This window comes from Herpailurus yagouaroundi, unplaced genomic scaffold (assembly GCF_014898765.1).
Source record: "Herpailurus yagouaroundi ecotype Mexico unplaced genomic scaffold, PumYag 140, whole genome shotgun sequence".
NCBI lineage: Eukaryota > Metazoa > Chordata > Mammalia > Carnivora > Felidae > Herpailurus > Herpailurus yagouaroundi.
In genome coordinates this window covers 57,715,470-57,787,558 of record NW_024412395.1, presented here as the reverse complement: position 1 = coordinate 57,787,558, position 72,089 = coordinate 57,715,470, and the positions used below count along the sequence as shown (strand labels likewise).

At 41.3% G+C, this 72,089-nt stretch overlaps 1 long non-coding RNA gene across 2 annotated transcripts; it reads left to right on the top strand.

The window, feature by feature from the left end:
- Positions 1-11,967: 11,967 nt before the first annotated feature.
- LOC121030748 (uncharacterized) lies at positions 11,968-70,532 on the top strand. Of its 2 annotated transcripts, XR_005790389.1 has the most exons (10): positions 11,968-12,323; positions 14,620-14,709; positions 15,384-15,462; positions 16,759-16,892; positions 38,432-38,539; positions 40,574-40,691; positions 41,990-42,136; positions 43,464-43,575; positions 66,973-67,104; positions 69,628-70,532. It is a non-coding gene; the product is annotated as an uncharacterized LOC121030748 (long non-coding RNA). The 2 variants fall into 2 exon arrangements; XR_005790390.1 differs by lacking the exons at positions 11,968-12,323; positions 14,620-14,709; positions 15,384-15,462 and adding an exon at positions 16,353-16,493.
- The last annotated feature ends 1,557 nt before the right edge of the window (positions 70,533-72,089 follow it).

Below are 72,089 nucleotides of genomic sequence, written 5' to 3'. Positions count from 1 at the left end.
TATGCTGAATAAAAGAAACCAGATGTAAAAAAGGAGAAGGAAAAGAAAAGAAAAGGAAAAGGAAAGAAAAGAAAAGGAAAGAAAAGAAAGGAAAAGAAAAGAAATCTTGTGTTATTAAAGGGTGGGGCAAAGTGGAGACCAGTCACTGTAGTTTTGTTTGTTTGTTTGTTTGTTTGTTTGTTTGTTTTTAAGGCTATTTACTTATTTTGAGAGAGAGAGAGTGCAAAGGGAGGAGGAGTAGAGAGAGAATCCTATGCAAGCTCCACACTGTCATCACAGAGCTTGACACGGGGTTCAATCCCACAAACCATGAGATCATGACCTAAGCCAAGATCAAGAGTCAGACACTCAACCTACTAAGCCATCCAGGCATCCACTGTCATTGTAATTCTAAGCCAACTGTTCCTGACAGTGTGGATCTGCGAGTCTGTCTTAATTTGAAAGGCAGCCTTATGTAAAGGGGACTTTAAGGTGGTTGGAGAGGAAAAGGAGAAACTGTTTTCTCTCACCACTGGGTTTGTGACCTTCGCTTTTCAGTTTAGATTGATCATTTTGGTTAATAATAATTCATGCTAATAATAAGCAACATATCAGGAGCACTTACTATGTGCCAGACACCGAGCTGAGCACTTCACATGGATTGACTGTTTAATCCTCACTGCAGTCCTATCGGGTAGAAACTATTACCATTCCCATTTTACAGATGAAGAAAAGGAGCTTGAGGAGGTTGAATGACTTATTGGAGTTGTCACAGCCAGCCAAGGGCTCTGATTGGACAACTGGAAACTGCATTCTAACCTCTGCCATTACCAGCACGGAACCCATCTTTGCAGACTATATAATCAAGATGCAAGAGTGTTAGAGTTACGGGCTGAATTGTGCTCCTTTCCAAATTCACATGTTCAAGATGTAAAGATTTCTTCACATGCCTAGTACCTAAGAATGTGACTTTATTTGGAAATAGCATCTTTTAGAGGTAATCAAATGAAAATGAGATCATTATAGTGGACTCTAATCCAGTATGACTGTTGTCTTTATCAAAAAGGAAATTTGGACACAGAGACTTCCATAGACATAAGATGATGTGAAGAGACAGGGAGAAAACAGCCATCTGCCTCCCAAGGAAAAGATGCCAGGAACAAATCCTTCTCTCACAGCCCTTAGAAGGAAACAACCTGCTAACACCTTGATTTTGGTCTTCTAGTTTCCAGAAAAGGATGCAATAAATTTCTGTTGTTTAATCCATTCAGTCTTTGTGTGGTGCATTATTATGGCAACCCTGGAAGGCTGGTATAGGGGCTAAGACATCTTTTGTATGGATCAGTCCTACAAGAATATAAGGTCCCAATGCTATTTTGAGGGCCTGAGCAGACTTCTTATTTTCCCTGTAGGTAGAGAATAATCAAATATAAGTAACAGATATTTTTTTCAAGAATTTTGAACAAACTGAAAATAAATGTAGTCCAAGGATTTGGGGTTAATGGTGTAAGACCCCTGAATGGCTAATTCATGGCAAGTTAAGACTTGGTACACAGTAGAATTAAGTTGTCTTCTGTGCTTTCAAATAAATGACTTCTTTATCATAAGACATTATTATCCAAAATGAATTTTCAACTCAATCCAAATACTTAATGATGGTGGTAACAATGGTGGAGTCATTTGTGCTTAAGGACATTTGGACACCCTTGGGACCGAAAGAAATTAGACTGAGCTGAAGTGTTTTAATCACAATTAAAGATGTATCCAATGACGCTTGGTTCAGATTTCATCAGATGCACAGTTATTTTGGCATAAACAATTTAGTGGAAAATATGGTAGGATAAGAAGAAAAAGTTTTTTTAATTTTTCCAGGCAGATGAATTTAAAAAATTTCTTTGTAAGAGACTTTCTGCATTATAACTCATTTGCTCATATTCTTTGTGTATAAATAATTTATTTGCATACTAACAAAGAGAGTGATTTATTTTTCCTAAATTTCTCCCCTTTCTCTCGTAGCACTGGATGTCGTGCTCGCACTACTGTGTTGAGAAAGTCAGTCGTTTGTGTAACTGCCTTCCTGGCACAGTGACTGCCTAGAGAGCTCGCTTGGTTTCTTAGTGTTTCCTTAGAAGCCCTTATTTGATATTTATTTAATTCTGCTAATCTAGAGGCGCTTCAGCAAGCAAAAGTTATCCAGAAGATCAGCTGTTTCTTTCTTTGATGAATGCTTATTGTTTGTAAATGAAATTCATAGGTGAAAACAAATCCTTAAAAAATTATATACTATTATTAGATAATGTTTTTTTTTCAAAGGAAACCAGTGATCAGGAGGTATTTTTTCTTTGGTTGTGACTTGAAGACAGTTCAGACATATTTAACTGTAATTTTGGTAGCCACATTTGAGTAAGAAATAGTATACAAGACATTTCATTGCATATGGTAAGTGTATCAGAAATCTCTTTTGTGCCACCTCAGATGCTTTGCCTGTCTTGCTGGAGCTCTGGACGTCTCCCACTGCAGTTACTGGGTGGTGACTGACTTGGTATGGCTCCAGGATCTAATAGATGGGAGGGTGCTGATGGGTAATTTATCTTTCTACCCCTTGATGGACTGTTCTGAGGAAAGCTTTCTCTATAGCTTATCCTGGGAGACTCTCTCTTTGTGAAGAGGCTAATTTTGAAAGACAATATCTTGCATTTGCTTCCCAGTCTTACCTGCCTCGGCTCTCTTTTCCATTATCACCCTCACCTGGGATTCCATCTCCTTATGAAGCTTAGAATTTAAGCCTCAACCAGGCTCAATTTTCTAGGGCATTTATTCCAGGACTGTAAAAGTTCTGTAAGTGTTTAGTAAATTGAAATGAAGAAAAAAATAGAGTCTGGGCTAAATGGGGGCTTTTGTTTAATCATTTTCATCTTTCTGTGCTTCAGAAGCGCTTGGTCTGCACCTCTTGACCCAGTCACCTTGTGGATTAGTAGGGGTGGTGCCTGGAAAAAAAACAACCAACATATTAAAGTCTATTTCACTGATAGTAAGGGGTCTACCAGATGAATTGAAGGGAAGTTGCATTTCCAAAAGCCTGTTTTAATAAGGGAAGAGGAAGGGCAAATGATTCAGAGTGAGAATAGTCCAGACTGGGGGCCCGAAGCCCATCTTTCCTCAGAAACACAGTGTACTTCTAGATAAGTCATGGTTGCCTTCTCTAGGTACTTTCCCTGTTAGAAAAACCCCTGTGTCATTTCTGGCCTTCATTCTTCCTTAAGAAGAAAACGGAAGTGTTTCTCCAGTGTCTTTTCAATTTCATTGAATTTATGATTGATGTGTATATGAGACTTGAAAGACTGAAAATGTGAAGCTTCTGTTAAAAGGTCAAAAGGAAATTATTATTATTGTTATTTACCACTCTCTTGCCTTCAGTAACTGGGAATTGTTAGAAATTTCATAGTAACTAAGGGAAAATTGTTTCAGACATTCAAGATGTTAAAAAAAAAAAAAGATACACAGCCTCTGTTGTATATTTTAGTGCATGTTGGTACCCAGGTCCAAGACCTTTGTGCTCTTGGGAAGAAATGTAGACATTATTATTACTTTTTTTTTTTTAATTTTTTTTTCAACGTTTATTTATTTTTGGGACAGAGAGAGACAGAGCGTGAATGGGGGAGGAGCAGAGAGAGAGGGAGACACAGAATCGGAAACAGGCTCCAGGCTCTGAGCCATCAGCCCAGAGCCCGATGCGGGGCTCGAACTCACGGACCGCGAGATCGTGACCTGGCTGAAGTCGGACACCCAACCGACTGCGCCACCCAGGCGCCCCATATTACTTTTATTGCCATAACTGTTATTAATAATAAAGAGGGTTGTTACAGAAATGAAAGTAAGGAGGCACCAGCTATGCTGACCTGTATGAAACCTTTTGCAATTTAATGAAAAAAGACAAGAAGAGATAACATTTAGAGTATTATCTATTTTTGTGTGTGTATATGAAATCGGGGTCAAGCAACTATATCTGCAGGTAACATCTTTAAGGACTATGTAATCGATCAAATCCATAGTAAATGAGGAAAATTCTAATTTTGTATAATTTGGCAACTGAAAAGTATGAAAAGGAAAGCTGTGTTGGGAACTTTAAAAAACTCCTGAAAGGTCTGCTTTTATCAAGATACATGTTGGGGAGGTTTATTATAAATCAACTGATCAGACCATGACTCATCTTCAGGGATGTTACTGGAAGTGGCTATTTGGATCTTACCATCACTGGAGGTAATGCTTGATCTTGTCACTGACCATAAAGATGTTTCAAAAGCAGTGACATAAGCTGCACTCAGTAGAACCCACCAAGGCCACTGCAGCAGCAGTGTATTTAAGTGTTTAGTCCAGCAAAGACATGATGTTCATCTTGTCTTTACTTCTGCTGTAAGGGCAGACATGAAGAAACATTCATTTTGGCTAACATAAAGTCATTACAAATGAGGCAAGAGAGCAGTGGAGTGTAAAGCAAGCCGTCAGTCCCTATTAGTGGGAAAATTAAGAGAAGTTGTGGTGCTTCATGTTTGTGGATGTGGAAGGAACAGGATTCACATGTGCATTCATCGCCGCCATTTGTAGACTGGCAGGAATCCTGGACTGGCACGGCTGACCTGGGGTGGGCGTGGGGATTGTGCTTCCCGGCTGCATCAATGTGGGGGGGGGGTGCTTCTAAATGCCATATGTGGGGCAGAGAAGGAGTGTAAGCAATAGGTAACACTAACAGGTTTTGGGTTCAGATAGAGGAGAAAAAAAGTAGAGGAAATAAAATGTAAAGGCTGATCATCCAACCCAGACTCCTCTTCAGTGAAGAAATCCCTTTCATTGTGTCCTGAAAAAAAACCACAGTCAATAGTATAGCGCAGGGGGACCCTAATGTCAGTCTGGGGATTAGCTGCATCAGAATTTTCTAGGGAGCTTTAGAAATACACTGCCCAGACGTTCTGATTCACTAATCTGAAGTAGGATTTGGGATTCTGTATTTCAAAAAAATCTCTCCAAGGGATCCTTCTAGCCAGTCATGTTTGGGAATTCCTGAACTTTATTTAAGCACCAACAGTAACGCTGAGCTTGTTACTATTTCGTTCCTGGTTGAACAATGTGATTATAAGTTGTTATCTTATTTCAAACCCAAATCTGCATCTTCAAAATTTCCACCCATTTCTTTTTAATTCTTCCTGGAATTCTTGGAGTAATTTAAAAGTCTTGGGTCAAGTTGGAGAACTTGAATTTGTGATGGACCTCGTCATCATAGATTTATGATCTTAACCAGCAGCAAGGTAATATTGGAGCAAAGAATATGAATGATGAATCGACTCAGATATGGGGATTGGAAGATCAGCGAACTGAAGAATTTTAGGATGCTGGAGAGGGTAAAGTTGAAATGACCATACATTACCGGGGGACTGTTGAGGCCTTCAGAGCAAGTGTGGACTGGGTATGGGGAGCTGCCAAAGGAGTAAGAGGTCAAAGGGTAGACTCGGCTGATGGGGGAGATTCAGTATAGGCTGGGCTGGTAGTTAACTAGCCTGCCACTGATTTCCCAGGCCTGGATGCAGTAGGTTCTCAATAGGTGTTTATTGACTGACTGACGATGGCAAAAGGCAGATAGAGTAGAGAGGTGAGGATGGAAGAAGAAAGTGAGGAGACTGTATCAGAAAATAATTGACTAGAAATCTTAGAGGTGAAAAGTTCTTAGCGGTGGGAAAACCCAAGTTGGGGCTAAAGTGTGATGGAGTTGAAAGTGACAGCAGTTGAGAAAGGTTGTGGTTGTCATCATGGGTGATTCTGTTACTGAGAATTATGGCCAAAGATTGGGGAGAGTAACTGTCACTAAGATGTGAGCAAAGTGTTTGGAGATGATACAGACATGAAATAGAAATGGCAAAGGGCATGAGAAATGGCAGAGAGCATGAAGTGTGAGGGCCTGGCTCTGTCTTACGGGTGAGTTTGGGCATGTCCCACATCCATTCTGGACCTCTGTATTCTTTTGAGTTAATAACATCTTTTCTACCTCTCGTTCAGAGTTGTTGGAAGCTTATATGAGATACAGTGATAGGTTTGTAAAAGTCACTTTGAAAGGTTAGATGATCTCAAGGGACTGTCCTAGTTTTGAGATCATGCAACATAACTATTCCAGTTAGTTATTACAACATATTGATGTTATGATATGTGACAAAATATGTATGTATGATAAAGCTACAGTTGAACTTGAAAGAAAAATATCTAAAACTAGTACTCTAGCACAAGTAGCCAAACAACAATTAAGCTAAATGACTTCTATCTCTGAAATTAATAGGTCAAGTTTGAGGAAGATGATTCTAATATTTCTTTTTCTTTCATCAAGCACCTGCTGGCACTTTTTGAAAGATCCAGAAATCTACATGTTGGACATGAATCTTGCTGTTGCTGTAAATGCACCTTCCACAACTTGATTTTCTGTAATATCCATTACTCAGGTAAAACTATGTTGCAACTAAATGCTGCTTTGATGCTGATACTTCATTTTCAAATTTATTACAATTAGTTATAATTCTATAACTCTATAAATTCTAGTGAGTAGGCAGTTTTCCATAATGTTTCTTTACATCTCTCTCTCTCTTTTTTAAAAGTAAGCTCTATGCCCAATATGGGGCTTGAACTCACGACCTCCAGATCAAGAGTCGCATGCTCTACCAACTGAGCCAGCCAGGTACCCCTATGTATCTCTTGAACCATGGCTCCTCTTTTGACTTCGGAATATTCAAAACTCAGCACCCAATCTAGGAGGAAGATTGCAGTTAAAAAGATGAGTCTATACAGTTCTTACATTGGCTTTACTTTCTACATTATTATTTCTGCTGTGGAGCACAATCTCAAAGTCTCACGTATATCCAAAGTTGGATTCAGGTATGGTTTCTATTAAGTGGTCTCTTGCCCCTCATTTCTAACACAGTATTTGCAGCTAGTCCTTTAGGACGTTCAAAATCTTAAAATATGTTCTTTTGGTAAAAGAAGGGGATATTCCCAGATTCATAGTGTTCTTCCTTGAAGTGTACTTGAGAGAAACTGGAAGTCCATTTCCAGGAGCCTAGTCTGTGGCAGAGGCATTATTTATGGCCTAAGAACATCATAAGTACTGTAGGTTCTTTATATAAACCTTTCCTGAATGGTGTTGGTTCTAAGAAGTAGAGGCTAGAGGTGAAGAGAGGAAAAACATTCTTCTGAGAAGGATGAGGTCACTGTTCCAGCATTTGGAAGGGTTTTTATCAATTTACAACTAACGCATGTCTAATGATAATTACCATGCACATGTATTACTCTTAGCAAAATAAGATACAAAGCAAGGGGCTGCGAGTTATTCCAAATTCTCTTGCTAAAGAAATAACAAATACAGAAAACTTAGGGGAACCTTGTACCTAACAGATGAACGTATTTGGTTCAGCTAGATTTCCCAGAACAGAACTGGGAGAACTGTTTTCTTTGCTTTGAATTACAGAGATTGAAAGTGGAATGATGTACATGGTGGCTTGCAGAAAAGGAGACTAACCAATGGAGAGATGGTTTTAGAACAGTAGAATGGGAATATTTTATATTACTTTGGCATTTTTCCTGGGCCCCCCATTGCTGTAATATGACTGCACCATTTCCTTATTCTGTTTTGCTCAAAGTTTTGCCTACTATATATTATGGATTAAATAGTGTCTCCCAAAAAGGATTTGTGAAGTCCTAACCCCCAGGTCCTCAGAATATTTGGAAATAGGTTCTTTGTAGAGGTAACTGAGTTAAAATGAGATCATTAGACTGGGCCCTAATCCAATATGACAAATGTCCCTATGTAAAAGAAATTTGGACACAGAGATAGGCATGCATGGAGGGAAGATGATGTAAATCCACACAGGAGAAAACGGCTATGTGAAGATGGGGGCAGAAATTGGAGTTAGGAAGCCATAAGCCAAGGAATGCCTGGGGCCACCAGAAACTAGGAGAGCCATGGAACAGATTCTTTCTCATAGCTCTTAGGAGGAACCAATCCTGTTGACACTTTGATTTTGGACTTGCAGCCTTCAGAACTATGAGACGATAGGCCACTCAGTTTATGGTACCTTGTTATGGCAGCCCTAGGTAATTAATACACTCTACTTACACCAAACCTAGGAACTTTTCATGTTTCCTCCAGTCCTTTGCTGTCTATTGAGAAGTAAAATTTCAGACTCCCTAAAATGTCCTTAACTCTATCCTCCACCCAGTTTCCTCTGCACAGCTGTAGATGAATGGTAGGTAAATATAGTCCTCGTTGGGAGGACTCTTACTTGTCCAGAAAGGTTGAACTGTGTAAGTGACATGAATTGTAATGCAGATTACTTCATGTCAGGACCAGTAAAACCTTGAACCTTAAGCATCTCCCAGATAAAGGAATATTGACAGATCTTAACTATGGAGACGGTGTTGTGATAATAACCAATTCAACGCAGAATATTGCTTTTTTCCAAGGAAGATTCAAGTAGGGAGTCAATAACATGAACTTTCACATCAGCTAGTCCAAGATGAAATACTAGCATGGGCATCGATTAATCAAGATGGTCTTGTCCCTTGTGTTCTTGTCTTGGGAAAGAACTTAGTTCAGTATCTTTAAGATTTATTCACCTTGTATTTGCACTGATCACATTCATTGAACTGCAGACTGGAGCCAAGAACTATATTTTGAAGCTGAGCTGGTGATAGGCAGTCTGTCTCAGTCCTTGGAGTAAATCCAGACATCTTAAATATCGAAGTGTTACTTTATGATGCCCTGGAGACATTTTCATCATGCCATATTCTTTGTGATCTGCTGAGACCAACCACTGAATTTGAATGCTTTTCCAAGACAGGTAGATTCTCTCAGTAAAAATTACTTAAAAAGCTGGTGTGAATGACTGATAGAAAAATACCTATCTGGACATTTAAGAAATATAAATAAAATATACTTGGTGGAAAGAAAAAATTATTTTGACTTAACACGTGTATAATTATGTCCATACCCATATTCGTACACAGATTTTCTTTGAGTCCAGTTTATGCACCTATAGAGAAAGGACTGGAGCTTTAAAAACTCATTTGCATGTTCATGAGTACTTTACTTTATATCGTCATGGTCCTTTACCAGTTAGATACTGTTAATTACCACTGCTACTACTCCTAACATTAGCATTTAGTGGGTATTTACTGAGTAACAGGCAATGTGATAATTGCTCTTTCTACATAGTCCCTTTTAATTCCTTTGACAACCCTATGAAGTATATCTCTTTGTCTCCATTTTACAGACTAGGAAACCAAGTCTTAGCAATATTAAGTAGCTTGGACGAGGTCACACGGTGAGTGATGATGCAGGGATTAGAGATCCAGATCTTTCTGATCCCAAATCTTGTATTCTTATCCACTTTGCACTTCAATCTCAAGTGTACTGTTAAGTACAAAACCTCTTATTGGTAAAGGCTCAACTCTGACAGTCCACTTTCAATTGGCAGAGATCAGTTCAGAGCTGACATGTGTACAAGGAAGTAGCAGGATGCCTCAGGGACTGAGTAATGCAAAAGCAGCACCAATGGAGAGAAAAGCCATTCCTGGCACCAAACAGCCAGCAACAGCACCTTTAAATAAACGTAATGGACACCATATGCTAACTAACTTGGATGTAAATTAGACAATAAAAAAATTTTTTTTAAAGGAAAAAAGAAAGGAAACGTAATGGGGACTCAGTCCCTTGTGTATACCTCATGTAGCCATAGCCAGTGACTGAGAATCTTGTGTACTGAGGGTACAATTCAGGAGGTGACCATCCAATGCAACACTACAAGGGACAGGAACATTCAGAGTGTGCAGAACAGGTAGAGGAAGGCTAGAAAACTTGGGTGACTGAGAAGAAGAAATGGGTGGGATGGAAATGGAAATAACTCTTGGCCAAGAAAAGGAATTATAAGAAACCCGTATGTATTTTAAAACATGGCCATGAGTCCTTTGATGCCCTTCTTATGAAGACATAGGGGTCTATGCCTCTTCTGTTGAATTGGGACAGGCTTGTGACTGCTTTGGCCAAAAGAATATTATGGAAGTGATGCTATGTCACTTCTGAGGCTAGGTCACAAAAGACATGGAACTTCTACCTCTCACTCTTGAGCCCTGAGACTCTACGCAAGAAGTCCTATTACCCTGAAGCTGCCATACTGGCAGGGTCATGTTCAAGTGCTCTGGCTGATAGTCCCAGTGTTACAGCCACTTGCCTTCCCCTATAAGGTGCCAGACATGTGATTGAGGCCATCTGTCAGCTGAATGCAGCAGTATGATCACCGTCAACATCATGTGGAATAGGTGAATCACCCAGCTGAGCCCAGCCCAAATTCCTGATAGACAAAATCATCAACAACAGATAAGTGGAATCCCTAAGTATGAATTCATAGTTTGTTAACCATTTCTATTCATTGACCTGGCAGAATAATTGCATGTGGAACTTTGGGGCAGATGTCGAACGACAAAGGTCTCCATTGTGAGTGGGATTATGAGATCTCAGAATATATGCACAGTTTTATGGAATGACACTGTTATATGGGAAAACAATCTGCCTGGAGAAGGAATGGATTGTGAAGATTGTGTCTCAAGTTCTGGGCTAGATCTTTGTGGTTTGGATTCTAGTTTTAGGTCTCCTACTGACACACTGCCAGAACTTGGGGAAGTTCTATGGCCTTGTTAATACTTGCTAATAATACCTGCTGTACTTACCACCTAGGGAACAAAACGTGGCCTTGAGAAAAACATGAGCTAGTATGTGTGAAAGTAATTTAAAAAATAGGAAGTGCTACAAAAATGTATTACTTCTTTGTTCATTTGTAGATCTTCACTGATACTGCTGCTCAGCACTTATCACACTGTATTCCCTACTCCTTGTACCAAGAATAGTACAAAGCTCAGAATAAGTGCTTAATGAATATTTGTTGTAAGGCTTCTTAGACTTAATGCTAGATAAGGCAGACTGGAGAAAATTTAGTTGGACACTAGTGCAGATTTTTTTTTTGTAATGTTTGTGGTATAAAAACCATTAGAGATAAACCATTCCCATCCATCTTAATTTTCTAATGCACTCAATAGAATACCATATGTTTGAGCTTGACAAATATTAGTAAAAAGTCAGATGAGATCTGTCATCCAGAGGTTGTAGTAGGTATAATACTTACCAGTTCTGCCTTAAAGTAGAAAGAAGCATGGTAGGAGAGAAGGATAAAAGGAAGACATAAAGAGGTGCATCATCTCAATGGTTAATAAGACAGCATTGTCCAGATGTTTATGCCTGGAAACCAACCTGCTAGAAGCACTGAGTGTCCTTTACTGACAGGGAAATGCCTGCATGCCCTGAAGGGTTACACAGGAAGTTCCCAGGCTGGTACTGCCCTAGTTCAGTTAAACAATCACTGTGAGCCTCTTCTGTTCCAGACCCTGCTCTGGCTGCTCAGGAGTATAGACATGCCAAAGATGCGATCCCTTCCCGTGGGAGGCTTATAGTCTGATGCGAGGACGCTGCCTTCAAGTTGTTTGCGAACTTAGTCTGTGAAAGTGTTTCAGATGCCCTCCTTCCTCTGCCCAACACTTTCTTCCTTTTAGGATTTGGGAAATCTACTTGTAACAACAGAAAGCCACGGTGAAGTTGCACAGATGTGGAAAGCCCTCCATGTCATTTTCTTTTTTTTTTTTTTAATTTTTTAATGTTTATTTATTTTTGAGAGAGAGAGAGAGAAAGTGGGAGAGGGGCAGAGAGAGAGGGAGACACAGAAACCAAAGCAGGCTCCAGGCTCTGAGTTTTCAGCACAGAGCCCAATGTGGGGCTTGAACCCACAAACTGTGAGATCATGACCTGAGCCGAAGTCCGGCACTTAACTGACTGAGCCACCCAGGTGCCCCCCATGTCATTTTCTTAATCATTTTTGGCACGCAGTTCTTCCTTTATAAGGGAGAGATCATAGTTTCTTTACTATGTCTGGAGTAATTAAAACAAAACACCCAGAATGCATCTAGAACTCTACTGACAATGTCAGCCAGGTTAAAAATATCTTTTTCATAATCTCTCTTTTTCTTTCAAAGGTATTAAAGCATTCTGTCTGCCCACACATTCTGTAACTTGTGCAGCCCTTACAGGGATTAGGGTTAGATTTCTATGGTTTGACCCTGTTCCTTACCTCTCTGCAGAAATGGGGCCGTGAGTGAGAAGAGTCACTGGTATTGCAAGATGTAGAGAGTATCTAAAGACTTCTCATTTCTGAATAGCTCTACCTCTGATCATGCCTGAAATTCCATTACAAATCTATTTCTTGAAAGTATTTGGTTTTTATACTCCCTATTAAGATGCAAAATTTCTAAGTCCAAAGGAGACAGTGTAAGTAGTGGAAATGAGAAGAAGCTTTAAGCCATATAGACCTGAGTTTAAATACCAAATCTTCTGCTTTGCTGCCTTGGGAAAGTTATTTAACCTCTCTGAGCTTCAGTTGTTTCATTCATAAAATATCTTGGACGGTTGTTATAAGGCATACAAGTAATGTATGCAAAATGGTAGACAGTCAATGAATGGTGGTTGTTGTTCATGAGCCATTACATCAGCTAATCGAAACTACCCTAGGGTAGGTGCTCTGGGAGGGAAGAGTCAACCAGAATAGTAAAGAGGGAGAAAAAGGAAGGTAGGAAGGCCTTCAAAATATATCCTGAATCACAGTTTATTTAGAGCAGGGTATCCATGAATTTGGATGGGGAAAAAAAACAGAAGTCTTTATTTACACTAAACTCTAATTGAAATGTAACATTTTCTTTTATTATATATATAGCCAACAAACGCCAACAATATTGGCAGTATCTGTGAATCATCACCAAATTATATATATTTTATAACATATTACAGTTGTTGCAGGTATTTCAAAATATCATTTACACTAATTACTACTTTATATATTTTTAAGTGTTTATTTATTTATTTTTAGAAAGAGAGGGAGAGAGAGTGAGCAGGGGAGGGGCAGAGAGAGAGGGGGGAAAAAAAAGAAGGATTCACCAGATGACCAAAGGCGCATGGGATGAAAATTTTTTAAATTTTGTCTAGAGCAAAAGCCAACTGGCTAGTGTAGCTAATCAGAGCCATCAGGAGTTTATCTCCTTTTCTGAGGTTTGTTGATAACAATAGACATTCTCATCATTCCAACCTTCTATAAAGAAAGCAAAGGGAATTGGAGATATCTCTACCTCTGCCTCTACATGTATCTATCTTTATCTATACATCTAAGTACTTTTTTCTTCTTATCTTTACATCCAACAGTGGTCACTGTGGACAAAAAAAAAAAAAAAAGAGAGAGAGAGAAATGTGTCACTGGAATGCATTACAAACAAAGTTAAAAAGAAAGGTTGCATTCTGGAAAACAGTGAGGAACTTCCTCAAAAACCTAAAAATAGTAGTACCATATGATCCAGTAATTCCACTTCTGGGTGTTTCCTCGAAGAAACTGAAAACACTATTTGTTTTGTTTTTTGTTTTTTGTTTTTTTTATTTAAAAAGATTTTTTTTCAACATTTATTTATTTTTGGGACAGAGAGAGACAGAGCATGAACGGGGGAGGGGCAGAGAGAGAGGGAGACACAGAATCGGAAACAGGCTCCAGGCTCTGAGCCATCAGCCCAGAGCCCGACGCGGGGCTCAAACTCACGGACCGCGAGATCGTGACCTGGCTGAAGTCGGACGCTCAACCGACTGCGCCACCCAGGCACCCCTGAAAACACTATTTGAAAAGACATATGCACCCCTGTGTTCATTGCAGCATTATTCATGATAGTCAAGATATGAAAGCAACCTAGATGTCCATTGATGAATGACTGGATAAAGATGTGGTGTATTTACATGATGGAATATTACATAGCCATTAAAAATAAGAAAATCTTGCAATTTAGGATAACATGAACGGACCTAGAGGGTGCTATGTTAAGTGAAATAAGTCAGACAAAGACAAATACTGCATGATTTCACTTATATGTGGAATCTAAAAAACAAAGCAAACAAGTAACAAAAACCAGAAACAGACTCATAAATACAGAGAATAAATGGGTGGTTTCCAGAGGGGGAGGGGATGAGGGAATGGGAAAATAGGTGAAGGGGATTAAGAGGTACAAACTTCCAGTTATAAAATAAATAAGTCATGGGGATGACAAGTACAACATAAGAAATATAGTGAATGATATTGTAAGAATTTTGTATGGCCACAAATGGTGACTAGACTATGGCTATCATTTTGTAATGTCTGTAAATGTTGAACCACTATGTTGTACGCCTAAAACTAATATTAAATGTCAACTGTACTAAAATTAAAAAAAAAGAGACTAAAAAGAAAAGTTGCTACTTTGTTTGGCCTTGAATATCATATCTATCTCTTTTGAGTGGGAAGGAAATATTAAATTAGCCCAACGGGGAGATGGGGAACAGAATGAGTTCATTATATTTTTATGAAACAGTTGAGATATCCAGTCTGTTCTTCCTGGTCCCCTCATCTGTAAGATGGTCGAATTATTTAGGAAATATTTTGGGGACTTTATGCCTGGCTCCCACAGTTTCTCCCTCTTCTTTTCTGTTTTTTTTTTCAGGTGTGTTTTAATTTGTGGGGGCTGAAAGGATACTGAACACTAGTGACCAAGGACTCTCAAATGCTATGACTGAGAAGGCAGTAAAGCAAGGTAGGGAGAGTGAGGTATGGAACTGGGTGCAGAGAGAGGGGGAAAGAGAAGATACCAAGAAAATTCACGAGCACTCTGACCTGGAAAGAACCAGCTTGACTAGTGGCATCAGTCTTGTTTTTTTGCTCATATACTCCATGAAAGAATTCTGCAAGGTTCTTTTTGAGTTGACATCTAAAATTTTTTATCATAAATTTAAGTAGTTGGAAAGTACGTATTAGATAATGTCCTGAATATCATATCTGTGATTAAAATATATTTTCATCAAAACTTTGGAGCTGCAGATTTAGCTCATTAACTTTATGGAGAGTGTCCATCACATAAATTAATTGGCAAAGCTAGTCCTTATTGTCAAACTGTTCTGCCAAATTGGACTTGCTTTATGTCAGAAAAAAAATCTCACTTCATTTTTTAATTCAAAGAAGGGTGTTAGCATGCAACCCTTTGAAATCTTCTTGCTCCTGAATTCTGACTCTTAAGAAGTGAAGGAAGAGCATCTCACACTCATTACATGCCAAATAAACTATAGAACATATAAAGGTAAAAAAAAAAAAAAAGAGTGGAGGAAGAAAAGAAGGAAGTGAGGGGAAGGAAGAAGGAACAAAAGAGGCTCACAATGAGTTTTTCCCCTGCTTTCAATATGTTTCTGAACCTCTCTTGCCTTTCTCTCAAAGGACTCTCCCTCAGAAGGAAGCCATGGATGTTCTGACACCCCAGGACAATGCACCTGAGTAGGACCGTGGTGGGCGAAGGGTATGCTTTCCTTGCAAAGTAGAAAGAGAACTACCGGGGGAAAAAAGTCCTTGTGGCATGATCTTAGACAAATTAATTTCAGAAAAGAGGACTGAAGATTTAGCAGTTGATTCCCCAAAGTTATCGCTTCCCTTGGAAAGTCTTCATGCACCAGGGCAAGTGTACCTGTACCTCAACTTAAACACCCCTGAACTAGTTCAGCTCCATCACACTTATTGCAATTTGCCCCCAGTTCATCTTGATATTAGTGGTGGAGACCAGAACAATCTACTGATCCTGAACTCTTTCCACCACTACATCTGCCACTGCCCCAGCGTGCCTATCAGAATCCATATGGGTGGGTTCAAGCACTGTCGTCCCCTCCAATTAACCAAAGTTAGTGAATGATGATGATGATGATGATGATGATGGTGATGGTGATGATTTTTCTCTGTAAACTCCACATGGTAAACCAGCCTTTTTGGTTTCACAAAACATGAATGCCCTGACTCTTTCTTTCTTTCTTAAAAAAAACAACAAAACACTGCCTTTGTTCTTGTGATCCCGCTGAGAAGGAGGGGGAACTTGACTTCCCATTTCCCTGCAGTCCTTGTCATTGAGCAGCAGTGGGGAGTAACACCCCTTTGAAACACAGGAGTCATTTATGTTTGGCACGTTCAGAGGGAGAAAAGCTGAACAGATAGATCTCTTCCTTCAAGCCCTGCCTCTACACCCCACTGGAGTGGGAAGGGGAGGTCCCATCAGTGTGGTTGTTGGGCCAATTACATTTTCCCCCATAGGCATGAATTTGCATGGAAATTGCTGCTTTGTGTTGGCAGGACTCTTCTAAACATTTCACCCAAAGAATTATACCCACCATGGGAGTTTGCCCTCTGGGTTGTATCTCTGTTGGACCAGGAAAGTGAAATTCCTCCGCAAGAAAGGGCTTGCCTCAGGAATTAGCAGCAGAACACTTCAGCAGATTTCATCTGTCTCCTGCATTGTCTGTGTCCGCGGCCTGAATGGTGGTGTGGGGGTCGTGGGGCTGAAAGGTGGGTTAGGGTTTTGATCTTGCCTTAGGGACTGGAGGAAGTATTAAAGTATTTTCCCAAATTGTCCCCAACGGGCAGGCAAAGGTCCAGAGTATGCTCCAGGGTTGCTGGAGGAGTGAAGTGGGAGGACAGTAGGAAAGAAATCCAGGCAAAATTGTGCAGTGGCCGCCCAGTCTCTCTTCTCAGGTTCCTTGTCCCTTCCTTGTGGGGACTCCCACTGACTTCATGGCCCCTATCTTTCCTCACTTGCCTCTTGCTTTTTCAGGAAAATGCCTGACACCTGGTATCTACCCCTCAGGATGGACTGATGTTTGCTGATGCTTTTCCCTGGGGAACAGTCTCCCGCACTTCCATGGTGGAATGAAAAACTTGGCCTGAGGTTTTAGCCATCGTGAACAGGTAGGGAAGTTTTTCATTTTAATTGTTTTTTTTTTTTTTTTTTTTTTTTTAATAAAGCTTCAGCAAATAGGTGATCATCTACTCTCTCTTGATGCAAGATTGGCCCTGTTTTTGACATCTTCTTTCTGTGAAGTAGCCAGAACTCAGGACGAATCCAGGAAATGAGGGATGAAAACACCTCTCAGTGTTGGCATAGAGTTGCATTGCTGAGGTGCTAGGTAAATATCCGCAGAATTCCCTCAGAGAGCTTCCAGTCACAGTCATGGTTCCTCAGACAGGTTAGAATCCCCAGAAAGTCCAAAGGGGCTTCTGGAACGACTCTCAGCTGCCTCCAAAGAGAGAGGACTGGAATGTTAGCATGTTTACATTTGTGGAGAGGAACTGGGGGGCCTCTGGGAAGTGGTTGAACAGGAGAAGCTGAAGCGACACTTTCACCTCAAGAATTTAAAGAGAAAAAGACCACATATGTATGAGGCAATATCAAATAGGAATAAAAAATAAATTCAAGTATGAACCTTTGAAATATTAATACATCTAAAGTGGCTTCAGGAGACAGAGGAGTCTACTAGGTGGTTTTTAATGCCAGGTTTAAAAATTTTTACTCATTTTGATTTTCCATAAATTGCTGTGTTTGATCCGAGGGGTTGGGTCTTTTTATATAATCATGAAGTGGAATTTTGCTAAAAGGACAGCATTAGCGAAGGGAGCAAGGGTTTGGATGGAAGGATTAGGATGATGTGAGCCAGCACAGAAGAGGAGAAGGCAGAGAAAAAGCAGTAAGAGCATGTAAAGAAAGAAGAAGCTGACCTTGATTTTTGGGCACCATGCAGGGGTTGCAAACTGTCAGTCTTTAGGTCACACCTGCGTGTCAAGGGCACATGTAGTTTAAAAATAGGTAAAGATTGCCAATAACATTTCAAAACTGGCAGACTTCACATGAAAATCTGGGTTTTTGAGTTCTCTGGGAAAATCAGAGGAGCTGGCAACACAGACCACAATCCTATGTGGTAATAAGTGGGGTAAACTGAGAAGTGGCTGGCTCTTTCTGCTGGGAAGGAACACTACAGTTTGCAGGTGTACTCCTGATTTTCACACTCCAGATCACCTCACTCATTTACATCACCTGCTCTGCCTGTGTGGCACTTAGTTTGTAAGCTCTGGACTCAGACCATCTTGGCTGGGGGAAGAGAGACTGGGCATTGCCTGGCTTCCCGAGGAAATTGCTGGTCTCTGCTGATGTTCCTGTTGACTCCTCTGGTCAAAGTCATCAGTGTAAAGGACATCGACACTGGCTGCTCTACCTTGCTTTCATCACGACCTGCCAGACCAGGCTACCTTTTCCAAGCATAGTTCTGTAATACAGAACCTTGGGCTGGAGTCTCTGGAAGGCTGAGCCTTTAAATGAGGGAGGGTGTGGGCATGGGCTGTGTTGCTATACAGTATGTAAACCAATTTTGGAGTCAGCCTCTAGGGCACTGGGTGGCCTGAGTCAACAACTGTTATTATAACTCCCCAAGTACCTCCCTCTGCTCGACACCCCTCGCCACCTTCTTTACATCTTCTATACTCCTGTGGTGTTGCTTTTCTTTCCATGTTTAGTCCATTAAATTATCATAATTAGGGACAAACTAATAAAATGCTAATGGGTACAGAAAAATAAGCAAATGATACGTAACATCAGAGTAAGCAGTGAATAGTAATAGAGTATAATGTCAGGGGTACTCTCTGCATTGACTGGAGAGGAAAGGCAGGAAAGATGTTCTGTTGAGCATTAAAGGGATGGAGTTGTAGTCATTTAGAAAAACGTCTTCAAAAAAGAGGTCATACTACAGTTGAGTTGGTCAAGGGCTGCTGCTGATGTCTATGGATCTGAGAAGGCAAAGAGTGTGCATCACAGTGGGGTGTTAGAAAGCTAGGAAGACGTGTCATGACATCTTGGAGGGCCCATGTGGACAGCAGCCATGAGCTCTACTGGACACGCTTAAGATCAGAAACTGGAGGGGCATCTGGGTGGCTCAGTTGGTTAAGCATCCAACTCTTGATTTCTGCTCAGATCATGATCTCATGGTCCAGGTTCATGAATTCGAGCCCCATGTTGGGCTCTACGCTGACAGTGCTGAGCCTGCTTGAGATTCTTTCTCTCCTTGTCTCTCTGCCCCTTCCCCCACCTCAAAATAAATAAATAAACTTTTAAAAAAAGATCAGAAACTGGAAATGGCGCTTTAGGGAAAGGACTTTTCCAACTTAAACACAAATACTGAATTAATAATTTTTATAATAATTAATGTACCAATGAGGCTGTGAGATGAATAATTTTTCTGAACTTTAAATAGTTCCAGAAGTGCTGTGAAAGGCAAATATGTAAATTATGTAGTATTCCAAGAGAATAATGCATCTGAGAAATGCGTCTGAGAATACACAGATATGAATGAGGTGAAAACTCAGACCCACATGCCTTGTTTACTGAGACATTTTATTTTCACATTCATGATGCTATGAATTCCATTATTTGGAATTGTTCTTTATCTGTTTACTGAGGTAGAGTTGACACAAATGTTACATTAGTTTCAGGACATTATTATTGTTTTAAATGAATATATTCCTGTTCCTCTGCATAGTAAGACGCATTGGTCCTCCCTTACAGCAGAGGCCCATAATGGGTCAGGAGGCATTTCAGGAACTAAGATTACCCTGTCCAGGACACCCAAATTCAAATCCTGTCTTTACAATTTACTAGCTGTTAATCTTGGTGGATATTTATCTAAACACTCTAACCTAATTTCTCAAATGAAGATAACAATACATAGTACTTTGGGCTGCTGTGGAGGTTAAAGATAAATGTATAAACCACACAGTTTAATGTATGGGACCTAGTTAGTCTCAATAAATACTGACTTTTTATTATAATGGTAACAATTTGTGTTGCTATTCCAGAAACTGCTTTTGGAAGGTCCCAGATTCTCTTATGAGCCTATCAAGCTGTGTAGCATGAGACAAAGTGAGACTATGAGCACAGATGTGACTGCTGCCACCAATTTAATATCTTTTGACATCATGTCACCTTTGCGAAGCATTCATGACACTTACGTTTACTGAAGAACCCTAGTGGGTAAAGGTAGTGAAGGGAAAAGCAGAGATGGATATTTAGCACCAGGACTGCGATATCAAACAAGAGAGAAGACAGAGGCTCTTTGCAGCTCTCTAGGTGTACCTGGTAGAGAAGGAAGGCAGGAGAGAGCTGAGGTGCTGGGGGCTCCATGGTGCTGGGGGCTCCCCTGCTGATTGTGCTGGGGGAGTGGCAGCCTTGAATCCCTTACTGTGGCCTGAACTTCTACAGCCTAGAAGCTAAATAAGCCTAATTAAGCAAGCAGGCAAGCAACTTTTGCAACTGGGGGAGCTGGAAGGGAACCCATTGGCTGGGGGAGCTTTAAAAGAAAGAGACCAGGGAAGTGGCAGTAGCCTTGGCTGTGGCCAGCACTAGCTGTTTACATGTTCTCTTCTCCAGCATCAGTGGTGACTAGGGAAGGGCAGCAGGAGGAAACAGTCTAGAGCAGTAAGACCTGCTGAAGTCAGTGGCACCTGACCCCCCAGTGAGAACGGCTCCAGCCCAGGGGGAGGGAGGTGCTGAGGTGTGCTCTGTGCTGGTGAAGGAGACTTCCCCAGGCCCCTTTGAACAGAAATTTCTTCTAATGGTAGTAGATTTTCTTCTAACCAAATTTCTTTGTGATTCATGTGGGCAGTATGCTGCAAGTGGGGGAGTTGGTGCAGCTTATTGGGCAGTCTAAATTTCCTCAGCTTTCTGAATGGTGCTTAAAACGTGAAAATGCTGACCTGACCCGCTAAAAGGTGCCCTGAGAATCAAGTACAAGTATTAGAATGGACATACTTTTGAGATTTGTCGGGTACTGAGAGCTGTATTGGCTGGTCACCCCTCTCCTACTTTCCCTGCCTCCGTCTCCTCTGCTTCACTATAAATGCAGTGATGATTCCCACCTGTGAGTTCAGACCAGCTCCAGTACCTGGGTCCAACTGGAGGGTGGGGGAGGGGAAAGAATATAATCTAGATTATTAAGAAACTCCCTCCCACCGGAAGCAGGTGTATCTCCACGGACTCACATTGAGGAGTGCAAAGTGCGACTTCTGGGCTTCTGTGTCCTTCTCTCCTAGGGTGAGCTTGTATGTTCTCAGTGCTTGTATGTTCCCAGCAAATTCATTCGCCATGCGTGTGCGTCCTGAGCTGTGCTCTGAGGGCTGTCTAGTGTATCCCCTGCATCTGGCCACGGAACAGAAGACAGGATGTGTCTGTGTGCGCCTGGGCTCACTCCCTGCCCGGCCTGCGTTGGCAGTGGCTCTGCTCCTCCTTCAGGGGGCGCACCTTCTGTTTGGTGGCCCTCTCTTATAGCCACCCCGACAGCTCTCTATGTCAAAACCCCCTGAGAGACAATTCCCACAGGCCCCTTGCCCTTGACCCAGCAGGCCCAGTGTTAACTCCTCCCTCAGCCTCACTTGGCAGCACAGTGGGTCCCAGGTCAGTTTTCTTTAATCCCGTCCCCTCCGTTGAAAATACTCTCTTCATGAAACTCTCCATTTCCCTTTCTTGCATGCATCTCTTTTCTTCCAGAACCATGACTATCCATCACCTGAGCCCTGGGAGCCCTAGATGTGGTTCCCCTAGCCACAGGGTTATCTGCCTCCACCGTCTCTGTCAGTCCAGGGGCTAGCTGCCTAGTTGCTCTTCTGTAAACCAAAGACTGCTTGCCTGACCTGTGTGCAGTCCCTCCCCCAGGGTGTTGGCTGCTTGTGCAGAACTGTACAGACAGATCTCCTACAGCTGCCGCCGAAGCCCTCAGACCCCTAACACTCGATTGCCATCTGCTTCTCTAGAGGTTCCCTGCCCTGCAGATCAGATCAGACAGCCTCACACCCATCTCAGTGCCCTCATCATAAGGGCTGAGACCACTGCACCCGCTCCTCCGTTGCATGCCTCCCCGCCCCCCACCCCCAGCCTAGTCTAGCCCCCAGTCTGTCTTCTTCCATCCAACTATTTCTCCTGCCCCCTGCCCTCCCTTGTCTTAGTGAGCCTGTGTCACCAATGGCATGAACCCTCCTCCCCTGAGCTGTGAAGGAGAGCTGTCTTCCTGAGGCTTCACACTGAAATAACACAGGCAGAGTAAGAGCTTTGCTGATGCAAAAAGTGACCTCTGAAACTGCCCTTGAATTTGGAATGAAGATTTAAGAGGCAGAGCTGAAGAGTTAGACTGTCTTTCTCAAAAATCTGAAGCATTTTCCAGGGAGAATACGCATATCATATTTTACATCACCTTGATTTGGTATAATAGTATGTGTTTCTGAAAATATTTTCCTGAAGTTTATAGAACCAAATAAAAATGTATAATAAATATAAAAGTATAAATGTGTACATATAGTAGTCTTTTAGAGTATACTGTTAATGTATATTTTCTCCTTATCCAAGTATGATTGTATGATTATGTGCTTTTAGTCAATGAAAGCTATCAGGGCAAACTATACTGTACCTTCTCAGCTAAGGAGCATTAGCTCACCACACTGCATCTGTGGTCAGCAACGAACGCTCCACCTCCCTAACTTGAGTGGGGGGTATTCATCAATGCCTGTGTTTACTTTGTGCCACTTAATCTAAAGAATATGTTTAATCTCTAATTGATGATATAAAGCCACCAAGGGATAGTTCTGGACTTGCTGCAAAGAAACACAACATCCTGGGTGTTTGTGACTGGAGGAAATGTCAAGTAAGTGGTTGGGAATGAACAGTCAGTTAGGGATGGGTGAGAGGCCTTTGCCATCTTGAGGAAACTCAAAAACATTCCTGTAGCCTGGGAGGGTCATCCAAAAATGATAGCCATGGTAGCTGGAAGAAACAAGGTAAGAGACTTCTCATGACTTGAAGGGGGTTGAAGAGAACGAAGGGAGGGTCTGTCTGTGGATGGTGACATTGGTATGTTATTCCTTAAAGAGACTATGCTCTAAGCACCGGGTCCAGCCACCCTGCCCGTTTCCAGCATGGTACCCAACCTCTGTGCTAAAAAGACTCTAGGAACCATTTCTTTTCTGCTCTTTGTAACAGTTACCCTGAATATATTCTGGTAAATGAAACAAAGGGAAAAAATGGACTTTCTATCTAGAGCTAGCTACAGCTATGCAAAAGAGGCCAAACAATGCTAGCTACAGCTTTGCAAAAGAGGCCAAAATAAGCAGCTGTCATGCATTTATCAAATTCAGGACTCTCTCAAGTATTAAATCAATCCCATCAAAACAGTTTTATTGCTGATGGATGAATGGATTGAAGTAGATGTATAGCTTTAAAAGGGCTTGCCATTTGGAGTAGAAAACTTGCTGTGAGGCCCAGTGGCTTGGTGCCATTCTCTCAGAGCCCAACAGTATTTACTGAGTAGGTTCCAATTCTGTTGCTCCTGGGCTTACTTTTCTGAATTGTGCTATTTTAAGAGTATTCTATTTTCCAAGAACTTCAGATCAAATTCAGAACATTTCCGTAATTCTGGTGCATTGTAAATAGCCATGGTCATTCACTCAAAATCATTACATGTCTAGGCCAGTGCTTACCCCAGGTTAGTTTTTTGGTGACTATAGCAGAAGGAATAGTATCTAGGTCTAATTGTATTATAAATTATTTTACTGTTTCTCTAATTAGCAATTTGACTCTGTAAACATGGTGACACAGTGGAGTCTCTCATTGTAATTATTGCTGAAATTAAAAAAAAATTTTAGTGTTTATTTATTTTTGAGAGAGAGAGAGAGAGAGAGAGAGAGAAAGGCAGAGAGAGAAGGAGACACAGAATCCAAAGCAGGCTTCAGGCTCTGAGCTTCCAGCACAGAGCCCAACGCGGGGCTCAAACTCACGAACCGTGAGACCATGACCTGAGACGAGGTCAGACGCTTAACTGACTGAGCTACCCAGGTGCCCCTATTGCTGAAATTTAAATGGAAGGCCCTGTTTTATGTATAAAGACAAGCAAAGCATAAGTTGTGTTTCTTTCCCGGAAACAATGATGAGTTTACATTGATCTACTTATTTTCTTTCACCTGTCTTCATGCTGTGTAGTAAGTGGCTGGGGTTTGTGAATTTATCTGGGACACAGTGGTTCAACCAAGTCTAGCAGCTTCAAAGAGCCAGGCTCTGTTCCCTTGATTTCTTGGGTCTCTAGGAGTGTTTGTATTTCCAAGGGACCAGCAAACTGAGTAGTAAACAACAAGTGGGCAACAAGAAACCAACTGTCACCTGTATGGTCATCTGTATGGAACAGCTTCTCGTTAGACCACTACACCTTCAGTATCTTTAAAAGGACATTCAAAGGACTTTTCTGAGGAACTTTAATGTGGGAATTAATTTGTGATAATGAGCAGAATTCCCCAGTATGAGAAGAATTCTTATAGCACATTTGTTCATTATGGAAGTGTTTCTTTTATTAGCTCAAAGAAACCAAAAGATTTAACCTCCCTACACTTGCTAATCACAGAAGCATGTTATTCAGAGTTGAGAATACTACAAAGTACTTGTCAGCTCCCTGAAGATAGGTAGAAGTGAGTGAATTTAAACAGAACAAGACAAGGGAAAGGGCTTTCTCATTGGAGAAATTGGTGGACGTTGAAATGAGCTACTTTTAGAAGACTATGGAGTTTTTTTTTGGTTTAAAGACCTTTAAAAATAGGCATAGATCCCTATTGGTCTGTAGTTTATTTGATTTATAGACATAAAGGAATGGACTAGAGCAGTGCTTTTTTTAAAAGTTTGTTTATTTTTAGAGAGAGAGTGTGAGCAGGGCAGGGGCAGAGAGAGAGACGGAAAGAGAGAATCCCAAGAAGGCTCTGCACTGTCAGCACAGAGCTGGACACGGAGCTCGATCCGACAACCCACGAGATCATGACCTGAGCCAGAATCAAGAGTCAGATGCTTAACCAGCTGAGCCACCCAGGTTCCCCTAGAGCAGTACTTTTCAACTTGCGCTCAGTGAAAGGTTTCTCAGGGTTGGGTGGGAGAAGGTCAAGTGGAGGCTGGGATGAGCTGGTCAGACACAGGCACATGCCTCTTCTGTGAGGCATGTGCTACTAAACCCAGAAGAGATACAATCTTCATCTAGTTATTTAGTTCCAAACTTTAAATTCAGGCAAGGGATGATCAGGAAGCAAATATTAATGGCTATAAAGCATTGAAAATTCACTTTGGAATGAGAGCATTTCTTCTTTAAATATTGTGGCTAAGAGAACTCTCACCGAGTTTTAGTGTATGTACATTAGAGATCTCATACAAAGAGGTCACTGTGTGTGGCTTATAGTAGGAACTAAATAAATGTTGAATGAATGGGTGCAGAGGAAAGCAGATATAGCAAAACACATTTAGCTTATTTATTACTTGAATATTATTGGTAGAAGAAACATTGAACGTATTTGTTGTGTAGAAAAGGGGTCAACATATCTTTTGTTCTGTAAGTATTCAGTTTTGTGGGTCACTCTATCAATGTTACAACTACTCATTTCTGCCACTGTAGCATGAAAACAGCTACAGGTAATATGTAACTGAATGGACGTGACCGTGTTCCAATAAAACATTATTTGGAAAAATCAGCATCATGTCAGATTTGGTGGGGGGCCGTAGTTCGGTGACCACTAGTGTGGAGCACAGATATGATCAAACCTCTCAGCTTCAAGGTATTTTGTGGGTAATGAATAAGAATATTAGGTGTTAGGGGTGCCTCATTGGTTCAGTCAGTTAAGCGTCCAACTCTTGATTTTGGCTCAGGTCATGATCTCACAGTTAGACAGAGCCCTGAGTTGGACTCTGTGCTGATTGCATGGAGCCTGCTTGAGATTCTCTCTCTTACTTTCTCTGCCTCTCCCTGATTGTGTGTGTGTGTGTGTGTGTGTGTGTGTGTGTGTGTGTGCATGCACACATGCACTGGCTCTCTCTCTTTCAAAATAAGTAAATAAACTTAAAAAAAGAATATTAGGTGTGAGTATCATCAGTAATAGTGGCTTATTGTTGGATCAACATTTTGTGTAAATTTCTATTTCAGGATAGCTGAATAGAAAGCAACTGCCTGTATATGTGGACAAATGTTCATTTCATTTTGCTATCATTCAGCAAACTATTTCTTTCTCCTATTTAAGCTCCTGTAAGGTGCCTCTAATAATAGAATATTAGAAAAAATATGTATTTAACAGAATAAAAAGTCTTATTTATGAAAAGCTTTGTGTGCCATAGATGCAGAATTTTTAACCTATGGAATAGATTCCTTTTCTTTCTTTAAACAAAAATTTTTAAGCTTATTTATTTTGAAAGAGAGAGCACAAGTGGGGTGGGGCAGAGAGAGAGGAAGAGAGAATCCTAAGCAGGCCTTGCACCATCAGTACAGAGCCTGACACTGGGCTTGAACTCATGAACTGTGAGATCATGACCTGAGTGAAAACCAAGAACCAGATGCTCAACTGACTGAGCCACCCAGGCACCCCTAATTCCCTTTCCTTAACACTGATAAAACCTTTCTTTAGGAAGGACCCAGTAGTAATGGAACCAGATAAAGTCAGTGTATTAGTGGTAGGCAATCCAACATGACCAAAATGCAAGATGTTGAACACAGCAGAAACAAAAATGGCTGACTCATAAATCGGCACGGATTTTGTAAATGTCTCATGTACTACACAGCGACTCTCTTTATGGAAACCCTGACATATTTATTCTCGTCCTCTCTCTGTCTCTATCTCTATCTCTGTCTGTCTTTTCACACACACACACACACACACACACACACACACACACACACACACTGAATTTTGTATAATTACTGGCACTTTTAAAATATTTTATTATTATAGCATCTCAATACTTATATTGATTACAATAATTGCATTATTTCAAATCATTTCAAATTTGAACTACTTTATAAGAAGATTAGGACATTAATTGTTTTGGAATTAGAACTATAAAAGGAAGCAATCTTTATGCAGGGTGGATTTACGATATAATACTAATTATCTCATTAACCTTACCTGTAGAACCATTAACACGGTCAAAAAAAATCCAGGAAGTATAATATTTCAGTGCACAACATTTGTTAGAAAAACAATTTATAGCTAACTTGGAATAAATATCATTATGCAAATTCTTTTTTAAAAAATATCTGATAAGTAGCAAGAAGATAATTAATACAAACTTGCATGGTTGGATCTAGAAAATATCTGGAAATTTAGCAAACTTGGTCCTGGGATTTGTGTGGCCCTAAGTAAATCTTTTAGCCTTTACCTCAGATTTTCCACTTATAATGCAGGGTGTCAATTTTTAGAATCACAAATGTAAGATAATGAGAAATTAGGTGAATTTATCTGACAATAAGCTTTTATTTTTATTTTGTGTTATTTTTACTAATAATGTTCCTGAAACTCAGATGAAATGATTTGTTTATGGTCTCATAGCTCACTGGAGCTTTAGGGGTGCAGGGGGTGCTTTTCTATGCCAGTGTGGCCTGACTTTGACAAGAATGGGGATTTCTTGGTGAAAGCAGGTGGTCCAGGCTGGGGTGGTGAGATCATTTACTCAATAGTCTCATCCGGCTTCCCTCTGGCTCCACCATCTCTACAGTTCTCCCTGAATTCAGCCTTCTCTGGCAGAGCTGGAGAGACAGCGGGGAGGTTCTGTCATAGCTGCTCATGTGAGGCTGGTGCCTTGGAGTCCATCTCAGAGAAACAGAAGCCGTTTCTGGCTTCTGTTCTGTAAAACAAGATGACGGTAAATAGGACGTTCTGGGAAACTGACGGTTCTGTTTCTTCCTTGTGTCTGGCACTGTGCTACTGCTCTCGGTTCTCACCAATTATGCATGCCCTGCACATTTTTTTAAAGGCTTAGACAAGAGCACAGCAACGTATGTTGTTCTCTAAGATAATGCACTTTCTTGGAGTAAAATCACCAGATTTTGGGTGAAGAGACCCGGTCCCAATTGTGGTTCTTCTACCCCAGATCTTCTATTATTTGCAGCCTTGGGCTCATCGCCTGGCCTCTGAGCCTCTCCTGTAAGGAGGGGATACTGCTATCTACCTTAAGGTATAGTGGTAACGAGAAAGAGAAATCCCAGCTCCACCATTTCTTAGTGGCAAGTGATGGAGGGAAAGCTACTCAACCTCTCAGTGCCTTGGTTTTCTCATCTATAAAATGAGGATAATTACATACTATCTACCTCATAGGGTTGTTGTGAAGATTGAGTCACTACATGTGAAACACTTAGAGCAATGCCTAGCACATAGCACGCATCAATATATGTTAGCTATTCCAATTACAGTTATAATATAAAACTGCTTTGAATAAAAGAACTAAATTAACGTAAATAATTATTTATTAGTGCCCAAATAAGAGTTGGCTTTAAATGCATTTCTCAGAGTGTGGGAATCCATCGATACTTGGTAGAAAGGACTTGTTCCAAATATTACATTCTCTCCATTTTCCTTTTCGTTTCTTTTTATTGTGGCTGATTTTTCTTCTCCTTATCTTCAATTTCTCTTCCATACTCTGGGAAATGAAAAGTGATCTTGAAGGGAGAAGATGAAATTCTTTCTACTCCTCAGAAAAAAGAGGCTATAAAACTGCAATATAATAATGCTAACAATAAAAATAATATGTAGTCAAATCTGCAAGCAGCAAAAACAAACTCAGCTCGGCTTTGTTTTTTGGTGTGGCTGATGAAAGCCTGCAAGTTTGTTCAGTGAGTTGTAGGAAGCAGAGCACAATTCAGGTTGTAAGGCATCCCTGCAGTCCAGTAAAATTGTTGAGACTGGGTGGGGGAGGGCTTTATCAAATGTTTCTCTTCCATGTATTTGTAAGTTTGAAATGACACAGGCTTATTAGGTAAATAGATTAAAAATGTGTTCCACTGTGAATGATCTATTGTCTGGGACAAATATTCTGCACATAGACTATTAGGATACTAATCTGAAGAGTGGGTGTTGTAAAGGCGGACAATGGTAAGGATGTGGGTTATGTGTTATTGAGGCGACTGGGTGGTGACTAGGAGGCATTTGAGTAGATTTCCTATAAGTTCCTCATGTGCTTCTGTCTGATTTACACAGCTGGCTCCTTGGAGGGGGACTCTGCAGGACACTGCTAGCTGTCTATAAATAACGAATGGTTCTACAGAGAGAAGAGGACTCTGAGACCACCAGATAGTGGTTGATATCCACTGCCACCTCTACCCCAATCTGTCTATTTCTGTCTCATCTATTTCTGTCTATCCATTATCTATCTATCCAACCATCAATCATCTGTTATCTATCTATCCATGTATATCAATCAATTATCTATCATCTATCACATTTATCTACCCATCTATTAACTATTTATGCATCCATCCATCATATGAATTATGTATGTATGTATGTATGTATGTATGTATGTATGTATCTATTACCCTTCCATTCATCTTTCCATCTATGATCTCAGATTAAATTGAATTCAAAGACACTGTTGCAGCGCACCTGGGTGGCTCAGTCATTAAGCATCTGACTTCAGCTCAGGTCATGACCTCACAGTTCATGAGTTCGAGTCCCACATTGGGTGACCTGGAGCCTCGCTTCAGGTGGGCATGAGCCCCGCTTCAGGTAAGCATGAACCCCACATCAGATAAAACACGAACCCTGTTTGTGAGCCCCACTTCTCTCTCTTTCTGCTCCTTGCATACTGGTGCCCTTTCTCTCTCAAAAAACAGAACAAAACAAAACAAAAAACCAAGACACTGTTGCAGGAATTGTCAAGAATCCACATTAAGGGAGGGGATACTGTCTTTTTTTTTTTAATATGAAACTTATTGTCAAATTGGTTTCCATACAACACCCAGTGCTCATCCCAAAAGGTGCCCTCCTCAATACCCACCACCCATCCTCCCCTCCCTCCTACCCCCCCATCAACCCTCAGTTTGTTCTCAGTTTTTAAGAGTCTCTTATGCTTTGGCTCTCTCCCTCTCTAACCTCCTTTTTTTTTTTTTTTCTTCCCCTCCCCCATGGACTTCTGTTAAGTTTCTCAGGATACTAAGTGTCTTAATCCACATTAAGGACAAACTGTGAAATGGGTTTAGACCGTCTCAGTGGACTGGAATATCAATAGTTTAGTGGAGAAATCCCTCATCTGCAAATTAAGAAAGTCCTCATTAAAGCTATGTGACTTAGCTGATAAGAACAATTTCAGAAATTATACTGAGTTTGAGCAATAGTATACATATTTAAATTCCCCCAAGAATGTGTATATGCAGAGAAGAGCAACAATAGCCTATTGTACCCATAATCTGTGCATTAAGGAGCCCCTCAGTGCACGTTTACACAGCAGACCATGGCCTGACTTCAGTGGCAATGAGCTGTGGACTGAACACTCATTGAGGGCTCCCAGGCACTTTCCCTTGCTTGGTAGTAATAGTGCCAGTGGAACCGTTACATGTACTTAGGATCCTAGTGTAACAAGCAGGATGAAATGAATGCATTTCTGCCTTTACTGCTACAAAGTTGTTATTTTTTCCTTTAAAGGCTCATTTCTATTGGCATTAACTAAACACAATAATTCCCAGAAATCTAACTTGAAAATGAGAGTTGAAATCTATGTGAACAATGTTATTCAGAATTGAGTCATGTTATAATATACTATATATCATGTATTGTCAAATATTGCTTTGGTCTGCAGACATAATTAATATAATCCAGCCATTAATAGTATGATATATGATCCAGGGACCTTAAATATAACAAAATGCAACTAATATTTATCTCTAATGTGCTATAATCTTTATTCACATCACAAAGCATTAACAAAGGGTATATTCTTTAATGCTACACTCCCAAGGGTTTATTTGAACTTTTTTTCTGGTTTAATTAGCTTATTCATTTTAATTAGAGTACAGTGCAACATTTACATGGTGTTTAATCTGAAAGCTAATCCTGTTTTCTTAAAAGATTAAGTACAGTAATAAATATAAAATAATGGTGGCTGTATCTCATAGGACTGGTACTTTGGCTACATGAACAACTTCTACTGGAAATTGAAGAAACATAGATTTTCTCTAGTATTCTTTCATTAAGACATAAATGCCACAAGAATGGTTTTCGAACTAATTAAGAGCTTCCACAAAAGCCAGATTCCTACCCTGCCCCCTGACTCATGGATGGTCATACTTTTTGGATTTGAGGAGGAACTCCCATCTTACAGCCTGTATTCGTGTGTTTAAGCTTTTCTTTCATGCCCCCGCTGAAATTCTCCCCTCTCATGCCCAGTGTATCAGTGCATCCTGATGAGGGAGTCAGACCTTTTTATAGAGACAAGCATGTTTGGCACTGGCGTTCTTCCCCAGCCCAGCTCCTGCCTTTGCCTTTGGCAAATTCGTCACCCATGTGCGCAACATGTATAGTGAGCACCCTGTCCCTCAGTTCCTTGACCTCCACATCGATAATGACTTTCTCTTCCACTCGGAAGTCACTCACTTCCATGGTCAGAATCTAGACTCGCCATGGCCATAGACTGCACTGCTTTGAAGTCCTTTACTCAAACGTGCTACTCTTCAACCCCTACTTTCTTCTCCTTCCTGCTTCTGCTACAGCAGTACGTGGCTAAGACTTCTAGTCCATCAACTTCTCCACTTCCTCCTATCTTTAGTTTCTTCCCAATCTGCTTAAATTTCATGGTCATTTCAACCTCTTTCTTGCAAAGGCCGTTGGTCCCCTTGCCTGACTCATTCCGTAATAAAACTATATTGGATGACCCCAGTCATTCACTCACCTTCCCGGTGTCCATTCCCAAACAAAATCTTTCCCATCACTGTTCAAATGTGCGTTTGTATCCCCTGCTTAAAAGAGCTCTCCCTTAGCTTTACCTTCTCGTCAATGGCCTCTTTCATCGTGAAGAGTCCGAGAAGACTTGTACATACATAATTATTTCACTTCCTCACTTCTTATCTGCTCTCTGTCCAGTTCCAATTTGGTTTCACCCTCACCTCCCCACCAAAATTCATCTTACTAAGGTTGTCAATCACTTTCATGTTATCAAATTTAATTGACACTTTTTAGTCCACAGACCATCCTACCTCACAGCGGCATTTGTCAGAACTGTCAATTACTGCCGTTTTGAAACACTTTTTCTCTTGGCTTCAGCAACACATTTAACTTCTACTCCCTCCTTTCTTTCCAACTCTATCTTGGGAGCTTCTCCTCTTCTTCTCTCCGAACTCTATGTAGAATATCTCAGAAATTGGTCCCGGGCTCTCTTTTTTTCTCAGATTCTTGAGAAATTTCATTCAAAAGCTCCTAAAGATCAAAAGACCCATCTATTTGGAAAACACAAGTCCACAGAAAGATTTGTACATAAATGTTCATAGCAGCTTAGTTCACAGTAGCCCCAAACTGGAAACAACCCCAAAGTCCATCAATGGGTAAATGGATAAACAAATGTGTTATTTATATAATGGAATACTACTCAGCAACAAAAAAGAATGAAAAACTGCCACACACACCATGGATGAGTCTCAAATGCATTATGCTAAGTGAAAGAAGGCTGAATAAAGAGTATATACTAGATGATTCCATTTATTTAAAATTTTAGAAAATGCAAGCTGATCTGTAGTGACAGAAAGCCAATCGGCATTGCTTGAGGCTGTGGGCAGAGGGAGGGATGGACTGCAAAAGAGCATAGGGAAACCTTTTGGGGTGATGGACGTGTTTTGTATCTTTACTGTGCAGTGGTTTCATAGAGGTATACAGTAGTCAAAACTCAGGAAATTGAGCACATTAAATAGGTGCAATTTGTTATAAGTTATACCTCAATAAGGTTGGCTAAAATCTATCTTCTGACAAGGCTTGCATTTCTGTCTATAAACACAGATCTCTCTTATGAGCTTCAGACTGTGGATCCAAGTATTCATGTGATATCATAATTTTTATATTTCATAGTCATTTCAGACTCAAGTATAAACCTGAACCCCCAGGGTGCCTGGGTAGCTCAGTCAGTTAAGCGTTCAACTCATGATTTCAGCTCAGGTCATGATCTCACAGTTCACGAAATTGAGCCCTGTGTCATACTATCAGTATGGAACCTGCTTGGGATTCTCTCTTTCCCTCACTCTCTGCCCTTCCCCTGCTCGTGTGCTCTCTCTTTCTCTCTCCCAAAATTAATAAATGAACTTGGAAAAAAAGTAAAATAACACTGAGCTCTGGATTTATTCTCCCACAGGCTTCCCCACCAACACCTAGATAAATTGCTATCTTAAGGAGACCTCAAAATACAGTGGCTTAAATTAAATAGGATTTTATTTCTGTCTCCCAGGACAATCTAGAGATAGGGGAACCGTTGCCTGTAGTGTGACTCTACCTTCCTAATCCCAAGACTCCATTTCCGGTTCTAAGAGTGCTCCAGTTCTCTTCCAGTCCCAGCCAGCAAGGGCAGGGAAAGGGTCAAAGAAACACTTGCACGTTTCTTTTTCAGAGGCATAACTTAGAGGTGTCAAATGGCCATATGTCACAACAAAGGAGGTTGGGAAACATTATCTTTATGAGATTATATATATGTTCAGCTAAAATTTTATTTCTGTGGTAGAGGGCAGAACTGATGTCAAGAAACAGAGCTTCTGGCTTCCTTGAGGGCATGTGGAGACCTGGGCAAATATGTTTTTGTGGGACTCCATCTATTTATGCAATTTGGTTAAAAATGTGTTGCAAAATCCACAGCCTATGTGAAGTTAAGTGATTTGTTCATGGAGATTTAGATAATGGGCATAGTATAGAAGAGATACTTACATATTTGTGTACTGTCTAATCAGTGTACATGTCTAAGCATCTCTTTATGTTCTTTATTGTTAATTGCGTTATTCCTGGCTGATTTCATATTTCCCATGCAATAAAAAAGTAGAAATACTGTTATTACAATGACATGGCTTTCCATAACTTTTTGCATTGAAATAGTATACATCTTATTGTTGCGGCAGTAACTAATACCATTTATTTTAATGCTGGTTATATCGCTACTCATGATATGACATCATCTACCTTTCCACCCTTGAATACTGGCTTCCAATGATCTCAGATTGTCCTGTGCTTCCTTGATGACTACAAATGTAAGTCTTACCCAGAGTATGTGGGAAAAGACAGTTATTTTCTTGTAGTTTAAAATTTGTCGTTCTTAAATTTATGGCATAAATGTGGGACAACACGTCTTCCAGCCATGCCTTTTCTTGAACTCTTCAGGTTGGAATGACTGCATTCATAGAATGTGATCTCTTACAGTGTTGACTGCATGTCTGTAGGGCACAGGGATGAAGGATCCATGGGCAGAGAGGAGCAGTCCATTTGCAAAAGGAATGTCCGTTCTTCATCCAGCACAGTTTAAGATTGACCTGAGACAGTATGGTATCACCACATCCATTGAGGGCAAGAGAAGACATTGCCTGGAAGGGTGTATTGACAGTGGGGAGCAATGGTCTTGAAAGCCCTCAGAGGGGATACACACTCCTCTGGCCTTGAGATGTCTTTTTTTCCTGCCCTCCTTGGTGCAGGCCCTGGGATGCAGGCTGCTTTCCTCTGTAAAAGCAACCAGCAGCCACATTTCACCCTGCTGTTCTTTTCTCCAGAAGATAGCTATAGAGTGAGATATGGTGTTCTCAACCTACTGACTCCCAGCTGACTTTGAGTTTAAGCATCCAGTACCCTTAATGAGAAAGGTATGGGATAACAAGAGGAAGGTGTAAGCTTTCAGAAAAAAGTTGCTGAGTTCTCATCGTCATGGTTCCTAGGATAGATACTGTTCCTTTAGAGTACTGTAACTGGAAGGACTTTGGGACTCTTACTCTCAGTTTTAATTTCTTTTTTTTAAAAAAAATTAATTTATTTTGAGAGAGACAGAGACAGTGCGAGTGGGGGAGGGACAGAGAATCCCAAGCAGGCTTCGTGCTGCCAGTACAGAGCCCAAAGCAGGGCTTGAACCCACGAAACTGTGAGATCATGACCTGAGATGAAACCAAGAGTCGGACTCAACAGACTGAAACACCCAGGCCCCCGTTAGTTTTAATTTCTAAAATTACTTACTCTTAATTTAATTTCTTTTTTTAAAAATCTATGTTTATTTATTTTTGAGAGAGAGAGAGACAGAACATGACAGGGGAGGGGCAGAGAGAGATGGAGACACAGAATCTGAAGGAGGCTCCAGGCTCTGAGGTGTCAGCACAGAGCCTGATGCAGGGCTTGAACTCATGAACTGTGAGATCATGGCTTGAGCTGAAGCCAGATGCTTAACTGACTGAGCCACTCAGATGCCCCTCTTAATTTAATTTCTAAAGGTGAAGTTTCTCAAATCACTCTAAATGCAGAAGGCTTCTTTAGCTTCTTAGGAAGTACTGTCCAGGCCTGGCCAACCAGTCTAGGCAGAATCAAAGTTGTCGTTTTATCTCCAATGAACAGAGGCCCATAACACCACCTGTCCCTATTTTCCATTGGTGGGTGGCCTTATACAGTTTTTTTTTTAACTTTTAATTTTTTAATTAAAAAAATTGTAATTCCAGTACAGTTAACATACAGTGTTATGTTAGTTTCCGGTGTACAATATAGTGATTCAACAATTCCATACATCACCCAGTGCCCATCACAACAAGTGTACTCCTTAATCTCCATCACCTATTTCACCCATTCCCCCCCCCCCACCTCCCCTCTGGTAGCTGTCACTGCAATAAGACTGATGAAATCTATTATCTGTTACATTTTATAATCATCATGGGAGAGTGATGATTTACTCCAATTTTAAAGATGAGCAAAACGATATGCAGAAAGATTAAATAATTTTCCAAAGTGTTTCTACCTCTAAAGAACTCAGTGTTTGTATCTCAGTTGTTCTCTGAAAGGGAATAAAACACAGTGTATGCATCTGACTCTGATGTCACCTGAGAAACTGGTTTGGAGAAATTTTGATGAGCCAGTGCCAGATTGCTGTCTCATAGGGTACTTGTTCTTGGAGGTTGTAAGCTGCAAGAGGAAATATACCTCCTTAGGAGATTAAGCTGGACACAGCCTGGCCATCTGCTCTCTTGGCAGGGGCTGACATAGGCTGCCTTTATGAATAAGGGAGATGGAGCAGGGCATGTCACCGGCCAACAGTGCTGCTGGCACTGAGGCATGGAGGCAGACAAACTCCTAGTCTGGTTGACTGCTGTCAACATCTTAGAGTCCATGGAGTTGACCTACTGAAAATTGTAGGTCTGGAAGGAAAGGGATGAAGGGGAGTCTTGATAGCAGTACAGCTCCAATGGTGGAAGGAGACCCTATTTTGGCCAAACGACTCTGCTGGGTATCATGCTAGGTGCTGCAGTTAGAGCAATAAACAAGAGAGTATAGTGGGATAGCAAGACATTAAGTATACACTGATGCACATAATTATTTGATTACAATTGTGATAAACTCTATGATAAAAAGTAGAGTGTTCTTTGATAGCATATAGTGGGGAGGTCTGAGTCTGGGTGTGGGGTGGGTTTCAGGGAAGTCTTTCCTTGAGAAAGTGACATCTGTAACAAACCCAATGGGTTGTTTGTAGCACACCTTATAGATTGTTTACCAAATATCCAATTTCTGTTTCCTCTTCTTTCCTTAAAGGACTACCATCCTCCATTTTAATTTTTATGTATCCAACTTCCTCTATCCAGCCATGTTCTTCAGGGAAGATGGCCCCAGAATATAGGTCTTGATTGATCTGAGTTAATAATGATTGTTTTGCCATTGATTAGTTTAGGTATGTGTTAAGTTAGGTATGTGTTAAGTTTAGGTATGTGTTAAGTTAGAGCCTAGAGGCAACCCTTTCTTCCTCTGAATGTTGTCATGTCTGGTGACCTTGAGTGAAGCTTACTTGAGGACAAATCCCACTCACCAAAGGCAAAGCAAGAAGTTGGAAAGAATCTTGGTTCTTAGCTTTCTGAGCTCAATAAATCAACTGTGGAGCACCCCTAGCTTTAGATTTTTTGAAGTGTTTCTCATTATGTGAACCAGCTGAGTTCGAGTTTCTGTTATTTACACCTCAAAAGATAACAAGAATTATCTAGGTGATGAGTGTGAGTGGGAAGACCACTCCAGACAGAAAAACAAAGCATGTATGCCCTGAAGTAAAAATGGAAAGTAGTTCCATGTGGCTGAAGAGCAGTGAGCGAGGAGGAGTGGAATAAGATGAAGCTGGAGAGTTGGCAGAGGTCAGATCATTCCACTGTCCTTCTTGGACATTACCTAATAATTTATATTTGAGCTCCTAACAGGCATATCCAGGTTTATAATTCTTTTTTTTAATGACTCCAACAGAATGCTGAATGAATCTTACTTTTACTTCTGTATAGTGGAGAGTGGGAATACTTATAAACCTTGATGATTTACAATGTGAATGAAATTCACTTGTAATTGCTGTTCTCTAAATTACTTGGCTTATGTAACTATAGCTTGAAGTGGTTTCTATATTGTAGCTCCTGACCTGTTGTCTGGTGGGACTGCCTAAAGGTTACCCAGTCTCAGTGGCCTTGAATTGGGTCTTCAACATATAAGCATTTGGGGCAATACTTCAGAGAGTAGTTACTCTGGTTGTGTTTGTTATTATGAAGCTGGAGATATTCAACTTCTTTGGTCTAGGGATCTGAGGGAGAATCTGGGAATTCTATCAAGTAATGAGGAATAAGTCCATTGGCTCTTGCAGAAGAGTTCCCTTGTGATCTCAGCAGGTGGGAGAGGCTCAGAGGAGTAGTAGGTCCAAATATATGTCTACTGAGGGTACAGGCTCTAAGAAGCTAAATTATTAGACAAGAAACCTGCCTGCTCAGCTCAACTTGCCCATTGTCTTTGACTCTTCTGCACTTGTGGGGTGTTTGCTTATTTCTTACCAGGCTCCTCTGGCTATCTGCTGGCAGGGGAGCCTTCTCTGGATGTTAGCCTATAAGATTTGGACCCTGGATTCCAAAAGCTCGGGCTTTGGAAGCAGATGCCACCTAATAGCTGTGTGAACTTGAGCACATTATATTTACTCATCTATAAGATGGTAATGATGATAGAACTTAGCTCCTAGAAATGTTGTGAAAATCAAAGCAAGTAATCTATGATGAGGGCTTAGCACAGTGCAGATATTCAGTCTATGATATTAATTATTTAAACTCATGATTGCTAGTCATTTCTACCATCAGTATTTATGGGTTGGGTCCTGATCCTCCAATGAACACAGTATGGAGGACCTTATCACCTCTGCCATTGTCTCGGTTAATACAGTGCCACAGTACAACGGTTTACTGAGCTATGTCTTAGGCCCTGTGAAGCAGCAACAACAACAACAACAACAAATTCTACAGCTTTCAGTGTTCACAAGCCAGAAGGAATACCTTGGCTTCACCATTTATTTCTCACAGTAAGATCTAATCCAAGAATATGATTGTTATTGTGAGTCTGAATTTTAAAAACTAGGGCTGTAAAAATCTTTTAAAAAGTTTCCTGGTAAAAACAGTATTTTGATTTGTGCTCTTTGATAGATATGTTGAATCACCTAAATCTACAGATTCATTACAAGTGCCACTTCATATTCAGAGAGAGTGATTTTTTTTCTCCCTTTATGTGGACCCCTCTGGGATGTCTCCAGCGTAAGTACCGCTCTGAGCAAACCATGCTTTGCAAAGTCAGTTATTTGTTTTACTTCTGCCAGAATATTGAAAGTTTGCCTGGCGAACATTCCCTGAAATCAAAATGACTTATTATCAGGCTTCCTTTGCTTTTGATCCTGCTGCAGGATGGTGTGTTTTCCTAATGATGCAGAATCTCTCGTTAAGTTCAGGAAACAGGATATAAGGATAAGTCAATTGACTCAATTTATGGACATAATAAAACGGTCCCTATTACCTTCAGCAGTCAAGGCAAGACAAGGTGAAACACAGTGTTGTAAAGTTATTATGACAAAATAGTTTAGTATTTACCTGACCAAATAAAGTGAAAATACTGCATTTATTTTTGAAGCGGCATTTCAGACATTATGACCGAAAATTAATAGTGGTAGACGATCATTTATCCTGTCGCACTGGGATATTGCAGAGTTCACTCAAAGCCAGGAATATCTGCTATTAAATCATGGCAAACTAAAAAAAATTTTTTTTGAAGTATTTCCTTGTGTCTGCTCTATGTCTACTGTTGGCCCCACTGAGCCAGTGTTAACAGCTAAGGCATTTCTTTTTCCATCTTGTAATATAATTAAAAACAAATTTAGAAGCAGAATAGATGTTTTGTATGTTAGAGCCCTGTTAGTTTTGGGGAAGGCATTGGCAATGCACACAGCTGTTCCTGACAATTATAAACTCAGAAAAGAAAAAAAGAGAGGACAGAAACCAAATTGACCAAATATGGTTGCTTTTATCTTCCAGTGGGAAGCAAGTCTTTGGGGTGGCCACAGGAAGAATAGACGTATATCAAGTATTTTTAATCTGCTTTACATTAAAAAACGATGGACATAAGGCTTAAGGGGTATAGAAAGTTTTAAGTAAAGATACCCAAGGGGTACGTAGGATATTAGTAGCTTATGAAAATACTTGAGGTTTGGGCTAAATTTCAGTTTACTTCTGGTTTTTAGTTAATTTCTAGACTCTGGAGTCTAAAGCAATTTTATGTTTCTAAATTAAAATGGGACTGTGACTCTAAGTTGGGTAAGCAAGACTGTTGACATCGAGCAAACATGAAAAACTCCTAAGTTTTATTTTGAATTAGTAATAATCTGTTTGCATGGGTCGATTGTGAGTTGCAGAGTGACCAGCAATAAGATGCTTCAAGTCTTTGCTAGCTATCACTGGTATTAGGCCTATCCTTGACTATGAAATTGCATCTGGCCATGCTCTCTTCCTTCTCCCCCACTCTCAATCCATCTTAGCCTGCATGGCTTCGTTTTTAAATTTTTATTTGTTCTATTTGTTCTATCTCCTTCTAACATTCTGCATAATTTATTTTTTATGTTCAGTATTAATTGTTTGCCTTTCCCCCCCCTCCACTCTGCCATGTAAAGCCTGGGTCTTTTGTTTTGTTTTGTTTTTCAGTAGGCCGCACGCCCAACGTGAGGTTTGAACTCATGACCCTAAGATCAACAGTCACACCCTACTGACTTACCCAGCCCTGTACTCCCAAGCCTAGATCTTTGATTTATTCACCAATTTATTTTGAGCATCCAGAGCAATGCCTGGCACATAGTAGGTGCTCAATAAATATTTTTGAATGACTGAATTATATCCTTCTTTTGCCTAAAACATGATAATCATTTTCATTGGCTTTGTGATAAAGTGTAGCTTCTTTCTGTGGCATGTACAATCGAGATCCAGTTTAAATGTCCAAATATATTTCTTTTCACTTTTCTCCTGAATGGTTCCAGCTGTACCAAACTATGGCCTACCTTGCTTGTGGGCTTTTGCACATGCTGATTCTTTTGCTTGGATTTCTCTTTGTCCTCTTCCTGAATAACTGATCAGGTTTTGGGGACTCAGTTTAGATTTTTTTTTCCCCCAAGAAGTCTTGCCAGGCCTTCCAAGTCTGGGTTAGGAGCCCCTCCTATATATTCTGCCCTTATCATAGCAGGTTTATATGATATTGATTGCCATGGACTAACCAACTTTCTTTTTTCTCCTTTAACTTGTCAACTCTAGGGAGCAAGAGCCAGACCTACCTTGTTCATAGTTTTCTTCATATGAAATGCGTTGCTTAGCACCTTGTAGGAGCTTCATTGTATATATGTGGAATCACTGAATCAACATAAAAGGAAGGGTATGTAACTCAGACATCAGCTCCGACCATCCTACTCAGAAAGATCTGTGGAAGACTGGCTCAATGCCCTTGTCTCAGGCATTTTGACTGTTTCTCAGGGCTTATCACCTTCAGCCCCAATTTCCCTTTTGTCCCTTAATTTACGATGGTGCAGTGGTTAAGCATGTGGTCCTGCAGCTCCATCATCTAAGCTAAAATCCTACCCTTGCCATGCTGTGCTGAGGATGAGATCAGAGGAATGCAAGAAGAAACTCATCCTCCCTGATCTTCCTTGGGTTGATCGTCCTTTCAAGGATAGAATAAAGATTAGCTCTAGAAATGTATCACATTCAGCATTTGACACAAGATTAAAAAAAAAAAAAAGTGTATCAAAAGGTTTCCCTTCGTTTGAGGAATTCAAGGCATTCTTGTGTTATGTGGGAGGAAATCATGCTTGATCCAATTTCCTGAATGTATTTGTGTGTGGCTCTAGTCTATCCCAAACCGAATATTGTTGACAGTAGAGAGGTATGGAAAGGGGTTCCTGTTATCAGTCAAATGAAGGTATTAAACACAGAAAAAAAATCCTCCATGTTATAGTTGAACCTTGTGTATCTTTTTAAAAAATGAACATTTCTGCATTTATTTATTTATTTGAGAGTGAGAGATAGGGAGAGTGCACGAGCAAGGAAGAGGGGCAAAGGGAGAGAGAGAGAGGCTCTTAAGCAGGTTCCACATTCAGCGCGGAGCCCAATGTGGGGCTTGATCCCACGACCCTGGGATCATGACCTGAGACAAAGTCAAGAGTTGGACACTCAACCGACTGAGCCACCCAGGTGCCCCAACATCTGCATTTAAATTATATTGTGTTTCTTTGTACTGTTAACAATGCATCAGAACTGGATTTTTTCCCTCATCTGAACATAAAATAAAATTTAAAGAGTATTGTGATGCAAGCTTACATGCACGAACATACAGACATAGGCATACACAAAATTAAAATTGTGTTTGAGGGTATTAGAGTCATGTGCATTCCTGGTTAGACAGTTCCAATTCAGCTGGAGAAAAAAGAAAAGGTTTTGGTCTGTGACAGTTTTACTTTGCAAATTCAGAATGCTAAATGATATCAACACAAAAAGTCTTCTTTGAGCTCTTCTTTTTGTTATGTGAGAACAAATACATATTTTATGAAAAAATAAAAAATAATGAAAAGTATTGTGATGTCAAGCACTTTAACATACATAGCAGAGAAACCGATGTGGGTGTTTTGGGTTTCAGAGGACATTTAAATATGACTTTTCATACTTTGTTCTTTACAGATAAAACTTTGGCGTTGATAAAAGAAGAGCAACAGCAAATCCCACCCCCGCCATTTACTGGCCTGTTAACTTCTCTCTGCCTGAATTTCCTCAACTGCTAAATGGGAAGGATCGTGATAATCACAGCATGTACCTCGCGATACCTTGGTAAGGATTCAATTCATTTGCACTTGGGAAGTACAGAGAGTCTAAGACATAGTAGGTCTCAGTAAGTCTTAGCCCATCTGATCAACTACATAAACAAGGCTGTTGCATTTAGCAGAGTCTGCAGTGAAGTTTGACAGGTCCCATGGTTACCTCACAGCAGAGAAATGAGGCATCCCTTTTGGGAAAAGTGCTCTCCTCCCTCCCGCCATCAGGATCTCTCCCCAGTGCACTCTCCAGCAGAGAGCTCTGGCCTTTGGCTCTCTTGCCAGCCCTTCCCTTCCTCCCCTGTGCCTTTGCTTTTCCACGGTCCACACCTCTGCATTTCTCTGTGCCATGGCGGCTGGAAATGCCCCCTTCCCTCTGTCTCTTGCAGCAAACGTAAGCTCTCCTCTGCCTCAGGCGGACTTCCAGACTGGATCGACACCCTCTATGTGTTCATTCCAATGACTGGGCCGTCTCCAGCGTTAGCAGATGCTCATTCTTCCTTGAACACGGCCATTTTCCTTCAGAGGCAGCTGTGGTTTTAAATGGCAGATTGCTTTTCTTCATTACAAGTAGAAGGAAAAAATAACGATAAATACCTTAATGGCTGTGTGTGTGTGTGTGTGTGTGTGTGTGTGTGTGTGACAAGTAATCACATTGTTTGTGAAGCAGAAAACACTAACCAGTCCCAAGCTTTTGCTTTTAAGTCAATGCAGTACCCCTTTGTGTGAACAGGCCTGGTGGAGGCCTTTTACTCTAGAGAAGCATCCTTTTGCTTTCCTCTCAGAAGTCCTGCCTAAGTGCTGTGTTGGAAGCAGCCACATTAGCAGCGTTGAGCTGCTGCAACATTGTAAATGCCAGCAAATAAAAGTGTCAGCAGCCTGGCTGTGGGAGGCTGGCAGGGCCCGGAGTTTAGTGCTGTTCTGTCCAGATCGGCCTTTCGAAGGGGGCTGGTTCATATCCAGCCCACACGAGTAGTGATTCAAAGTTATTTCCTACTGATGGCTCTTCCTGACCCCAGGAAAAGGTGTTTGGAGTTCTCCAGCCGCAGCCCACCAGGCAGGAGGAGAGCCTAGTCAGCTCGAACCGCCCTCTCTCTGCAAGCGACGGCTCCATTCTAGTTAATTGGTGGCATTTCGAGTGGTTGGTGGAAGCTTCCCTACCCCCGCCTATACTGATAACAGAATTTTTGTATCACTTCTGATGGGACCCATAATCGCAGGAAAAATATAAGCAGACTTGTTTTCTTTTCACCACTGGATGTATTTATTTACAAAGAGGGACTTTAAACCACCAGAGACACATATCACTTATGGGTAGTAAAACTCTACCCCGTGATTCACAGATTTCTCGGGCTGTGCTTCCTGCAACATGGAGGGTCTGTAACAGCACAGTGCTCATGAGGGAACTTCAGCCATGTCTGTCTTGGGCCATCGCACAGATGATTCCTGCATTTGGTGAGTTGGCAAAAGCAAATAGTGTTTTAGGCCTACGGGTACATTTTACATTTGCATTTGAGAGGAAAATGCAGCTTTGGGCCTTGGAATTGACTGTGTAAAAGAAAATGCTTGTTGTGTGTAGTGAATATTCAGTGGCCTGGCTTTCAAAGCTCGTCTGTCCACCAACAGCAGGATCCTGGCTGTCTAGCCAGGCAGGTTTCTCACTCTTTGTAATGGGCATGTTAAAGTCTTGGGAAACCACAGCCAGCCATTTCAAACATGTTTTGAAGGAATGGGAAAATGCCACCGATCATTAATAAATGAAGGAAACAAGCATGATGTCAAATATACAAGTATGATCTAAACCCTGTGAAACAATGGGTGTTAGACATACACCAAAATGCCCATGGTTGGTGACAAGCTTGGGCATCTATTTCAGTCTTGTGTCTATTAATAATATCCAGTGATTTCCAGGCTTTCCATAGTGAGCATATATCACTTTTTAAATCTGCATAAAATGTTTATTTAAAAAATAAAGTGTAACACCCTACTCCCATCAGTGATGGTTTTAAAGGTTTTAATTCTACAATGAGGCAAAATCTATTATTACTCTCTTTTATTATTCTCTGTTGGAAGGTAAAATGGCCCCAGCCTTCTTTATCCATCTCTTGTGATTACTGTGTCTATGTTCACCTCGAAAATAATGATGTTTTGGGACAAAGAGAGACAGAGCATGAACGGGGGAGGGGCAGAGAGAGAGGGAGACACAGAATCGGAAACAGGCTCCAGGCTCTGAGCCATCAGCCCAGAGCCCGACGCGGGGCTCGAACTCCCGGACCGCGAGATCGTGACCTGGCTGAAGTCGGACGCTTAACCGACTGCGCCACCCAGGCGCCCCTTGGTTTTAGTTTTGATGTGAAAACTTTCACGTTTTCATTTTAGAGCAAAGTGATAAAATTCTGTAAAAAATTGCAGCACACACACATACAGCACATATATCTACATATAAACATTTGCCAGCGACGGGGCACATGGGTGGCTCAGTCGGTTAGGTGTCCCGACTTTGGCCTAGGTCATGATCTTGCCGTTCCTGAGTTTAAGCCCCGCATCAGTCTCTGTGCTGACAGTGTGGAGTCTGCTTGGAATTCTCCTTCTCCTTCTCTCTCTGCCCCTCCCCTGCTCTCTTTCTCTCTCTCTCTCAAAAATAAATAAATAAACCTAAAAAAAGAAGTTGCATAATGGTGGAAGGTAGACTATGATAAGTTAAAGATGAATATCGTAGGGGCGCCTGGGTGGCTTAGTCAGTTGGGTGTCCAACTTCAGCTCAGGTCATGATCTCACAGTTTGTGAGTGGGAGCCCTGCATCTGGCCCTGTGCTGACAGCTTGGAGCCTGGAGCCTGCTTTGGATTCTCTGTCTCCCTATCTCTCTGCCTTACCCCATTCATGCCCTATCTCTCTTTCTCTGTCAAAAATAAACATTAAAAAATTTAAAAATTTGCCACTGTTATTATTGTTATAATAAAATCTTATTTTAAAAAGTAATCAGGTAATTAGATAGCCTAAGTTGCCAAGCTTTTATTTCATTTCATTTCATTTTCTTTATTTTTTTGCCAAGATTTTGTTTTTGATATTTGACTATTATAGGGAGAAAAGAAAAATTTCTTTGTGGGATAGCTCCAATTTATTTCCTTTCTTTATTAAAGTAACAGTGGCATATATGTTTTTAATGGGTGTTTTACAAGATATAACCTTAGGTTATATCTATTCTGCCTATTCTCATGAGCCTTTCATATTTACATTTATGTTCTCAAATAGAAATTCTAGAAGTATATTTTGAGGAATAAATAGTTCCATGACATATTTTTGATGAAAGGATTCTGTGCCTCAAAAGTTTTAGAAACACTATGTACTATGTCACTTTCAACTCTATTCTCAACTCATAGACTCACATTAAATGTTTTTGAAATGTTCTGCAACTAAGAAATCCCTTAAACTCTGTTTAAAACAGTATTTCTTAAATGCATCCAACCAGGATATTCAGAAGTACTGCTTTGAAAGCACTACATGAGCCCACATCATCAAAGAAATATTAACTGACTTTCTTTTGCTGTTCTGAAAAAGAAGCAGGAGAGAAGACAAATAAAATGAGCAGAATTTTCTATAAAAATAACTCAAGAAGGGTTTTATGCTTAAGTCATAATCCTCTGCCCCTAGCCCTTTGATTAACTGCAGAGTCCCTCAGCTTCTCAAGGGACTGTAGCAGCCATTGCTTAAATTCAGGTCACAGAAACACTAGAAGCCAGAGTGTAGTTCTTTCTGGCCATCTCTGATAATTTTGATTTATCCCCTAACTTTAGGGTAATGATTGTAGTAGCTGCATGTTGATATATTTGGTGTAGACTGTTACCACGACCACCACCCAGCTCCCGCCCCCAACCCCAACACCATCCTTTCAGCTTCATGTCTTTCTTGTTTCTTGACCCCAAAGTGATTGCATGAGTGCTAGAAGTCTCCTTTTGACACCTCTTGCCCTCCCAACCCTATTACGTGGGTTGGCCAATGGGTCAGCATTCTAACAGGTACATGCATGGTCTGCAAAAGAATGGCTTTAAGCTTCTTAGCGGCAAAACTTTGACAGTATCGTGCCTTTGAGAATGTCCATGAAGTCTTCTGGGCCTAGTTTGTCTGTGATATTTATAGTTTTCAAGGACTGTGGCTATGTTTGTTTGTGCAGTGCCTAATGTATCGGAATCTTTCATTATTATCTCTTGGTGCTTTTGAAATTAGTTTTTGCACTTATTGAAGGATGGGCAAATCCGTAAACAAAGAGAAGTGGTTGGGATGTCATAGCTGTTTTATAAAAGGTATCCATGACAAGGATAATTGATTCAGGGGACTTCGTTTTCAATAAAGGAACAGAGATTAGTTTACTGTCGATCTTAATTATTCCATCCATCAACCATTTGTTGCCCGGGGCAACTGGCATCATCTTTGCTGCTTGCTAATTTTAGCTCATTTTACTTAGTGAGGCTTGGTTCTTTTGTTTCGTTTTTGTGGATTTGGATGAGGAAAGAAGGACCTGACATTTCTATGGGTGAAATTCTAAGCTGTGCTATGCTGAATTCACCAACAGATGACATTTCTGTTTTTAAGCACTTGATTGAAATTCATATACTGTAGGTGTTTGTGGATGTATGTGCAGATGTACATAAATAAACGTAAATAACATGAACCTGTAAGTGAACACCATCTAACCTACTTGCAAACAAGCCAAAAGTGAAGAGAAAACATAATTACCATCGCCAGAGGATATTTGGTCAAAGTCTCAAAAGAGTACTGAAGTTCTGGCTCTTGGAATTTAAATATGCCTAGTGTTCTCTAGTTATTATTTTTAAATTAGTTTTTGGTTTTGTTCTGCTGAACTCCAAGTACTATTCCACCTTCCTGCACATCTCACCAATGGATTCTGTTCCTTCATGTACCCTTGCTCTGTCTGCCTCTGCATTGCACTCTCTTTCTGGACTGCTTTGAATATGTGCAATTTGGATAGAAGGGCATTCTACCTGGATCCATAATGGAAGGAAGAGAAGCAAAAGACAGGAATTTGCACAGATAAGACAAAATAAAATGCTTTTAGAAAAAGCGCAATTTTGGGCACCTGGGTGGTTCAGTTAGTTAAGTGACCGACTTTGGCTCAGGTCATGATCTCATGCTTCATGAGTTCAAGCCCTGTGTCAGGCTCTGTGCTGAGAGCTCAGAGCCTGGAGTCTTCTTTGGATTCTGTGTCTCTGTCTCTTTCTGCCCACCCCTCCTCATGCTCTGTCTGTCTCTCTCTCAAAAATAAATATTTAAAAAAAGAAAAAAAAAAAAAGAAAAAGAACAACTACACAGCTAAAAATGCTGGGCACATATATTGTGAATGCAACATCATAAAACTTGTTTAAATACTGCATTTAGATTTTCAATTGTCCGGAAGGTAACTTGACTTATTTGGAGTTTTATGTTGGGCCTCAGTCACAACTGCTTGGTACCTGCTATTCCTTCTCATTGTTTTACATTCTCATCATATGACTATGCTGGGTAAATGCGATCATACCTATGCAGTTTTCTAGGATAACCAGATGAAATTCATAACAACCTAATCCAACACATTTAACTGATTTCTCTTCCCTTTTTTGCAGCATAGCAGTTAGCATAATAGTCCCGAGGTCACATAAACAGCTCCTGTCTTTGTTAGATATCCTGTTTGCAAGGAACAGAAATCCACTTAAGGAAGGTTAAGTCAAAGTAGTGCTGATTAAAATGGTATAACATTAATCTCATGGAACCCAGTTATGGGAAGCGTAGCTGGGCTTTTTGGGAACTAGAAAGCCATCAGGAAGCCACTCTCGATCTTTCTGGTTCTCTATTTGGGCCTAAATATTTTTGCATCTATGCTTTCCTTTTATGCTATTCTCTTCTGTGGTGGACAAGCTTTCTTAGCAAGACTCTCAGGTTTTTCTCCTTCAAAATTTATGCATGCACAGAGTCTGGCCACCACTTGTGATGATCTCATGATTTCAGACCTAAGACCATCAAATGGACTCTCACTGACTTTTCATTTCTCCTCTTCAAAAAAATTTTTTTAATGTTTATTTATTTTTGAGAGAGAGAGAGAGAGCGTGAGTGGAGGAGGGGGGAGGGACAAAGAGGGAGACAAAGAATCTGAAGCAGGCTCCAGGCTCTGAGCTGTCGGCACAGAGCCCAACGCGGAGCTGGAACTCAGGAACTGTGAGATCATGACCTGAGCCGAAGTCTAGATGCTTAACTGACTGAGCTACCCTGGCGTCCCTATTTCTCCTCTTCAAATGAGGGATAATTATTGATCTGTTCCAGCAGACTAATGCTTCATGAAAGCAGGAGTCATAACTGTTTGGCTCATCAGTATATTCTCATTGCCTAGCACAGTTTATGACATGTGAACTGGTGAGTAAATCTTAACTCTAATATCTGGATCTCCTGATCTTGTCTCCTATATTTTCATCTGTTGTCTCCTATATTTTCTGTTGTCTTCGATATTTTCATCTCTTGGGTTGACTAAATGGTCTCCTACTGAGTGCTGAACATGGCATATGAAAAATTGAAGAGATCATTTGAAGTCCTGGATATTATCATCCCCCAGAGAGGATATACTTTCGCTGCTGATGCTTGGACAAAACTAACAGGATAGAGGCTAATTACCTTAATCCAATTTGAGATTGAGCTAATTCAAATTTGTGTTTCAGTCTTTATAGAGACTGTTTCTAGTTATTGGTTCACAACCTCCTCGGAAGCTTCCTGAGTATAATCTGAAACCAGCTCCCTTATGCTGAGGGCAGAGAGAGGGGGAGGAAAGAAGCAGACCACTCCAGACTGGTAGGTGGCAGGTTCAAATAAGAAGAGAACTTATGAGGCTCATCTCGGTGGCGGCAAGAGGAGTGCATCTCCACACCTCTCTGCCCAATCTGAAAAGTTTATGCCGAAGCCTTAACTGGGTTCTGTCATGTAGACTATCCAGATGGTCTCAACACCACATCACTGTCTCAAGGCTGTATCCTTGGGGAAGCTTCTGAGAATGGGGAAGGCAGCAGTGGGTACATTCCAAGGACCAGGGTGGGGGGTGAGGAGCCTCTGAATGCCCAGATCCAGCTCAGGGGACACGTGGTGGACATGTGCTCTTGATGATCTCCCCCAGTACTAGTAAGCTCTTATTCTTAGGGTGTCATCCTTCAGTGATTCCAGTGGAAAGTTTAGGGGTGTTTCCAGGACCCTTATTCTTGGTGGGCCCAGAACTCTGGTGTGTGTGTGTGTGTGTGTGTGTGTGTGTGTGTGTGTGTGTGAGTCAGTAGCAGAAAACTGAAAGCAGAAAGCTCTTCTCAGCTTTCCAGTCTCTTGGCCACTATTTAAAATGTCTCAAGGAGAAAAGTGTTATTGAATGTCAGGCTAATGTGTGCGTGCTTTCTTTTCCTGCTCTCTAGGATCTTAGATCTCAGGTCTTGCTACCTTGGTGGCTATTTTACTTTAATTTTTTTGGTTTAATATTTTATTTTATTTTATTTTATTTTATTTTATTTTATTTTATTTTATGTCTTAATTTTTTGAGACAGAGAGAGAGAGTGTGGGAGCAAGCACATACAAGCAGGGGAGGGGCAGAGAGAGAGGAAGAAAGAGAATCCCAAGCAGGATCTGCACTGTTAGCTTGGAGCCTGATGCAGGGCTAGATCCCATGGACCATGGGATCAGGACCTGACTAGAAGAAATCAAGAGTCAGAGGCTCAACAGATTGGGCCACCCAGGTGCCCCATGGTTTGGTATTTTAACTTGTTTGGCTGTTCTTGGTGAGAGGGTTGGTTAGATACAAGTCTGTTCTATCATAGCCAGAAGTGGAAAGCAAATATTGAGTAAATGAATAATATATCCTAGAGAAGGAACCTGATGGGCCTATCTTGGATTAGAAGTTTCCATTCATTTAATCAACTATGGCCAGAGGGGAGCGATAATGTAGGACTCAGAGAGCACCATTGCTCCCAGCCAGCCGGCTGACCCAGGGAGGAGTGGGACAGGGCACTTATTGTCAAAGATGTCTGCCTCAGTGATCTTCATCATCATCATCATCACTCTTATTAATTAATGCCTCATTTTTTACACTTTGTGATTTATAAAACTCTGCAATCTGGATTTTCTCCTCTGCTTTCATTACTCTAGGGTCTGTCATTGGTATCTATGTTAGCATTCACTCTAATACTCTACAGCATGTATCTTCCCTCATTTTTACCACTGTCATCAACAACCCACCTAAAATTGAGTGTTATGGATCTTATAATGACCAGTTTTCCATTGTTCCCTGCATTGTCTCTTTCCTCTTGCCTCTCCCACCCCCAAACTTCCTGATGCCCCAGGGCTGGGATAGCCCGTGTTTGGTCATTATACCACTTCTCTCTCTGTCCTCTTCAACACTTTCCACTCCTTGCATGCTGAGCTCCTGAACAGCTAATATGTGTTTCTGTGCCTCAAGCCAAGTGTCCAAGAAGGCTGGAGGGTTTGAGGACAAGACATGGTAACTGAATAGCAGGGCAGAAAGAAGGACCAATGACAATATAAGTTTCAACATAAATTTAGTAAGAGGCCCCACCAGTTACCTCTCTTACCTAGAATATATTGCTTGGGGTTTCCTGAACAAAGACTCTAAATAAAAATACCTAGGCGAACTTGTGGGTTGATGGGAACATATCCATTTTTGCTTGACTGACAGGTTAGAAACAAGCAATAACTCTGGGGAAGAGGTGCTTCATTGGGGGAAAAGAGGAGGAAGGCAATGAGTAAAAAAAACCAACTTTTTGTTTTTGTTTGTTTGTTTTCTATTTTGCATCATCAGTTTTGGTTTGGCTTACCGAGTCTGGACAAATTGAAGCTATATTCCACAATACTTTTTTTCCTATATGGCTTCTTAAATCGGTCACTTCAACATAGCAACAACATTATCATTATCATAAGAACTAACACCTACTGAGAACTTACCATGTTCTTAATGTGCATTATCACTCAATTCTTACTACAACTTTATGACGTAGGCATTATCACTGACATGTTTATAGATGACCAATCTGATGTTAGAAAGGGTGAGTAATTTTCCCAAAATTACATAAAGCTTAGAAAGTGGCCAATATTTGAATTCTGGGCCCTGACTTCAGAACCCTCACTTTGCTGCACTATGTACATATAATATAGATTTAAATGTTTACTTTTTTGAATTTCCACATAGTAAGAAAAATACATGGGAGAGTACAATTTTCTGTAGGAAAGGGGCTATACAGTAAAAGGTTAAATTAGTATTTCTGCATTTGAGTATTTACTAAACTGCTGTAACAAAATGCAATGTTCAGTCAAAATAGATGATAGATGCCAATCTCTATTTCATACAATAGCCTACGGGAAGGCAGGGGTCCAGTATCATCTGGGGATTGAGACTCTACTCTCCTGTTACTTCTGTTCCCAAAGTGTTGCTCATGTCTGCCTGGTTGAAGCTGGCATCATGTCCACATCCTAGCAATGGGAAGGGGAGAGAGAAGGGTGCATATTCAGACTTCTTAAAATGCCAAGAGCTGGAAGTTGCACACATCCCTTCTGCTCATGTCCTGTTTGTAAGAACTTAGTCACGTGACTACACATAGCTGCAAAGGAGGCTGAGAGATATAGTCTCTATCTGGTTGGGTTTGTGCCTGGCCAGAACCTAATAGGGCATCTACCTCTAAAAGGGAGAAGGAGAAGATAAATACTGGGGGACAGTCTGGCTGATTTCTCTGATTTCCAAACTAGTAACACAAATGATGATATATTTATGAGTTTGGAGTTTTTAAAGTTAGCTGGCATTGGTTATACGTGATTCTTTTCGGGGTGCCAGGGTGGCTCAGTCGGTTAAGTGTCTGACATCAGCTCAGGTCATGATCTCGCGGTTCATGAGTTCGAGCCCCACGTCGGGCTCTGTGCTGACAGCTCGGAGCCTGGAGCCTACTTTGGATTCTGTGTCTCCATCTCTCTCTGCCCTTCTGCTCACGCTCTGTCTCTCAAAAATAAATAAATGTTAAAAAAAAACTTAAAAAAAAATAAGTGATTCTTTTCCTTATTTTAGATAAGACTATCCAGTCTTGGATACAATCAAGATAATCTGTATAATACTCTAACTCAAAGCAAATTCCATAGTCTAAATTATATTAAAACCAGAAGAGATTACAGGCCATTGTTTTACTGCAAAAGAGATTATAAATACCATTAAGATAAGCTTCACTTTATAACTAAAGGATATTTATGTGTGCACTTGTATAGGGCAACTGACTAGATATTTGGAAACAGCTTACAGGGATTAATTATAAACATGCTATCCCTTCTCTATTTGATTTGTAAAATAAGATTGATGGGTGTACACGCAGAACAAAAGGGGATTTAATAACAGAGATCAGCCTCACACCAAGTAGGCGGTCTGATTTAAAACAAACACAGCACATCAACAAGCTCATGACTCTTAAGCCTCTAGGCTTGATTAGCATCTTTGGGTAAATTAAGATTTCTTAAGCCCCCTGTGGGGGCCAGTCACCTGAGTGACTCACAGCCCAGGCAAGATGATGACATCTAGGACTGCAGTTTTTATTTCCAAAGAATGTTTGCTTTGGAAATTTCTGTGCGTGGGTGTTTATGAAAATTCACCATTTTCACATATCCCACATATCATGTAAAAGGAAATGCCCTTTTGGGTGCAGTGAGCCCACGAGTTACTGCCGCTTCCCATTATTTGGTGTAGCTTGGTCTCTGAAGTCAGGGCTTGTTTGTTTTGGAGTTGCACATTCTCTTTTTTTCTCACACAGTTTCATGGTCTTGCTTGCTTGAAGCGATCGTTAGTTTTAGTTCATGGACCAGGAAGGAGCTTCTCCAGGGATGGGCACTCAAATCATAGAACATGAAGCTATAAACATCTCCCATAGCACAGTCCAGCAATGGATGGACAGACGAAAGAACTGAGCCCTGGGAGGTTAGGGGCTTCATCATGGTTTCCTGGCTACCGCGGGACATTTGGGTCCAGGACCTATGTCCCTAGACTCCTAACCTAGTGCTCTTTGATGCCCATTGGCATTTATTAATTGTGAATCTTAGGCAATTTGGGAATTTAATAAAAGTTCTCTGAAGTCTTATCTCTTTGTTTAAAATCCATTTTAGAGTCTAACAATGTTTGGATTCTCTAGCAAATTAGGCATTTCCTGGCATAGGTAGAGTCTGTCCCAAGGGCCAGGAAGGTCTCACCTTGACCTACTAAGATTTTGTCCAAATCTTATCTATATCCAGTCGTTGTAATTGTGTGTATGTATGTTCAGCACATTAATTTGTTAACGCTAAGCATTAAAATAGCCTCAGTTTTTGGAACTATTTTGCATAATAATTTTGTTTTAATAAAATAGGAGTCTGGACAATTGAATGCTGTGGGGGGGTCTCATGATTTTATTTATATATATATATATATATATATTTTTTTTTTTACATTTGTTCATTTTTGAGAGACAGAGAGAGACAGAGCATGAGCTGGGGAGGGGCAGACAGAGAAGGAGGCACAGAACCTGAAGCCGGCTCCAGGTTCTGAGCTGTCAGCACAGAGCCCGATGCAGGGCTCGAATACACAAACCATGGGATCATGACCTGAGCTGAAGTCAGACGCTTAACTGACTAAGCCATCCAGGTGCCCAGGGGTCTTATGCTTTTTAAGAGATGTTTGGGGTGTTGCCATGTGTAGGCACAGAGTTAAAGCTGAGCAAACATTCATTGAACTGAGTTTGAGTTGAGTTTGAATCAGAGAATTAAATCAATCTACTTGATTGCTTTGCTGTTGATTTCATTCCTGCTGAAAATCAGCAGAATCTAGCAGAAAGGGCATAGGAGCTGATGTGAGGACATTGACGCCCAGCACTGACTCTGTTTGTGAGTTGTGTGGCCCTCAGGCAGTCATTTACGCTTCCAAACCTCAGTTTTCTCATCTGCGATGTGGGGAGAAGATCACCTACTTCATAGCAGGGCTGTGAGGCAAGGTTACGTCTTCAAGTGAGATGATATTTGTGAAAGTCTTTTAACTTGGGAGGCACCATTCAAATGTGAAGCACATTGGTTTTTGTTTTTGTTGTAGTACCTTTATTGCTGTATGAGTTCATTTGTAGTTGATTTCCAGTTTAGTGGCTGTGTTCTCGTATGTTAGGTTTTTGCATGCTAGATGGAAACAGTGTCGGGCTGATTATAAGGAAGTGTTTGGCCCATACATTCAGATGGGGACCTGAGAACCAGACATCCAGCAGCACACCAGCAGATCCAGAATATCTTTGTCAATTGATGGGATACCTTCTTTGGGTACCCCCCAACCTGCTGGGGGAGGCCACTCAGCAGCTTCAGATCTCCCCAGGAAGTAAGCAAGGATGAGCTGTATCTGACCAGCAACACACTCCTCTGGTCTCTAGGGTATTTGTTCTCTGCAAATCGCCTTCATCTCCTGAAGTCTACAAGGCCATAGTAAGGTGGCCAAGAAGGCAAATACTGTCTTTGAGCAGTCACAGGAAGTCTCTGAGCAGTCACAGGGACTTCCCTGTCTTCTGCACATGCATGACATTGCCAGTATGAAACCCTCATCCTGCCTTGGTTTTGTCTTGTTGTCTTCTTCCTCCTCTCCTCTCCTTCTCATCCTCCCCTTCCACTTTCCCTTCCCCTTTCTCGCCTTCTTCTTCTCCTTTTTCTTCTCTTCCTCCCCCTTTACTCCTCCTCCTCCCCTCTTCCCCCTCCCCCTCCTCCTCTTCCTCCTCTTTCTCCTCCTCCTTCTCTTCCTCCCCCTCCCCCCCCCCTCCTCCTCTTCTTCTTCTTCTTCTTCTTCTTCTTCTTCTTCTCTTCCTCTCCCTCCTCTTCTCCCTCCTCCTCCTCCTTCTTCTTCTCCTCCTCTGCCTCTTCTTCCTTCTTTGCTTTCTTCTGATAATGAAATCCTACAAACACAAAAATCTGGAAACTTTTGTCCCAGACATAAAATGCTGCTTCCAATAGTTATCCACTTCCTTCTTAGAGCTCTACCTTTGTGAGGATTTTTATGTTGCTTCTGCTGATCAAGATGGGGAGAAAATCTTAGCAGAGACCTGGCAAGGAAACTGCACATGCAGAAGTTTGTAGGTCATTAAGTCCTTGGAACTCCAAGTACCTGAGGGATTCATTTTGCGAGGCACTGAGGCAGGAGAGGGCAAAGGGTCAAACAGGTTGGCCTTGTAAGCCAATGGCAGGAGTTTGCAGGTGTCCCGGTGGGCAGTAGGGAGCCACAGAAGTGTGTTAAGCAAAAGAATTACATGACAAGATCAGGTTTGCATTTGACCCCCCTACTCCTTCTTGGAACCTTTGCTTGGAGGGCCACAGAGCTCCTGTGTCTCTGCATGTGGGAACCAGAGAAGTGATATCTGAAGGCTTATGTTCCAGAAGAATAGACTAGTGGAATAGAAGGGCAAGTGATTTCCTCGATAGGGAGAAATAATAAAGAGGTACATTATTTTTGGCTTTATGGAAGCAGAGAAGATTAAGTACTCTGAAGTCAGAAGTGCTTGTTGTCAGGACCCGGTGTGAGGGGGCCATGACCAAAAGTCTTCCACAACCTTACCATGGTCACATACATGCTGCTCCCACTGACTGGGGCCTACACACTGTTTGAACAAGTTCAATTTTTTTTTTTTTTAATTTAAGAGAGAGAGAGCAGGGGAGAGGGCAGAGGGAGAGAGAGAGAGAGAGAGAGAGAGAGAGAGAGAGAGAGAGAGAGAATCTTTTGTAGGCTCCACGCTCACCATGCAGCCCAACATGGGGCTGGATCCCATGACCCTGGGATCATGACCTGAGCTGAAATCAAGAGTCTGGATGTTCAACTGACTGAGCCAGCCAGGTGCCCCAGAACAAGTTCGACTCTGATCAGCCCTGACCAGATCCATCTCCAGCCAGCCTGTACTTTCTCTGGTTTGGAAGGAACAGAGCACAGCAAGTTAACTTCCATTGGAGCAAAGTTGTCCCTAAAATCAAAGGAAATTATACTAAGGTGGCATGGTTACCAAGAGAAATCACTGTGTGATCAGAAGTTGTCCTACCTCGTAGGTCAACATTCTTGGCCTCTCAAGACAGACACAGCTTTGGGCACAGAATAGAGTTTGCTGGTTTACATGCGGTCATGTTGGTAATTCTGTGACAAACCTGAGTCACCGAGACCCATCCTGAAAATTATCATGTGAACAGGCTCTGTGTAATTCGAGGCACAAACTCCACAAGAAATGGGGTGATTTGAACTACTCTTTGACAAACTTATTTAATACAATTAGGATATTTTGGCAAACTATACCATGAGGGAATTAACATCTTAACCTACAAATTGGAGTAGGACTGGAAGGAGCCAAAGACGTCCTTGAATGATTTTACAATTTTGCCCGGGTCTGGCCCTGGTCTCTTCTATCCTGAGAACAATTGGGAAGCAGCTTTCCTTTTGGAAAACCAGACGTGAGGTAGGGGTGTGCGTGCATGCGTGTGTGTGTGTGTGTGTGTCCCTTTTCCTCTCTGACTGATTTCACCCAGAACACAGGGACTGCTTTTGTTACACACAGTTAGTAAAAAGACAGAGCAGTGCCTAGTCTGCAGGGCTGGCTGATTGGTGTGCAGTACTGTCTCAAGAATTACTTTCAATTTTCATTGCTTCAAAGAGCAGCCTAGGACCCAAAGTGAGAGTGACAGAGAGACCGGGAACTTCTCTCGCTTTCGGGGTTGTCCACTGGCAACAGAATGACCTGCCTTTTAAGCAAATCGGCTAATGCTTTGACATGATAGGCTGGCATCTGTGAGGGATGCATGGAGGACATTCTCATATTGATGGAAGATGAGCTCAGAAGGCTGCTAAAGTCCCCTCTAATTGTAGGGTTCTGCACTCTGGGGAAAGAGGAGGGCAGGGAGACGAGATGGGAGGGAGGGGGGAGGAGAAGGATGAGGAGGGAGAGGGAGAGAGAAACAATTACTTCCTGTCCTAACTGTAAATATGCCAGTTGAAGTGTAGAGAGATTATCATTGCAACTATTGTGTGAAGCCTGACTTAATTTCCTTTTGATTTTTTCTTTCCCCCTCCCTCTATTTTGTCCTTTTCTTCTCTCAGTTTGCTGCTGCTACTGCTTCTCCTTTTACTTCTCATTTTCCTTTCAGAAGAAACTGGTAAATAGAAGTTTTTCCCAATCTAGTACAATGCTACTGGGGAAAAAAAAATCAAGAGTTTATTTTATCTGGGGATTTTGGAAACACTGACTCTAATAGAAACCATGAGAATGTGTGGCAGAACAGAATTGTAAAACGTTCAGTCAGTTACACAAGTATTTTAAAACGGATGGTTCTGAGGGGTGATTTGATTAGGTAAATTACCCTTGTAAAAGAGTAACTTAATCTGTGAGACACTCCCCCAGCAGAAAATTCATACTGCCCTGGTTTAAAATAATTTCTTCATAAATTGCACTTAAAAATAATTGGAAATTTTAAAAAAGCAAATCTAATTTTTCAATAAAAAATCAACTTTTAAAATTCCTCCCTGGTGGTCCAGTATTATTAAATATTCTTCTGGATTTTTTTTTATCTTGCTTTATTGGAAGGAGAAAAACAATTATCTGTAAACGTAATTTTTAATGCATGGTAATAAAAATAAATGGCATAGTTCTGCCGCAGTTCACCTAAATCTTCTTCCCTGGTGGTCTAGTGGTATTAAATAATCGGTACCACATGTATTCATCATTTGCTGACAGCAAAAGAAAAACTTTGGCATTTTATTGTCTAAAGAAACAGGCATGATGTTATTTAGGCTTCTGGGGTGACTTTGCTGATGGTCTGTGAAGAAAACATTTTCCTTGCTGGTTGGGGCTGTGCTTTTTGTTAATTTACATGGCAATTAGTACAGAACCAGAGACAGGCACTCTTTCCAAGGTTGATTTGAGTTCCTCTTGCAGGTTGCCCTGAGAATTTTCTAGCTTTTTTTCTGCATTAACTGGGGCAATGAAAATGTATTATATATGCTTAACTCTGTGTTGGGTGGGAAACTATTGCAATTGGGTAGAGCCAGAAAATGGGTGTTGGAAAAGGTACAGTTTTCTTTGCACTGGTGTTGAAGGTGAATTGTTAGCAATCTCAGGAGAACACCTCAACTCTGGTTCCTTGCACCTACTCCCTTAACTTGGATGAGACTGAATTCATTGCTCCTTATTTCAAACTTGAAAATTGATTAATATTTCTTCAGTGTGTATCAGAGACGATGCCTTGTTTGCTTTTATGAAGAAAGATAGACTTATAAAAGCTGAGGTAAGAAAGTAAAGTCAGTGCCCTTCCTGGTATATGTAATAAATACGGTGGTTGTCTGGAGCACCAGAAAACACATTGGTTGTCTGAAGTTCCCAGGTGTGATCTGTGCGTCAGGTTTTAGAAGGTACGATGAAAGACAAAGCGATCTCATTTGCACATCTATTTATTTATACATATTTATTGCAAAAGCAATAACGTGACTTCTCCCTTAGAAATACGTACCTTACATAACTGAAGTGATCGGTAAAAAGTAGAGGCATGATGGTTATGGATATTGCTAGGTGTAATGAGGCAATTTTGTTCCCTGATGCATCAATAGAGAGAAAATGGAGGTCCCACACCAGTGTGTCTTCTATTGTTATCTCTGATGAGGCAGCACCATGTCAGAGCAATAAACTTCCAGACAGTGTTGAGTTCAAATCCTACTACCACCATGCCTCATTAGCTGTGTTGTATCAAACAACTTAATTAAAATGCTTAAGCCTTAAGCTCTTCACTTATAAAATAAGAACACCTTACTGGGCTCTATAAGGATTGAATGATCTCTTAGGACAATGGCTAGCACATGGTAAGTGTTCAGTATTTTCTAACTTAAAAAAAGAAAAAGAAATTTACAGAGTGAATTACCACTTTTCATGTTTTGGGGGGAATTTGTTCCCTTGAATTAAAACAATTCTTCTCCAGGGGCGCCTGTGTGGCTCAGTCGGTTAAGTGTCCGACTTCGGCTCAGGTCATGATCTCACGGTCTGTGAGTTCAAGCCCCGCGTCGGGCTCTGTGCTGACAGCTCAGAGCCTGGAGCCTGCTTCGGATTCTGTGTCTCCCTCTCTCTCTGCCCCTCCCCCATTCATGCTCTGTCTCTCTCTGTCTCAAAAATAAATAAACATTAAAAAAAATAAAAAAAAATTCTTCTCCCAAACTACTCAATCTTGGGTCATTCCACAAAAAGAGATCTTTTTTAAAAGGGAGGTAACAGGGGCGCCTGGGTGGCGCAGTCGGTTAAGCATCCGACTTCAGCCAGGTCACGATCTCGCGGTCCGTGAGTTCGAGCCCCGCGTCGGGCTCTGGGCTGATGGCTCAGAGCCTGGAGCCTGTTTCCGATTCTGTGTCTCCCTCTCTCTCTGCCCCTCCCCCGTTCATGCTCTGTCTCTCTCTGTCCCAAAAATAAATAAACGTAAAAGGGAGGTAACAACCTTATAAATTCATAACCCTATATGGCTCCAAATCTAGAAAAAGCATCACTCCCCAAGCCCATTTTCCTTAGAAGCTCCCCAAACTGCCTTCAGAGCTGTTTTATTTGGACTGCCTTAAGCCCTAGAAAGGGCAGAATATGAACATTCGATGTTGTCCCAAATGTCCAGAACTTGCCATGCTCCAAAGAGTCTATAAACAAGAAGTACTTGTTAGATTGTCATGAGATGCAACTTTGATTTCACTGTTTCAGGAAGGTATGATGATAACTCAAGGAATTCAAACCAAAGTTGCACAACAGATTTCACTTTACCAGAGTCTCAACACTTTCCCATCCCTGAATTGGACATGGTATGTGTGGGGGTGCATCTTCCCAAGAAGTCCAAGCACGTGAGCTGTAGACATTTTCTCTCCTCAAAGGGTTTCTCCCACACCAGCGGTATAAAACAATTAATTTTTACTCTGATAGAAATCTCCAGTTTGTAATTGAAAACATGTGTGCTGGGATTGAGTGGCGTTGTTGCTGCCAAGCTGTGTGTGGCAGGAGTGAATCTCCGCTGAGCTCCAAAGCATTCCTGATTTTATGACAAGTCTCTCCATTGGAGTCCTTATTAGTAGGTTTTATGTAGGTGGCTTTTTTGTGATCGGCCGGAGAGGAGAAAGCTTTTTGTAAAAGCTTGGAAAGCTGCATTAAAGCCTTGGAGGAAACAGGTTTTAATATTGTGGTGTTTTGATTTTAGATGATACTTGATGCTGTGGTTTTACCTTTCAACGTCTCCCTTCATCGATGCTAGCAGCATCTCTGCACTTGTGGGGGAAACTCCCTCACAATGTAGCAATTACTGATTTATGTTCCAGTGATGAGAATGTGTTTTATTGTGGTCATAATATTTGTTCAATTTAACTACTATGTACTGGAAAGTATCATAAAAACTTTTCCTCTGATCAAATGTTATGAGACAAAGGATCATAAGCTGCTGTTGATCCATGCACTGTACTCCCATGGTATCTGTGTTCATGCCACCGTGAAGAGAGGACAGGCTACGGTCCTGTAAATTTCTGTGTCCTCCTACCCAATCTTAAAGTCAATCCCCAATATATGTCGTTTGAGCATTTCTGATATGTTCTTGTCATCAGTCGGGCCCCTTTTCAAGACTATCATCTATTCCTTTATAAAAAAGTTGAGAAAGAATCTTCATTTCTCATGGCCAGATCTCCAATTCCCATTAATCTTTCCCCAGACAGTCTCTTTTGGAAGATGTGAATTCCACTGCGTTTTGCTGTTAACATTTGAACCTTAGGCTCCTATGTAGTCTATGATCATTGCTAAAGAAAAGGAAAACACAAAAAAGACCCTTCTTATCTTTTATTTCGATCTATTATTATTAGGGGCAATGTGGAACCTCTACTAAGTAGGCAGGGCTATTTCCCTGATGCGAGGTCACCACACAAGTTCTAGGGAAAGGGCTTTATATCTGTCCTCTGTACTGCTACTGACAGAGGAGTCTTCCCTGGTTGGTCTTCTCCAGCAGTTCTCCGTAGCCTCCAGAGTCAAGTCTATACACCCTCAGTGTTCTAGCCCCTGGTTATGTCTTTATGCCCATCTCTAGGAATGCCCCACCTCACTCTCACCCTCTGTTTTACCCACTACTCTATCCTTCAGTCATAGGAAACGACTTGGATTCTCCAGTGGATTTACCATGCCATGTTCTTCAAGGCCAGCATCTTCTATGAAGTCTTTCCTGCTGCCCCAATGGGGTATGGAAATGTCATAGCATTTCCATAGCATTCAGTGTGGACCATTGGAGCTGGACAGGTGAGGGAATATACTAGATAGTGCAATGGAACCACCACGAGAGGATTCTAGATGCTGATTCTGATCCATTGCAATGTGAAATCAAACAAGAAATGATTTTTTCATGGCTCTTTACATCTCCTGATAGGATGAAAAGAACATTTTTTTGTCTGTGCTTTGTTTCCTCTTCCACTGAGGACAGTGCTGACGCCAGTCTGTTTCTCAGCAGACTCTGCCAGAGGAAGTCCCAGGACTGAAGGAGAAGAGTAGAAACTATTTTAACGTGTAGTTGTTGGACAGCCCTTTGTTCCTTTTCCCCTGCAAAATGTGGTGACTTGTGTGGTGGGTATAGCGGAGGACTCCTTCATCGTTTAGCCCCAGGTAAAGGGAGAAGCAGAGATGCAGACAGGAATGGGACGTGGTCAGCGGCTGGGGCTCCTCCCAGGGAATAATCTGTATTCATCTTTTGAGACCATGTTGGTATTTCGATTCACAAGTGGAAGAGTTTACAAATTTGACCCCGCTATAGATTTTAAATGCCATGTTTATTGAAACACTAATAATTCATTATACTTTAAAAATGAATCATTGAACTTCTGATAACTTAATTTGTAATTGTTAGGTCTGATAGTCATGGCGGGATTAGGGAAGGGAGTAGGAAGATAGGTTGAGGCAGGGTGGCACTGTGGTAAATCAGTGGGCTCTGGAGACCAGCTGTGTGGCCCTAGGCAAGTTACTTAGTCTCTCTGTGGCTCAGTCTTCTCATCTGTGAAAAATGGGGAATAATAAAAGTACCTACCTTACAGAGTTGTTACTGGGAATCATTGTGTCAGTAGTAAAGTGCGCATGTCAGCGCCTGATGCATAGCTTATATCTCCTGAGTACTTGCTATGATATGTTGGTCACTTATTTCTTTTAAAATAGGAGCTGTCAGCTTCGAATACCTCTAAAGAGATAGCAGCCTCGCCTATTTACTTGCCTTTCTCCCCACTAGACTCTGAGTTCCTTTAGCCATCTTCGTATCCCTAGCCCTTAGCCTGTAGGAGACACCCATAATTATTTCTTGAATGAATTAATGAGCAAATGGTAGTGAGCTACTGCTTCTTCTTTCTTTCTCCTTCATCACGGAAGAATGAAAAAGGAGCGTGAATTCTGCCACGGTGTATGATTACTCTCTGGGGGTTGTCTGACCACAGCAATTAAGAATTCACAAAGATGATTAATCTTACACAGCTGTGCTAGTAAAATAACTTTGATAGGCTCATTGAACGGGAATTTCCCTAAAGGGTCATAGAAGCCATCTCCCTGCTTTTGGGCAGGTGGTTCTAATATAATGCAGAAATGTTAGCTGTGTACTATTTCTAATAAATCTCCAAAAGAGAGAATTACTTATCTTCCTTGATGCTAATATATAATAATTTAGTGGCCTATATCTCTTATATAGGAACTGCATTGGGTAGTTTTAAAGGCGTTAAAGATTTAGGTGAGGTACAATGAAAATGGATGTCAGATTTTGGAATGAATTCTCATTCAAGTGGCTGTTTTTCCTACGTTAGAGATTCTTTGAAAATAAAGTCACTAAGTATCAATACTATGTGGCCTACTTGGCATTGTATCTAATGAGAGGTCCGTTGATACACCAAGTGATTTTCCTTTGTGAGGTCTTTATCAAGTGCCTTCTGTGTAGTAGGCATCTGCTTGGGGCCGGGATATAGTAGTGCATACTGTACACATGGTCCCTGTCCTCTTGGAGCTTGTACTCTAATGGTAAAGTTAGAGTCTGAGCAAGCAATTAAGAGGGCACTGAATGTTTTTAAAGAAGATCTTGGTCAAGGGATCTTTCTGGGGGAGTGACCTTTAAGGAATGAAAAAGGGAGAAATTCACCCAGACGAGGATGGAGAAGTAGGTAGGGGCTAGATCATGCCAGGACTTACAGGTCACGTGTGGTGACTTTGAACCATGTCAGCTTACCTAAGCTGTATCATGTTTCCCGGAAATCCTTTCCTTGTATGGCTCTGGCTTAGTGTAGGTCATAAGAGACATGTAGCAGACTTGGAGGGCGGAAGTGAAGCATAAGCCACACTTTTCGTGTTCTGAAGGTTGGTGCAGGGCTCCATGTGCTATGGCAGGTTGTGCGTTGAGATCTGCCAGCTCACCCCACTGGTGTGGGGCAGCCCCCGCCAGATCTCTTCCTTCAGCTTCCTCAAGCCCCGGCCAAGTGCGTGTTCAGCTCCATGGCTAAAGTTGAGGTTGGGGTTGGTGAGTGACACATGGGTTCCAGTTTGTCCTCGCAGTTTCCAGTTGTCCTGAGATCCCAGTTCATCCTCAACATTTCCAATGTGTCCTTGCTCTTGTCCACATCTGGCTGGCCTTCTGATCACCAGTCTGGTTGATCTATGATAACTGCTGGCTCAGAACTGGAAGCAGAGGCAATGGTTAACACAGACTGCTCCATCAGCTCCCACAATTGTGTAGTGTCTACACCCTGTGATGAATCTCTTTCTTTATCATGGTGATTCTTCTTGTTTGATCACATGCCGACTGATACATCATAAGGAGGATTTTGGTGTTTATCCCAAGAGCAATGGTGACTGTTGAAAGGTTCTAAGCTGGATCAGAATTTTTTCTATTCTTTCTGCAGCATGAAGACGGGCTTAGAGCGGTGGTGGTTAGGACAAGGACAGATATGAGGAGATCTATGGGTAGAGAATGCCAATGTTAGCCAATAAACAAGTTTGTTAGTTTGTTTTTTTCTCTCCAGAATTAGGTTACTTCTCCAGCTCTTTCACAATTTGGTAAGGCCCCATGGCTGGGTCTTGAACAAGGAATGAAAATGGATGAGATGTTTGCCCTTTCAATGCTTGGCAACTCTTTATGCTCTCTCTCTTCTCCAATCTGCTAGCCAGAAGCAGAAGACCCAGTAGAGGACTCAAAAGCCCTAGAAGATGGTGGAGCCATAGGATAGCAAGAGTCTGGGTCCCTGGACAACAGTTTGCAACAGGAGGCCCAGCACCAACTCTCATTGAACTTTGCTGGTTTGAGAAATACATTTTTATTTGGTTCAATCACCCAGATTTTGAGCTTGTTTGCTAAAGTAGCAAGCATTATTTAACCTAAGTAATATAGAATGTGGACAATAGATAATCATGGAATAAGGTACTGGCAGTGGAAATAGAGATATTTAGAAGGTAGAATTAGTAGTTCCTGGTGGTCAATTAGATGGAGTGGTGTTAGAGAAGGACACGTTAATCATTAGACAAGAATGTGTCCAGTGTTCCTAGGTTGAATAGCAGGGTGAATACAGTGAACTAAGTGAACTTGATATTGGCTCGACCGATAGCTTGTAATGTCTCATGATCCATATGGCATTTTGTGTTGTTTTTTCCTTCTACTTCTTAAAGCATCTCTAAGATTATATTACAAAGTCTTATCTCTATCAATTTCTAATTTTTAGATATAGGGGTCAGCCTGCAAAAGAGGAAGGTGGTTATCATCAATCTTGCTAGGTATTTTCCTCATTTTTGTCCTCATCCGGGCCTCTTAATGAAAGACAAAGGTGATATAAAATGAACATCCCCAGGCACATTTTTTTTGTTTGGGTTTTCATGGATTGCAGTTGCCAAGAGGTGCTGAGGATGCTTCTAGGGGAAAGATGATTGCTAGCCTCTACTGTCCAACCAATATTTATGTCTTGGAGGATATTGACAATTAAAATGGACAACAGTGATTCTTCATTTCCTCTGGCTTTGGATATCGGCCCCTTGGAGGGGTATTAATATCCATGGCCAAATGGGAATTTATTGATATCAGTTTTTATAAGTCACCTACTACCAAATTTGGGTGCAAACCAGTAATCCAGATGTGGGAGACATAATACGCCATCATTAGTCTCTAGATCCACAATCTTCATTTCCTCTGCTTGCCTTCCTTTCCTTTTCTCTGGATAACAATGAATTGTCAGGCTGGTCTAAGTGTGCTGATTTGTTCACTCGTTCATTCAACCAGTAATCTGTTCCAGGTAATGAACAGAGTACTGGGGATGCAAACCCCAACAGGTCGGAGGTCCTATGTTACAGGAGTTATATTTTAGTGAAATTATAGAAAAATGATTAGGCAGTTTTAGTCCAGAGTGGTAAGTTCTATGGAAACGTGTAGGAAGGAAACCAAACCCAATCTTAAGGAATCAGGAAGGCTTCCAGAGGAGTGGCAGAGAAGGGGTCATGAGGGGAGCGGAGGAAGGACGGAAACGCTTTTACTAAGGGGAAGTGTGTTGGACGGGAGCAATTTCTTGATCTTACACTGGTGATCTTTGCGAGGCACTGTCCACCACACAAGAGAGAGGATTCCTTAGAGCTGCTCTACACTGTTCACAGAAGACTCTGTTTCAAGGAAACTGGGAAATAGGGAATGTCTTCAGCTTGTTCCTCCTTTGGGATTTGTTTGGGGTGTGAGTCTTTCAATATTTTTAATCTAAATTTGTCTCTGGTTGTGTGTACACATCTTCCTACTTCTTTTACTCCCTCTAATATCGTTAGACTGCAGAAAAAGACCCCGATGAACTAGATAGGGTAAGGTCCTGGGACTGGATTCAAACATACATTATTTTCATTCTTCTACAAGTGCCTGGTTATGATGTGAGGGAGACAGTGCTTAAAAACACAAAGGTAAATGGACCTACAGTTTTAGGCACCAACATACAGGGGCAAATGTGCCTGAAAATGATAGTTCAAGAAACATGGCTCCTGATGTATGTATGCAGCTGTGATTGGCAAGAACATGATTGTCAATGTGGGAAAAAGCTGAAGTAACCTGGAATACACAATATATAAAACTTCCCTGGGATCTCCAAGGAATGCTCAGGTGATTCAGATGCAGAGATCCACGGAACATGATTTTAGAAAATGGTGCTCTAAAGAAAATCAGCTTAAAACGAGAGGTTTAATTTCTTTTTTCCCCAAAGCTCCATGGAATTGTTTGCCATTCGTTTTTGGCTCTTCCTGAAGACATTTCCACATGATGACATAGGGAGAGCACATTTGCAAATCACATTCAGGGTGGTGAGAGATAATGAAATTGAAGTGTCAGCAGTTTGCAAAAGGAAGCTTTCTTTTTTTCCCCTCCCAAGCCCTGTTATTACCTTATTCGATTTGCACTTTATTTTGAAGCACATATATAGAAATAAGCAAATTATTAATTCAAGCTTGTCTTCAATTTTGTGCTTGGCCTGCAAACCTCTAACATCTCCCCTAGTTCCCCAGGCGGACTGCTGAAGGCTTGGTGATAGGCTGAGGAGGGCATATTCATTATTCAATATGAGCTGCAAGCAATTTGATATTTCATGTGAGCATGTGGCAGAGCTGAGGGCAGTGGGGGGGGGGGGGAAGTGTCATTCAGGGGAACATGGTCTAGGCTACTACCATTTTCATGTTTAGCTGAAGGCTTAACATTAGCTGTGCTCACATGTTTCAAGGATAAGGATAATTCCATTGAGAATCATGGCTGCAACCAGGTGTTTTTGTCTCTGTGACATGTCCTATTTCTTTGTGCAGGGAGCACTTCTTGAGCCAAGCCATATGCTCAGCATCACGGGAGCTTCATGTGTTCCGTCTGGAGCACTGGGAATAATGAGATCCTGAACCACAAAGGGCAGAGTCCCTGGAAAGCAGCCATACTTGGTGGAGGTGGGGAATGCTCATGGTCCCCAGTTCCTGAGGCCTAGGAAGCAGTTCTATATGAAGTCTGCATTGTCTGTCCACACCTCCATTCCCAGGGTGGGCATACACACCGCTTGAAGGAGTCCTGGGCCTTCTTAGTCCCCCGTATAGGAGAAATGGGCCCTGCAGTCTTCCTTCTGCACACATCAAAAAATGTCTTTTCTTTTGCTTAAGAAGGTTACCACCACGCTTTAAGATCATAGAGATTTAGAATGAAAAGATCATTAGAGTTCACTTTTTTTAATGTTTATTTATTTTGAGAGAGAGAGCGCGCGCGCGCAAGTGGGGGAGGGGCAGAGAGAGAGGGAGACACAGAATCAGAAGCAGGCTCTGTGACTCGATCTTACCAACAGTGAAATCATGACCTAAGCCAAAATCAAGTCGGATGCTTAACTGACCGAGCTACTCACGCACCCCAAATTCACTTGTTTTAATGCCCTCATTTTTACCTATGTGCAATCTTGATATTAGAGAGATTAGGTGATTTGTCTGGGGACACACAGCTAGTTAGATATAACCTGGGGACCAGACCCCAGATATCTGGAATCTCAGTTGAGTGCTCTTTCTACTAAGACACCAAATACTTAGAACAGCGCCTAGAACACAGAGGGAACTAAATTTATGTGTGCCGAGATGAAAGTGTTTTTTGAAAACTCTAACGTTCTCCTGAAATGTTCGGTCCAGCACATGTTCATTTTCAAAACCTTTCCACCATGTCGACAAAAGTTCTGAAAAATGCCCGCTGGGCTATCTGAGAGAGCTGGTCTGCAGCTTTTGGAGTTCTGGAGATTGGATGCACACCCCTCCACCACCCAACCCCCTTTCCCTGGTGTTTCATGGCGGGATGGCTCAGTCTGCCATGGCTGATCTGCTAACTGAGTAATATCAATGGTCACTTTGGGATGAGCACAGTCTGTGTGTTTGGAATAAGTAATGAGTAAAATGATATTGGGTTATCAGGGACAATAGCAATGAAAAAGCCTGGGCTGCCCTCACCCCATTTAGGCACTAAGTGGCTTCCTTAAGCAACAGACCTGCAGCTGATGGTCTCGGCAGCCTCCTTGTGGCCGACTAACGTGCCTGGTTAGTTGACAGCCGAGGACACTCAGGGCACAGAGCACAACTGAGGAGTATGGGAGACGACAGGTTTTAGTTGAGGTGCTGGGCAAATGAGCACAAGGTCCTGTTAGGGCACCTTGTGAAGTTAGAAGTGAAGTTAGAGACATGAAGAGGGAGAAATAGGAACATCAGGGCAATGTGAAGAAGCTACTGACATCACATTCTGTATTTGCTTTCGCTTTAGTTTGTACACACACATGCGTGTACACACTGTTGAGTTTATGGTCACACTCCAGGTGTGACTTTAAAGTAGTAGTTTTCCCATGTGATCTGGGAAACCTGGAGGTCCTGAGACCTTTCCAGGGAGTCTGTCAGATCAGAACTACTTTCATCGTAACATTAGGATATTACCTGTCTTTCTCACTTTCAATTTCTCAGAGTGTTTTCCAGAACGCACAACATGTGACACACAGCAGATTAAATGTGGGAGGAGGTATGAAAATCTGGTAGTTTTCTATTAGCCCAGGTATTGAAGGGATTTGCAAAGATGCAAAACCATGCCATTATTCTTACTCCATTTTGTTTTGCTCTGAAAATGTAGTCATTTTTATATAAAAGTATGTTATTTATATTAACATGTAGTGGGTTTATTATCATTCTGAAACGAATCAACAAATATTTTAGACATTTCTCAGTTTTTAATTTCTAATATGGTAAACATCAATGGCTAGAACTCACATAAACAAAAGTTCTCTGGAGTCCTCTGCAATTTTAATAGTCTTTTTTTTAAAATGCTTATCTTGAGAGAGAGAGAGAACATGTGCTTGAGTGGAGGAGGGGCAGAGAGAAAGGGGGAGAGAGAGAATCCCAAGCAGGCTCCACACTGTCAGTACAGAGCCCCAAACGTGGGACTCCATTTCACAAACCATGAGCTCATGGCCTGAGATGAAATCAATAGTTGGACACTTAATTGACTGAGCCACCTAGGTGCCCCTTGAAGCCTTGTTTTTGATCCATAATGTGTGATCCTTATCGATAACCTACATTGGTAATCAAACTGGGCTTCAAGTGACTTTGGATTCTTTGCGCAATCAAAATCCATCGCTCGAGGTACCAACATCTGCAACCAATGAGGTTATATCAAAAGGATATGCCCGAGTTCAGAATGCAGATCCTCAGTATCATGGAAATTAAGTAGCTTTCAACGATTCTGCTTCGAGGGAGATATGTGTATTAAGAATGTTTAAGTCCTGGCATTTTTGTTAAAACTTGATCTCTTATTACTTTATAGTTTTATCTCACAAAGCTCAAAGCCATACTACACATACACCAAGTTGCTATCAAGCAGAGTGCTTATTTGTATACTAAAATAAGACCTTATGTGTTGTCAAATACCTTTTTGATTGGGTAATGTCTTTATCTTGTTTTCAGTGCTCTGTGCTAATCCTCACAAACAATGATATGTACAAGTGAATGCCGTGTTCCACTGAGGTCTCACATCCTCCCATCCCCCACCATGGAGCAGGAAGCCTGTTGGTGCTACTTTTAAAAGGGTGCATTATTTTTGTGTGTGTTCACAGGAACCTGCCTGGTGATTATATTTTAGAACAATTTGCACATTTTCTAGGAAAGAAAAAAATTGGTGTAGTGTTTTGCAAAGCTCTTAGGAAAGAGAAATCTCAGTGTTTCCCATTAGAATCACCTTTCACTAGGCTGTGTGGCATCCTTTGCAGGTGAATCACCCAGGGCAGTTTTGGTGGTGCACACAACAGGACTGAAGGGGTAAAAGGCAATCAGAACTCTGAACGGTGGAGGTTTACCTTTTCTGTCTTCTAGAGATACGGGGTATTGATCTAGTTCTGCTGCAAAGCTCTTTGCTTTATCACTGAATTTTAAACAGAAAGCATCTTGAAGTGCAGAGGCTGGCGAATTACTAGGAGCAGAGGTATTTTCGCAAACATCAAGGATAGGCAGGCTTTGGAGTTTGCAATGGCAGGGCCCACAGCTACATCACTGTATTTTCTAATGTTAGTGCTTTTTTTTTTTTTTTAAATGGGAAACTGCATTGGTTGATAGATTATAAACTGCCTCTCCCACCTATTTACCCCACTTCTCTTGACTTTTCTACTTCTCCATTCCAATCTCTGGTACTTGTGACTTACTTAATGTGTTCCTTTCTGGAGACTCTGGGGAATAATCTCTTTCCTTGACTTTCCCAGCTCTTAGAGACTGCCCACATTCCTGGACTTGTGGCCCTCTCCTTCATTTTCTTTTCTTTTTTTTAAATTAATTTTTAATGTTTATTTATTTTTGCAAGTGGGGGAAGGGCAGAGAGAGAGGAGACAGAGGATCCCACGTGGGCTTTGACAGCAGGGAGCCCAATACGGGGCTGGAACCCATGAACTGTGAGTCCACAATCTGAGCTGAAGTCGAAGGTTCAACCAACTGAGATACTCAGGTGCGCTCACCCCTGCCCCCCTTCATTTTCAGTCACAATGTTGCATCTCTCAGCTCATCTTCTGTGATCATACTCCCTCTCACTGACTAGGGACAGGTCTTCTGCTTTTGGGGACTTGTGATCACATTGAGCCCACTTGAATAATTCAGGATAATCTCATCTCAAGGCCCTTAACTTTAATCACATCTGCAAAGTCCTTTATGCCAAGTAGGATAACATGTCCATGGGCCCAGGGGATAAGGGTATTGACATCTGTGATGGGCCAATATTCTGCCTACCACACACATGGAACCTGGCTGAGTGTGCCAGCATCCCTATGAATGAAAAGCACCAATCTGTTCTCAGAGAGATGCCCCTGTGTCCAAATGAACCAAATCTCATGCTGAATCAGTGACTTTACTCAGTAAGTATTTATTAAGCCCGTTGAACACTCAGTATTTGTTGAGATTAGCGTTCCTTTCCTAAATCAATGTTATATATTTCTTTAAAAAAGTTTTTTTAATGTTTATTTATTTTTGAGAGAGAGAGAGAGAGAGAGAGAGAGAGAGAGCAGGGGAGGGGCAGAGAGAAAGGAAGACACAGAATCCGAAGCAGGCTCCAGGCTCTGAGCCGTCAGCACAGAGCCCGACGCGGGGCTTGAACCCAAGAACCGTAAGATGATGACCTAAGCTGAAGTCAGACGCTTAACTGACTGAGCCACCCAGGCGCCCCAAGCTATATATTTCTTTAGCCCAGTTTTAGGTTTACAGAAAAATTGAAGAGAAAGTACAGAGAGTTCCCATATATTCCCTCTCCTTTGATTTTCCCTTAGTATTGGCATCTTGCACTGGTGTGGCCCATTTCTTACAACTGACGAATCAGTACTGATACATTAACTAAAGTGCATAGCTTACATTAGGCTTCACTTTATGTTGTGTAGTTTAGAGGTTTTGCCAAATGTATAATGTCCTATATCAGCCATTTCAGTATCATACAGAATGATTTCACTGCCCCCAAAATTGTTTCATCTGTTCCTTCTGTCCCCCTGTCGTCCAGCTCTTGATAGCCACTGATCCCTTTGCTTTGTAGAATACCTGGGCCTTTTTCAGAGTGTCATACAGTTGGAGTCATAGTATGTAGCCTCTTCAGACTGGCTTCTTTCACTGCATAATATACATCTAAGTTTCCTCCATGTCTTTCCGTGACTTGACAGCTCATTTCATTTCATCATTGAATAATATCTACTTGTACAGATGCACTGCAGTTTATTTACTTTTCACCTACTGACAGAACATCTTGGTTGCTTTCGGTTGTTGGCAATCAATAAAACTACAATTAATATCTGCATGCAGGTTTTGGTGGGGACATAGTTTTTATCTCATTCAGGTAAATATCTAGGAATGCAATCCCTGGATCATATAGTAAGACTATATGGAGCCTTGTAAGAAACAGCCAA